This window comes from Eschscholzia californica, unplaced genomic scaffold (assembly GCF_041429995.1).
Source record: "Eschscholzia californica isolate CP2 unplaced genomic scaffold, dmEscCali1.0.p SCAF_1, whole genome shotgun sequence".
NCBI lineage: Eukaryota > Viridiplantae > Streptophyta > Magnoliopsida > Ranunculales > Papaveraceae > Eschscholzia > Eschscholzia californica.
Genome location: NW_028238198.1, coordinates 39,208,619 through 39,280,707, shown reverse-complemented (window position 1 = coordinate 39,280,707; position 72,089 = coordinate 39,208,619). Strand labels below are relative to the sequence as shown.

Sequence of the window (72,089 nt, the reverse complement as noted above, 5' to 3'; positions counted from 1 at the left end):
TTCTTCCTCTTTCTCTCATCTTCTTCCTCTCTCTCTCTCTTCCCCTTTCTCCTTTCTCTCTCTCTCTACACACTCCGGCGAAGGGAAAACCCTTCGCCGGAGTACCTCGATCTGTTGAAGGTCTGCTCCTTGAACAGATCCCGGTCTGTTCAAGGAACAGACCGTGATCTGTTCAAAAGAACAGATCGAGGTACTCCGGCGAAGGGTTTTCCCTTCGCCGGAGTGTGTAGAGAGAGAGAGAGAGAGGGGAGAAAGGGGAAGAGAGAGAGAGAGAGAGGAAGAAGATGAGAGAGAGGAAGAAGAGAGAGAAAATAGGAGAGAGAGAGAGAGGAAGAAGAAGAGAAAAGAATTTTTTTTTTTTTTTTTTTTTAGTTTGAAGGTCGCCGGCCGGAAATTTGGCCGGTCGGCGACCTCTGCCGGAGAAGGTGATGAGGTGGCGTAACAGATGATGTGGCGTGACATGGCAGAGAGAGAAAAGAGATGGAGGAGAGAGTGTAACGGTGTTATAACGGAAGGGGGCCATATGGGTATTTCTTGTAAAGTAGGGGGCCAGGCGGGAAGCTGGTCACAAAGTAGGGGGCCATTAGGGAAATAACCCAAATAAAAATTCATGAATGAGGAACCACCGTTAATGGTGATGTTGATAGTAGTGACGATGTTAGGGTTTTGGTTGTTTATGTGAGAGAAACTACAAGTGAATAAAGTATTAGATTTATTATTAATTTTTGGCATTATTTATTAAATGATCGTTATAATGCCCTCCTTAAACTAATTTGGTAAAGGAAGAGCAAATACATAAATTGACCTTTCTAACGCACTGCCTTTACTAAATAGTGCTCTTCCTATACCAAAAGCCGATTTGTCTTTCGGTTTACTGAAACCTATTATAACCCATTAAATAGCCAATGTTATTAGCAATAAATTAGAGTTATGCACGTATTATTTATTTTGTTAATCTTAAATAAATAGAGGGTCAAGATTTATCAAGGGATAATAGACGGCTAGATTTATCTTTGGTTTGTCTTTTGGTTTTCTTTGGTTTGTCCTAGTCAGTACTCATCATCCAATTTTATATACTAGACTGGGTATGACCCGTGCCTTCCGGCACGGCGAAATGTAGTCAACATCAAGATTATGAAAAGACAAAAAAATGATATATTATGATAACCCTGACAAAAATCGAATGATTCGGGTTTGAAAATAGTTAATACTTAAATAGAATATCAATATGAAAACATCGATCAAAATTTCTGAGAAGCAACGACGTTCTGATCTAAATTAGTGGTACGTATGATAAGTAGTGTTACTTCCGATTTGCTACGAGGGAACCTCTAGTTACCAGAGCTTCTCAGAATACACGAGGAGACGTCTATGTGAAAAATACGCATGAATTTTGTGTCATTATGTGCAAGGTATTCATCTGTCAAGAGGAACCTAAAGAGTTTAAAAGGTTAACAAATAAAAAAGTCAGCTTAACTTGAAGAGGTCAATATTTAATAAAATCTTAATAAAAAGGAATGAATCATAACGCAAATTAACAAAAGAAAATTTCAACAAAAAAAAAATATTAACAAAAAAATAACCATAGATGCAAATAAATTTGAACACAATATACTCAATAACCTAACTAAAACCATGCAAACCAAAAAATTTATCTCTAACACAATATCACTGAATCTTTTTTTTAATAGAAAGGATTTATTATGCAAGAGAAATTGTCTTTTTACATATTGTTCATTGTTCCAACTGAAAAAAAATAAAGAGAGATAGAGAAAAATATAAGGAAAATTCTGGAAGAAAGATTCGATGTGTTCCTTACTTTTAGGAAAAAATTCTCTATGAAAGCGACAAAAATGAAAGGGAATTTCAAAAAATGAGTGAGTTTGGGAATTCCAAAAACAATATGAAATCTCATTGGGGAACTCCAAAAGATGAGTTGTTTAAGAATTTAAAGAATCATATTAAATTTGGTACTTTCAACCAAACTGTAAAATGTTCTAAATACCCATTCGTAGAGGACACCATAAAAGTTACACTACATTCCATGTTTTGACAAATAATATCAAGAAGTGAAACTTCAATATTAATAAGAAAATGAGATGTAAAACAAACTTTCAGATGATTTTTTCAGAGATTACTCATAATTCGTAAACTTGCAAATAGAACAAAAAGATAAAAGGGTTATGACAGATAGTGTATTGATACCCATTGAAAGTAAAAAAAATGATAAAACACACAAGAAATAGAGTCAAATCAATTCGAGCGACAATGAAATTTTGGATACATAGGGTCTTTTTTAGCTTACAAAAATGTTGAAGCAAGAACAATAAGAAAAACATTTTTTCTTAAAATGCAAACAACAAAATCAACCCAAAATTAATCAATGACGAAGTCTGGTTAGAAGAAAAATTGGGTGAAGAAAATATTAGTAGCAATTTACAATGACAAAAAAGAAAAAAAAAAACTTAATTCAAAATCTCTAGAGGAAATACCATGTCAATCTGTCCGACTCTAAAATGAAGAGTTTATGCTTCTAACGAAGGTATTCAAACACAATAAATCAAAACTCTATACATGTTTCATTTTCATTATGAATTATGGTATCTTTTGTGCTCTTGTGATGAATCATCATCGGAAGCCAACATGGAATGTGCATCGTTAACAATGTAGCCAGATTTTTCCGTGTAATATTTGCAAAGCTTATCACTTCCATCATCCTAACTAAAATTATCTGAAACTATACCTTGGATCCTGAGTAAGTTTTCAAACATCATCAACAACAAACCAAATAAAATTAGAGGATATTCGTCTATAATAACATTAAACAGAAAGATAAACATAAAAAAGATACGCACTCTTACAGAAGACTCTCATCAAAGCATAAACATCATATCCTCCGAAGTTAGGATACTAAAAAAAAGTTATGAAAATGCAAAGAATTTTAATAGAAGAATTAAAAAAAACTATGGGTGAATGAAAATAACAAAGTGAAATGAGTTATGAAGAAGCTTGAAAGGTTGTATTCAAGGAATGAAATTTCGGTTTCGGTGGAAATTTCGGTCAGTCCAAAAGTGGAAACGTTTCGTGGAAACGTTTCGGTCAGTGTGGAAATCTTACAAATCTATAGAAATGACAGAAATATGTGTAATTATATATAACAAGACTCTTCAACCCTTGTTAAACATAAAAAAGATGTTACTACAATCACATAGTTAGGATGGGGGTAAATTGAATATTTTATTGACAATAAGACCTTAAATATAATATTTTTACTGTTAGTAGACCGCATATGAAAAAAAATTTAACTGATCTGTAGTGAAATATGTTAGTTTGGGGAGTATTTGCAATTACACAATTAGTTTAAGGGGTAATTTAAGAAATTTTACTGTTACATTAGGGGGTAAATGACTAAACGAATATACTGTATTATGTATACTACAAAGTAAAACCCATGAAGATTATAGGCGCCTCAAATTACTGCGCTAGGCACCCTCTCAAAGACGAAAGTTCGGTAGGATTTTGTTTATGAGGGGCGCCTACCGCATTAATATGGGGCGTATTTAAAACTTCCCAACATAAACCCTAAATGAATTAGGGTTTTTTCAGCAGCAAAAAGAAATCAGTTTCTTCCTTCTTCTTCTTGCCGCGCCTACTTTCTCTCTCTAGGGTCATCCCAAAACCTCAAACCTTCTCAAGTTGGACGAAAACTTCTTACGATTTTGTTTGTCAAGATGATAAATAACCAATTAGAAAAGAAATCAAGAAGAAAACTTGTAGAAATCAACCAAAATAGGAACAAGTAATGAAGACGGTATGTTTATTTTTTCAATTAGATGGTGTCTGATAGTGTGTATTCGACTATTTTGAAACTTCAAGCGAAATTTCGCCAGATTTCGACCGAAAATCTGCACGAAATTTTTGTAAGTGCCTTTTCGTTTCTGTAAGTTGAAAACCCGACATATTTCGGCAATTTCGACCGAAATATGTTGATTTTTCATTCCTTGGTTGTATTTACTATCAAACAAATGTAACTACAGAAAAATAACAATTCATGTATGCAACTATATATAAAGTCACTGAGGAATTTTATCAAACACGTTTTGTACAGCTTCATATAATGAATTTTCACATTCCAAACTAACTAAATTTTCAATCTTCATCATTCTATACTAACATGATAATCTTCGTAACATCATAGATAACAAATTAAAAGGATGTTATTACTAAATTATCACCATAGACCTATTAAACTACAAGCAAAGGAAAACGAATTGATAATTATAGTCAAATCAATGAACTTCAGTATACAATCCATATGGAACAAATAGCTTTTAAGAGATCGAACACAACGAACACTAACAAAGAATTAAAAAGAAAAACCATAATTGCATTCATAAATTAACACAGAGATAGCAAGTTTAACACGGAGATAAAGAGAGATGAGAGAGGTGTACCTAAAAAAAATTTGGTTTGAAGTAGACCGATTTCTTCATGTTTGCCTAAGTTATAGTTTGAGATTGAGTAATAATACAAAAGTTTCTAAAAAAACAAATTAAGAAGCATACATCTGATTAAGAGAGAAAACGTATATCACAAGTAAAACCGCAAATAAATCTTCAAAGAAGGAGGCGTAGGGTTTGAAAAAGAAATTAGAAAAACTAACCAAAACAAAAAAACTGTCAGTTTGGACAGAAGGATCACTGAATCTTCTCCCAATCGGTCGTTTGCCATCTGCAAATAACGGAGTTTAGCATAAAACAAACATCAAATTTGAGAGAACTGAATACCCTAAAATAATCAGCAACTCGTAACAATCGAACAACCTCGACTCAAGATCTGACTTAGAAAAGACACTACCTAGGGCAGAACTTTCGTTTAAGAGACATGGAAGAACAAGTTGAGGAACTTACCGAAGACAGTGTAGATATGGTTCAATTATTCCAAGATCAATATGAATAGCAATTGCTAATTGTTCCAAGATCAATACCAATACCAATTGCCAAACTCTAACACAAGAGTAAGTTCCAAAATCAATATTAATACCAAATGATGGTCTATATTTATGCATGAAACCGCCATACTATTTTTTTTTTTACCACAATAATGCATTGATAATGGTCTTGACGATGATAATAATGTGTAGTAATAAACCTACTTGGGTTACCATACTAACTGTTGGTCTCTAATTCTACATGAAACCACTAGTATTGAATAGAGGAAAGAGAAAAGAAGATGGAGAAAGAGGAGAGAAGCGCGTCTTAATGAGGCAAGCGTTGTCACACATTCATTGCCAAAGAAACTGCCCTTTAGTGAGAGACTTAATGAGGATAAAACTCATCCATACGATCTAAAAGGACGGTCAGATTTATTTGTGGGTTTGCGTGCACTCACAAAATTATTTGAATGAGAAGGTGAACAAATTAACATTTTTTTGAGTAGGTAATGGATCTAACGACCATAATTAGAGAGGAAACAGAACGAATGGTCAGATTTGTCTTTCGACTTGTCCCAGTCAGCGAAAAATATTGCGTTTTATATAATAGATTGTTGTCTTATCATATAAAACAAAAAAAATACAATTAATATTTTAAATATATATTTTTCGACTTTCGTAGGCATCTGTAGATATCTGTGGATATTGATAGACAATTGGTAAATATTTACTATTTAATATAGTATAATAATATAATAAAAATATAATATAATAATAATATAATATAATATGATAATAATATAATATAATATAATAATAATATAATATAATACAATATAGTATGATATAATATAATATGATAATAATAATATAATATAATATAATATAATATAATATAATAATTAAATAATATAGTAATATAATAATAAAATAATATTATACTAATACAATAATATAGTAATATAATAATAAGATAATAATAGTAATATGATAATAATATCATTATTACTATAATAGAGTATTATAATAATAAATATTTGTATACATTATTTATTATATATTATTTAATCTAATTTGATAGGAATAATTATTTTTATATATATCTTACTGAAATGTCCCCAAGTGCCCTCAAATGTCTTCCATATTTGGAGAAACATTTTCTCTCCAAATTTACACTAAAATGTCTTCAAATGTCTCCAAAATCAATTTGTCTTGAAATGTCCATAATTTCGTGTCCCAAACGAACAACACAGAAATTTCAAGACATTTGAAATGTCCCAAATGAATAACACGGATATTTGAAGACATTTGAAATGTCCTCAACTAATAACGGGGACATTTGGGACATTTCAAATGTCCCAACCAATAACACGGACATGAACGTGAAAATGTCCCACAATGTCCTGATCCACTACCCCCTTAGTACACATAAGTCACATTTACAAAGAATAAGCACGACACCTTTAGTTACGTCAAAATCCGTAGCTTTTTTTATACATGATGTCCAATATTTTGGCATAAATAGCCATTTGCTGTTAGTACTACTACTACATCTTCATTTGTAAAAGTAATTTTATATTTCCTAGGAACAGGCCGAATCTAGAATACTTCGAATAATATTTCCTCAAGATGGAAAAGAAAAAAATTGAAACAGATAGTAAGCCCATCAGTCAGGATGGCAACATTTATTTTAGGCAGTCATCGACGAATCGTTGGTAAAATTTTCACCTAGTTCTGAAGTGATAACTGTTCGTCAATGGAGCAATCCACAAGACAAGGAGTATCGTCAGGACAATCGTATAAGAATGAGACCGAGTGAACATTGCTCCATCGGAGATGGTGAGAACGTGGAACGCTACGATACTCAACTGAGTCTTGGAGAATGATATTACCCTGTTTATCTATACAGTGGAAAGTACCTAAAAAGAACCTCCCCTCATTGACCCCTATCAGCATACAGCAGAACAACAGCTTCATGACCTCACTGATATTGGTTGAGCGGCCAGCAAAACTGTCTGCTTGGACCGAAGAAACATCCGCTGGCTGCTCCATATGCTTCGACCGTAGTTTAAACCTTCACCAGTTCTTTCTGTAGGTAATGTTCAAAAGATAGTGGTCAAGAATGTCGGACCCCAAAATCCATATGTAACAGGTAGCATCCGTGCCTAAGACCTTCTTGCCAAGTATATTACCAAGAGAAAAATTTGGATGTTATCTATGATTTAGCATTTATTCCACTGCCTGCCACACCCTATCACCTACACATCCGCACTTGGTCATCCAACCCAACTTTCACTCACTACCTGCCTCTCCCTCACTTGGTCACGCATGAACCGAGTTCAACAAAATACGACACCCTCCTATTATCCACCCACTGATTGTAGTTTCTTTTTTTGCTTTTAGTCATGGTCTTGTTCTAATTGTTAGTAAGATTGGTTGGCTTCTCCTACCCAATGACTTTATCCTTACTTTGGTCGCCTCAGCCTCACACGATTCCATGGTTTTTGTGATGTCGTTGTCCCTAGTTACTAGGTGTTCTGCGGCTTATCCTATTTAAGGATTTCAGTTGAACCAACATCTCTTCATTGAGAACTCTGGTCGGGGACTTTGATCATTGCTTTTGTGACTGGTTACTCATCCTGAAGTTATGATATGTTCTTTTCGCCTTTAGTTCAGACGAGTTTCACTCGATGCATTGTTAACCGACAAGGATATGCTGATATGGTCTCGAATTAGTTTAGGTTCGATTCTAATGCTAATAGTCTAAGATGACTTGTGGGAAGGACAACTGCTGGTTCATATGTGTGTTTAGCTCGGTCAAGTTCAGGTTTGTTTTCACTATGAGACGCCGAGATCAACTAAGTTAGTGGTTGTTGCTATTAAACATATGAAGTTTATACTTTTCTTTACCTTTTTATGTGTTTCCCTGATTAGGTATAAGTAACAAACTTGTTGATTTTGTCCCACAAGTTTTGTATCTCCCTACGCAAAAATTGTTCTGAACTCTTTTAACTTCAGGTTTTACAGTGAGAAGATTTTACTGCATTTTTCTCCGGAGAATCTTCAGGTTAACAGTTGCTGAATTGATCCTGGATTCCTGGGTACTTTTTATGGTAATACGGAAGATTTTACTGCGTATTTCGTACCTCCCTACGGAGCCCCAACTTCTCCAAGTAGAGTTTGGAATCCTTGGTTGATCTACAAAAGTTGTAGCAATTATGAACCAAAGATGTGTTATAATCTCAGGGAGTCTGAGACTGAGGCTGATCTACAAGACTACAACCAGCGGTTCCAACTTTCTGGCATCCTGAAACTGGCTATTGTCGATATTGTCTAAGAACTCGCGTTGCTTCATCATACAATTATCCATCTCAGCTCTGAAGTTTCACGAGAACGATCAATCTGTAATAAGTCATGGATCAAAATTATATAGAGTAATTGTTCAATGATCATATAAAAGTAATTCCTAACTGTTAACTTGGATTAAGAAATCATATTTAAGTAACGGATCTACTGGATAATACAGTACATATTTATAGATGGTAAGCTAGATAGATAGATCAAGCAGTTCATAAAAGGTGCAATTTTTATTTCTCTAGATCATTGTTCACTAAGAATAACTTGTTCAAATTAATTGATTTCATTCTAATGCTACCAAAGCAAACAAAAGACTAAAGAAAAAACAGAAGACACCCTAGATACTCGGATTTCCATGATCTTACCATCAATTTTTGGCTATGAAAGAAGGAAAAAGGATCATCAAACAAATATCATCAGTTCTGGTCTGCTAAATATGTTGTTCTCCTCGTCTTCCAGTACTGGATAAGCAGCTACAAGTGCATCCTGAGCTCCAATATACATTGAATTATAGATCTTCCAGTAAACTTCTCTGACATTCCTGGCCGGGTGAAGAAGTCCCTGCAAACAGTAGTTCAATATAACAGTAGCACCTAAACCTACTCTCAATCCTTCAATTGCTTCCATTACCGCATTTATAACATGAGGAGATGTCTCAAAAATATTTGGCCAGACATAGTTCAGTAGATGGACTAGTGCATCTTCACAACCTAACCCAACTACACCCAAAGCCAAGTGCTTTACAGCAGAAGCTGCTGTTTGTCGATGAACCAAATCCCTGTCCGTTAAAGCTTCTTCAAGCAAAGGAGTGACCGCATAGATATAATCCCGCCCCATTTCACTAATATACTCAAATAGAAACGAGAGAGATTTTAAAACTCCATTTTGCACATTAAGTTCTGGAACACGATACTCGTTCATGAGAGATGGTAGGACTAGATACGGTGAACAAGTTTCTGCTACTATAGCAATTGCCACAGTTGTGCAAACACGATTTTGACGTTCCTGAACTTTGAGGTTGTTTAATAATGGCACTAACACATCTGAAGGTCCAACTGCCTTGGCAACGTAGCCAAAAGTGTTTACTGTTGCCCTTCTAATTCCCTTTTTGTGGGCTTTAAGCATTTCTAAGAGCTGAAAGCATATCCTCATCCACTCTTTCGGAGAAGCAAATTCAGCTCCACGGTCAGCAATCCTACCAACGAGATCAATACAATTCTCCTGGACCTTTTCATGTCGATTCTTCAAAATTGGAGCCAGACGAGGAAGGAGATCTTTAATCGAGGGAGTCATTTTTGTCATTCCAATAACATTTACTATTGTCTTCAAAGCACCTAAAATGGAACCCAAAACTTCTGGGTACTCTTCTCCTAAGTATTCAAACAAAATAACACCAAGATGACCCAACAACCGTTCTTCTTCGCATCGCTTCATCACGACAGCAATCCTGGATATGAGATCAGCTGCTTGCTGCCTAACTTTTGAACTCTTGTTGTTCAAACGCCATTTGATGGTACCACAAATCTGGAGAAGGTAAGGTTTCGCCCTCTGCCCTAGAGCATTCACAACTGCCCCAAATCCATTCAACATCACATCAGCATCGTCACTAGTTTGCTCCTGGAAAGCATACAATATCCCATCCATGAGAAGCTGTTCCAAACGTGCATCAATATCAGAAACACCCAAGTTCGCAACTACCTTCTCTATAGTTTCCATCACCATTCTCCTATAAGGCTCACTCTCATCTTTAAGATCCTCAACGGTTCTTCTCACTATATCAGCAACACCGACTTTGTTTGCAATTTCGACTGTTGTTTCCACTAACTGCCTATAGTTTCTACGGTCCAAGGCCATCCTTCTAACCCAGAAATTCTTAAAGAACTCTGGAAGAATATCACTTCGGATGTAATCAGCTTCTACCCCTTCTGCACCAACACATTGTTTCACCACTTTCAATACAATTTTCTTCATTTCTTCATCCGGAGACTGGAACTCACGGACCAATATGATCATCGCTTCTTTTGTGTAATAACTAGCATATTCTGCAAGCATGAGAGGGATGATTAAACCAATTGCCTTTAGAAAAGCAGCCAATACCTTGCCCCTCTGCAACCTTATACCCTTCCACAAAGGCTTCAAGACCGAATCAAAACATTCAATACCAAAAGGAGCAGAAGCTTCAGCTAGAGCAGCCAGTGACAGTGCAGTAATAGTTCTCACCTTCTGATTCTCATCATTCAAACCATGCTCTATGATTTCTACAAGAGATCTTAGATGGGGAAGAACAGCACAACCAACTAAGATTGCAATCTGTTGAACAATCTTGATACCTGTGTGCCGAGCTTGCCAAGATTTCTTACTCTGACAAACAGCTTTCAAGAACGGCAACAGCACAGGAATTCCCAGTGCAGAAGCAACAACACTGAAAGCCCTTGCAGTTGTGTTCCTAACGTACTCATCAACGTGATCGATATCTGGTCTCATTGCAGCAATCATCGTAGCCAATCCAGCAGCTTTACTTAGATTGGAAATAATCTCTCTTCCTTCTACACGGGCATAATAGTCTTCATCAATCAAAAGAGGTTCAATAACCACCAGGATCTTGTGAACAAAAGGACGAACAAGTTCATCCAATTTATAAAGAACCCGATCAATAACCTTAACTAGAAGATGCCTCTCTTGGTCTTCCAACGTGGGTTGCATGAGCAATGGCAATATCCTATTGAAGAGTGGACCTGCACCAAACTCTCGAGCTTTATCTGTTAGTTGCCTCAACGATATTTTCCTTTGTGGGGGCGTCCCATTCTTAACTTTAAGGAGTAGTTTCATAATCTTCCGCTCCTTTTGTTCTTCGGCTGAAAGTTCTCCTTCATCGTCTTCATTCAATAATGCGCCAAAATACTGGTAGTCCTCTGATTTTATGAAAGGCAACCCTGCAGGTGCTTCTTTGGGAACATCAAACTGGAACCCACGGTTCTCTTCGGGAATTGCATACAGCGGAGTACCCAATGGAGTCGGAGTAGCTAAAAGCTTTCTAGCAGGAGTTCTAATTGCAATATACGAGGCTGGTGGAACCAATATTTTGTACCCCTCCTGTGGAAACATTGAATCAAGCTCTTCATCAGTTATTGGCCTGTTTCTTTCTTCAATATCCTTCTCCCATCTTTGGATATTATACTGCTCAGGTGTCATTTGAGCGCGAAGATTAATGGCTCCAGGAGTCGGAGTGGCAAGTTCGACCCCACCAACTGGTGTTAATCCGGGAGTATATGCTGCAGCAGGTAGAGCTCCAAGTAGTGGAGTGGCACTGCCTATATTCGCCGGAGTTTCATCCCACCTTGACCTCTGCCGCTTCGGTGTTGGTGTAGCAAGTCCGGCAAGCTTGGGTGTTGCATCCCAAGTGGTACCTGCCAGAGTACCACCTGATGTTACACCACCATCAGCTGGAGTAGCATCTGCAACTCGACCCGGTGTTGGTGTTTCATCCCATATATTCTTTCTAGACAGAGACGGCGTTGCATCAGCAACCCTTCCAGGAGTTGCAGTTTCATCATCCCATCTTCCAATTCCAATTCCAAGAGTTGAATCCAACGTATCCCAATCAGACCCAGCACCAGAAGAAGTCTTAGCTTTCTTGCTACTACCATCTGCTTCCCGATTTTGATCCCACACATTCCTTCTCTTCTGAACTGGACCAGATGCATCAGTTCTTTCACTCCCAACAACTTTGTTAACCTTCTCCTCTTCTTTCTTCTTCTTAGCAATCTCTCTGAGAGCATCTTCTTTCTCTCTTAAACCCTTTTCCTTCATAACATCAGCATGAGTCCTAACAGAAACATCAGGAGTCTGACCCCACATAGCAAAAGCATCATACCTATCAGGAGAAATCACCCGATTCAATCTTCTCCTCTTATAATCATCTTCCCTATCAATAATCTTCTGAGATTTCGGAAACCCTAGATCATTATCTTCTTCAAAGCCTCTAGGAATATCTTTCATTACAGATTCAGGAGCAGTATAGGATGGGAGTTTCCTAGCAACCTCAGATTCAACAAGATTTTCGTTTTCTTCATCTTCAGTAGAAGATGGGATTGAAAGTTCATAACCCTCAAATCGATTATTACCGTCATAAAGATCAAAATCAAAAGTAACATCAATCTTCTTTCTTTCTTCTTGAGTTTTAGCAATCTCAGGGACTAATTTCGACATGATTCAAGAACCTCAAAACCCAACTGCAAAAAAAATTAAACTAAACAAACTTATATTCCTAACAATAAGAAATAATGCAAATTGAAGATAAAGAGAGAGAGAGAATCAAGAACAACTTATCTTGTATCGAGTGAGTTATAGACGAAATTTGTTCAAAATCAAGAAAAGCTTGTTTCTAGGGCTCAAACAAATAGTAGGTTAGAAGAGCTTCTTATAGGTTAGAGAGTTTTAAAAAAAAAAAGGTTAACGATATAAGAGGCGGTTAGAGATATTCCAAAAGAGAGGAATGATCAAATCTGACCGTCCGTTTTCCGCTTTGGATCAAATTTGAAAGTTTTGAGTAACGGCCCATGAAATGTACGTGTTTGTAGGGGTGGGAATCGGGCGGGCTCGGTCGGGCTTGGGCTACCAAGTGTCGGGCTCGGGCGGATCGGGCTCGAATAAGCCGAGCCCGAGGTAGTGAGCCGGGCGGATCGGGCCGGCGAATCAAAGACTTAAGGTGCCCGTAGCCCGTCCGAGCCCGGCTACCTGAACGGGTTTCAACGGGCTCGGGTCGGGCGGGCTCGGGTCGGGCGGGCTCGGGTCGGGCGGGCTCGGGTCGGGCGGGCTCGGGTTTTAATGAATTATTAAAAAAAATAAAATAAACAATAATTTAATAAAAAAACAATAATTAATTAAAATACCAACCATTATATATATGATTATCAGATTATATCATAAACAAAATTACATAATCACCCATTTTAATAACAAAAAGTACATTTCCCTCCAACATTTTAATAATAAAAAGTCCAAAATATAAACAAAAAGTTACATTTCTCTCCTTCATTCATTAATCGAGCAATTGAACTTGAGAAATGCTAGGACTAGGAGTTGGTTCGGGAAACCCGTCGTTTAACGGATCAAACTCTTTCAAAGTAACATTAAGCTCATGTTTCCACCAATCTTTAAGACAAACACAACACTCCAACATTTCCGGAGTTAGGCTACTCCGATAGTCCCCCAAAATTCTTTTACCTAAAGAGAAAGCCGACTCGGAAGCAACAGTCGAAACCGGGACAGCAAGAACATCACGTGCTATTCGGGACAAAATCGGATACCTCTTCTCGTTCTCACTCCACCAACCCAAAACATCGAACTTTTCAATATTATCGACCGCAGGATCTAGCTCAGACTCATATCTAGATATTTCTTCGGAAGCGGCAGCAATTGGGTCCTTTCGGACTCTCTTAATACTTCTCCAAAAAGCACCACGCCTAGACGGTCCATCGGGCTCACTCTGGGGTTGATCAACAGTAGACGACGAAGAAACGGATGTAGGCACACTCAAATCAGCCGTATACTCTTTAAATAATTCACGTAACTTGCCGATCATGGTGACAGATTGCTCAGTAGAACACTTGATAACATGAGCCGAAGTATCGAAACAATTCTCAAGTTCGGTTAAGAGCATATCAACTTTCATTTTGATCCTTGGATCTAAAATACATGCAACACCAAACAATACGGGAGTTTCACCCCAATACTTGCAAAATTTAGCCTCCATCGAATGAATAATGCCCGCAAACATAGGATCATGTCGATTATCCAAAAATACCATCCCAATATCAACCAAATACTCCAAGACGGAGTTAGAAGTCACATAATCAACACCAGAAAATAAGTTGGTTGCCTCATAAAAAGGCTTCAAAAACTTGTACAACAAATTGGCATGCTGCCAATCACTACTCGATAAGACAAAAGGTGGAGATCGATCAGATAAGAACGAGTCAATCGGATCCTTAAACGGAAGGGCACTTCTCAACATAAGATAGGTTGAATTCCAACGATGTTTTACATCCAACTGCAATTTTTTAGGAGAATAGTTCTTTGATTCACAATGTGTTCGAAATTGTACATTTCGAGTCTCCGATGCAGAGATATATTCAAGACAACCTTTCAGCCGTGTAAGCATTTCTTTAAACTGGGGAACTTTAAAACCATCCTGAACAACTAAGTTCAAGATATGACAGCAACATCGAACGTGAAATAATTCGCCTCTCAATGGTAAATGAGGCATTAACTCGATTAAACAAGAAACAGACACAGTATTTGCACTAGCATTATCCATCGACAAGGAAAACACTTTGCCAGATATCATCCAATCATTAGTTAACTTATCATACAAAACATTGGCAATGTGTTCCCCTGTATGAGACTTGTCCAACAGAATGTAAGAGATGATTCTCTTTTGGACACACCAAATTTCATCAATGTAATGCGCTGTTATGTACATGTAACTAAGCCTCTGGTTCGAAGACCAGATATCAGAAGTAAGAGCAATTCGACCAGGAGCACTAAGTAAAACATTTCTAAGTGCATCTTTTTCTTCCTTAAAGTATTTAAGGATATCATTTCTAACAGTGCTCCTAGAAAATGACTTGAACCCAGGATGGAAGGAATCAGTAATATAAAATTGAAAGAAGGGGTCCTCCACAAATTGCATCGGCAACTCGCGAAGGATTAAAAGCTTGATCGTGTTTTTGCGAGCTCTCGCTTGACTAAACTGAAATGAACCCATATTTCCACTGTTTGGATCTTGTACCAACTTTGATTGAGTTAAGTCAATTTTTAGTGCTTTAGCACACTTAAATGTGTGTCTCTTGAAATGTGTTGTCCCGTTAGAAGATTTCGAATTTCGAGAAACACCACAAAAGTTGCATTTGGCCATTTTAATGATCTTGCCTCCATTTCTAGGATCAGGAGCATCATGAAAGGAATAAAAGTCTCAAACCTTAGAAGTTCTGCCTCTCGAACAGGTTGACGTTCCAGTCAGCATATCTACTTCGCTTGCGGGAGAACCAGCAGGAGCAGACACACCAGGAACAGGAGGATCAGCAGTACCAGCAGAAGATATTTCTCCATGAGCACCACTCTGACTCTCCGTCAAATCAACCTAAGTAGAACCACAGCCAACATAGAAAGTCATTCTACTAAGCTGAGTTCATGAGAGATCTAAGATAACGAAATTCATCATCGGTTTGTAGGAACATCAATATTCGTTCGGACATTCAATTTCTAACCAGCTTCCTTGAATCACCCATTTTGGTTACAGTGTTCTAACAACAAAGAAGTGTCCACAAGGGGGAGAACCATTTAGGTTCTTCATCAATTCGGTCCTTCTAAGTGTTTAAACAACGCATCCAAAACTGGAATGACAAGTGATCCAGTCTGAAATCATGAGTCCTACAGAGAAGGTAAGAAACATAGAAGTTAGAAATAGACAAGTTCAGAAACAAACAAGTTTAAGAACTTAGAAGAAATAAACAAAGGAGTTAGAATAGAAGTAAGTTATGAAAACAGAGAAGAAGAGTTTTTGAAAACAAAACAGAGAGAATAGAAACCAAGAGAAGTTGTTTTAGAAAAACAGATCAGAGAAGTTAGTTGTTTTAAAAAGAGAAGAAAAGAGAAGTTTTAAAAATAGAAACTAGAGATAAGTTGTTTAAGAAAAACAAATCAAAGAGAAGTCAGTTGTTTTAAAAAGAATACACTAGAAAACTTAGTTGTTTTAAAGAGAGAAGAAACTAGAAATTTTAAAAAAAGAAAACAAACAAAACTTAGATGTTTTAGAAAAAGAAAACAGAGAGAGAATTTTTAAAAAATTAGTTGTTCTAAAAAAGAAATAAATTGGGAAGAATAGTTTGAAAAAGTGGGAGTTGTTTTAGAAAATCAAAACAGAGGAATAATTTTTAAAAATAGAAAACAAAGACAAAATTTGTTTTTGAAAAACAAATCAGAGAGAAGCAAAGTTGTTTTATGAAGGCAAGATCATTTTGATTTTATGACCTATGATTCTATCTATCAATCTAATAGTTCTGAAACAGAACACTCTGATTTGTTTGATCAGACAGATCGATAGTCAGATGACTCAGATCTGTTTGATTAAACAAATCAGACTCGAATGTTAGTCATTCTGTTTCAGAACTATAAAAAAAAAAAAGATTTACTCTATCGTTTATTTGATTATCATAGTATCATACTATTGGACGAAATAGTACCAATGATAGTATGATACTATGATTATGAAACCGAACACTCTGATTTGTTTGATCAGACAGATCGATAGTCAGATGACTCAGATCTGTCTGATTAAACAAATCAGACTCGAATGTTAGTCATTCTGTTTCAGAAGTATACAAAAAAAAAAAGATTTTCACTATCGTTTATTTGATTATCATAGTATCATACTATTGGACGAATTGGTACCAATGATAGTATGATACTATGATAATGAAACAGAACACTCGGATCTGTTTAATTAGACAGATCGATAGTCAGATCTGTCTGATTAAACAGATCAAACTCAAATGAGGTGTTCTGTTTCAGAACTAAAAAAAATAAACATATCCACTATTTTTTTTGTATCTGTACATGTACATCATCCATCAAGTCATCCACCACAAAAAAAAAAAAAAAAATTACAGATCCGAGTACATCATTGATCATCCAACGACCTTTATCCGATCTATTTGATCAGACAGATCAAAGGGTTGTCTTTGATCTGTCTGATCAAACAGATCTGACTCGTTAGCGTCTGAGATCTTCACATATAAATGATATAATCATAACAAATAATATTATAGACATTATTCATTACAGATTACAACCTTAAACAAAAAAAAAACATTAAAAATAAAACAAATAACATCATAGATCTGACTCAAAAAGATGTGTTCGAAGGCTTAACCGCATCCTTTGATCCGAAGATCATCAGCGTATACCCATCATGAACACAGCATCAGAGAGATCAGAGGCTTTAACCCACTTTAGTCTACTCGAAAATCACAGAGAGTCTACTCGAAAATCACAGAGAGTCTACTCGAAAATCACAGAGAGGCTTCACATATAAATGATATAATCGTTAGAGTCTACTCGAAAAAGATGTACTAACCATTCTTGAAGCACCAAACGATCACAGAGAGGCTACTCGTTAGAGTCTACACAGAGAGGCTTCACATATAAACGATCAAAGGGACTTCGAGTTCGAGTTTAACCCTAATGGAGTAATGGTGGTCTTTAATGGAGTAAGTGTTTAACAGAAAGAGAGAGAGAGAGAGGGGCGGAAAGAGAGAGAGAGAGAGAGCGGCGGACAGAGAGAGAGAGAGAGGCGGTTTCGAGTGAGAGCTAGGGTTTTTACCCTGAGAAAAGAGGGGTATATATATAGGCTGGTCCGATTTAATCCAACGGCTGAGATATAATGTAATCTCAGCCGTTGGATTCAACAAAAACACGCGGATCCTTCGGGCTGATCGACGGGCTACTCTTCGGGCTCTACAAACGGGTAAACTATCGGGCTACACATACGGGCATCCTATCGGGCCGGGCTTCGGATGGGCTTTACGGGCCGGGACTCGGAATTGAGAACCTGTCCGAGTCCCGGCCCTATTAGCCCGATCTATCGGGCCGGGCTAACCCGGCTCGGGGTGCTTTCGGTCAGCGGTCACTCACGGTTCGGGCCGGACCGCGGGATTTCGGACCGTTTTCCCAGCCCTACGTGTTTGTATCAAAACTCCATGTCCTTAACGCCCCCTCCAATCATCCTTGACTCAATCTATTTCTCTTAGTAGAAAAATTATAACACCGATATATTGGATCTTGTGAGCTTTTTGTTCTCGGGAGGTAATTCAGAAAGAAAAAATTCAAAAGCACAGAATGATGTTTTTGTCCTTTTGTTTGGATAAGAATGGATTTACTATTTCATTAGTCCTATCTCGCGTTTTCGATTTGGAGAGAGAGAAATGGGGCGAGCCTATACTGGTTTGAGGGGGTGTTAAGACATGGATTTTGATTTGGACCGTCGATCTATTTTAACGATGCAGATAAAAAATCAAGAGGAGGGTGTCTGATGCAAACACATGCATTTTAAGGCCTAAATCACTAAATTTGATCCAAAACATGTTGCCCCAATTGCCGCATTTTGATTTATGATTGATTCGACTTGGGACATGCCTAAGATCATCTCCAAAGCATAACAAGCAAAACTCTAAGAATCTTAGGTGTCGAGTGTGAAAGGTGAATTTCTAAATTATTTAAAATCTTATATTTTAGTTATGAAACTAATTGATTTGTTCATGTGTCACTTAGAGATCCTTAAGAAGACACTTTAAATGAAGGATGCCTTCTTAAGGATCTCTAAAATAACCATTGCCCCCTAGTGGTCTAAGTTAAGTTTTGCATTGGAGATGAGGTTAGGCAAAATCTCTAAAATATCTTATGTGGAACTATAAGCTTTGGAGTTCGAATATTATTGGAGACGCACTAGGCCTATTGTCTCTAGCATTTATGTAAGAGAAATAGGTCAGAGAGTTCCCTATAAGAAATGGGTCCAAGATTTTCTCCGATGCAAAACAAAAAGAAAAGTTAACCAAATTATCCCCCTCTTAAATTGACTAACTTTGAGGGTGTATGGGATATTTACTTGTGACTAGATCTAGTAGGGTCACTTACAAAATTCTCTATCGAGAGAATACTGGGGGGTAATCCTGGAATCTATAGATTCCTCCTTTAGGAAATTGCTTGGCTTATTTGAAGCTATGAATTTCTTCTTCCATTTGCTTCTTCGAGTGTGGTGCGAGCTAAATCTGGGTTTGAAGTGGTGATCATGGTTCGAGGGGGTCCCTATCTGGCTTTATACTTGGGAGAGGACTGAGCATCGTTGGCTAAAGTCCTGTAAGATCGTCTTTGGAGTACTTCTCTTTTCCACTTACTATCGAGGAAAAGGATGTCAACTTTCGAAGACACAGAATGAAGACAAATGTTTCAATTATGAATGTTATCTTTCTCTCTTCATGTCTGTATTATCCTTTTCAGTGTTGTAACGTTCATGTTTAATTAATAAGACAACGTTACCACCTTCAAAAAAAAAACTTATAAAATTCAATGGGGCTATTACTCCAGCCAAGGGAAGGTCCACCTTTCTTATTCTTGAAAATAGGGTATTATGTTGTTGTTTTTTGTTGATGGTGAAATAGAATTATATTTTGTGACCAACAAAATCTCACCACTACTAACCACACCATCATCCCCACCACTGTCGAACTCTCCCTCTTCCAGCGAACAAGAGGTCCATCTTCGGATGAACCCTTGTCAAGACATAGGGGATTGGACACATCAGACGGAGCTTTACTTTGTGAATAGCTTCATTTTTTTTTCCTCTCTTCTCTCTCTCTCTCTCTAAAAACTCCGGCGAAGGTGGAAAAAAAATGTTTTCTAGAGAGAGAGAGGAGAGAGAAAAAAAAAATTTATATTTGTAGGTCGCCGGCCAGCGACCCCTGCCGGAGAAGATGATGATGTGGCATGATAGGTGACTTGACAGAGAGAGAAAATGAGATGGAGGAGTGTAGCGCCCCAAATCCTAAATCTCAAGCTAACCGCCTTGAAATCAAAAATTTGAGACCTTCAAACTGGATCCACGAGCAACACCTACCATGAGTGCACAATAATTACCTATAAAAAAAAATAGCTGGGTTAAAACCCAACTGCAGTAGATTTCCTCAAACCTAAGTCTCGGGTAGACAAGCTCAATCCCCAATCAAGGAAGCATTGCATTCATATTCATTATTGGCATTATCTGAAATTTAACGGTGAATACTAACATAATATATCAGATTTATCCAATCCCTCTCGAAACTAATAATTTATGTCATTTGATTAATTATTAGGTTTTTCGGTTCTCGTATTATTTTAATCTAATACTAACCCTGATAATACAACGATCTTTTTTTTTTTTTTTTTTCAGCAGATAGAAAATATCATGCCTTTAACTAAGGTAAACCTGTATGGCCACAAACTTGACATGTACGTCGACAACCACATTATGTCGAAAGACACAATCATCAAACTCTTGTTCAGGTATCTCAGACCAATACACAACAAACATAGACTCTTATCAAGACTTACAAACAAACTCACCGAACAATTCAAGTCAACAACACATGACAAGTCAGAAGGGATGATGCTTATAGTAGATCCTCACGTGGATCGCAATCTCAAACAAGCAAATAAAAATATTAATTAACAAACATAGGCTCACCACTAGAAGGTATCTACCTAGGAGATACATTGCCTAAAGAACAGAAACCATGTGAATTATCTCAATAAATTCGTCCATCGGAGACTGTTCTGACACCTTGTACGAAAACAATCATAACTTCTCACTCGAAAATCGGATTAATGAACCGTTTGAACTACTAAAAAGTAGACGAGCAGACCTTTCCAACCATATAAGAATCAAACTTAGATTAATTATATATCTACACCAGATTTAATTTTAATATAAGCCAACGTGCAGTAGACACCGTTCTAACACCTTGTACGAAAACTATCGTAACTCTTCACTCGGAACTCGGATTAACGAACCGTTTGAATTAATATAAAGTAGACAAACATACCTTTCCAAAAATATAATAATGACACTTTGATTCATTATATATCTACACCAGATTTAATTTTAATATAAACCGACTGCAGTAGACACTGTTCTGACACCTTGTACGAAAACTATCGTAACTCTTTACTCGGAACTCGGATTAACAAACCGTTTGAATTAATAGAAAGTAGACAAACATACCTTTCCAAAAATATAATAATGACACTTAGATTCATTATATATCTACACCAGATTTAATTTTAATATAAACCGACTGCAGTAGACACTGTTCTGACACCTTGTACGAAAACTATCGTAACTCTTTACTCGGAACTCGGATTAACAAACCGTTTGAACTACTAGAAAGTAGACAAACAGACTTTTCCAAAAATATAAGAATCACACCGAGATTCTTCATATATCAATACCAGATGTAAGTTTAATTTAGACCAAAATACTGTCCTCTCTATATGTTTTATGAAATTCTAGATAAAACTAGTCTCTAAGCCATTTAATCGTTCTTTCATGTGATTAACAATACTATACCTATCATGGAATAAATTGAAAGAGCCTACAAAAAAATTAGGAGATAGGAAATCTACCTCTTTTCGCGTTAGATGACTTTAAGACCACAACCATGGCTTGTTCTCTCACTAGAGAACTCTATTTCCATCACTTTTCTTCTTTATTCCTCCTCCCGTCACTAAGGAGCGGCTGCACCCTCTTTCTTTTCTACAGGGTTTTCTCAAAAGTGAAGAGAAATAGGGTTTTTAAACCCACCAGTATTTCATCTAAACAAAACTGACCTAGACTTTTATTATTTCCACCCAATTTGGTATATCAAGAAAATAGGGGTGTTACAAGGAGAGAGAGTAACTGACAGTTAAAGATAACGGAAAAGGGAGCCATATGGGAATATTTGCTAAGTAGGGGGCTAGGCAGGAAGCTGGTCACAAAGTTGGTGGCCATTTGGAAAATAACCCTTTGTAAAATGAGTCAAAGATCTATAAAATCCCCCTTTAATGGGGGTAAAAATCCAGGGCAGAAACAAAATAAGATGCAGGTCCAAATTACCTAGAGTTGCTAAGCCCAAGGAAAAAGTGACAATGATTTTTTCTCTAATACCCCAAACACCCTTCAAGCTTATTTATCTACCTTCTTCTCTGTTTTTTGTTTCTCTCTCTACACCTTTATCTCTCCTTAATTATCTCCCTTTTCACTCTCTACTTTAACTTTCCAGATTCAAGAAAATAAATATTTAGATCTAGATTTTTGGGTGTTTGGTTTTCTCCGAGAACACAACTGCTTCCATCAACATTTCTTCACGGCATAGACCTAGTTAGATTTAAATTTGTTTTTTATTCATATTGATCACCAACAAGTTTAGCTTAAGATTCTGGAGAGAGATTCGTTAATTTTAGAGAGATTCATCACCAAGTTTAAATCTGGGTTTTTAATCTCTCGAGCAGTACAAGAAGCTTAAAATCAACAAAAGATTTATATCAAAATTTTATCTAGGCCGAAGACCAGAGATGTTTTAGAGGAGATTCATTACCAAGTTTAGATCTGGTAATTTTCTTTTGGGCGAAGACCAAAGAGGTTTAGATCAAAGAGGTTTAGATCAAAGAGGTTTAGATCTAAATTCAAGACCCTAATTTCATTCTTATTAATTGATTTGTAGGATTGAAATTCTTTACATGTGTGAATCAAAATTGTTTCATATATGTAAATGAAGTTTTCTGAATTTTTCTGATACATTTGATTATGATATTGAGAATGTTTTTTTACGTACAAATTTGTGTTTTTTTGTTGAAGATGATGATGATAAATGTTAATTTTAGAGGAAATTCATTACCAAGTTTTCGAGGAAATGTAATGTACATTCCTCAGTTCCCACTACATTTTATCGTTCCCAGTCAGTTCCCACGTTTCCTTGTTATGTGGAAGTTTACTGTACATGTTTTAGTTTACTGTACGAAAGATTGTTGAATGAAAAATCTAGTACGAAAATCGGAAGTATCTAATACTTTTATAGAGAAAAAAATATCTTGATCTGTTCTACGGAAGGAAAGTTTAGAAAGAGAATGGCATCTAAATTTGATACATTATAACAACCAGATTTACGTGCGTTTTTAGATTTTTGTTTACCGAAACTTCATTAAAAAATCTTCCAACATATAAGGCAAGAATGTGTGAGAGAAGGAAAGTAGTTAAGATTAGAGAGAGAAGATATGCTTAAAAAAGAAAAATATGGAAAGAGAAAAATCTGGAGAGGAAATATGAAAAAGGAATAAATTTTTAGATAGAGCTAAAATAGGAAAAATCCGGATAGAAATTTCAAATTGGAAAAGAAAGAATAATATTTGAGAGAAGAAACGTATACCACATTTTATTATATACTGTACATTATGTTATGTACAGTACGTAAAACAATTCCGGTATATAAGAAAATTCCCAGTACAAAAAGCGTCTAGTACACAACCAAATGACTAGTACATTAAACAATTTCGGTTACACAAGAAAATTCCCTGTACAAAAGTGTCTCGTACATAACTTAATGGCTAGTACATAGAATAATTCCCGGTACTCAAGACAATTCCCAGTACAAAAGTGTCTAGTACATAACCAAATGGCCAACACATAAAACAATTTTTGGTACAAAAGTGTCTAGTACATAACCAAATGCCCAGAGAGGATCAAATCAATTGGAAACTACCAAAAAATATATGGAAACAAATCAATGAAAAACAACCAAAAATGAGGAAAATTTAAATTTAAAAAGTAGAAAATCTGGAGGAAAAAATGAAAAGAGAAAGAAATCTGTTGAAATTTGAACGAGAACCAAATGACAAATTTGAACGATTTCTAAACTAAGCTAGGAGAGGTATATGACATTGAAAAATATACAGTACATAATCAAATGGGCAGTACATAAAACAATTCCCGGTACACAATAAAATTCCCAGGTCAAAAGTGTCTATTACATAACCAAATAGGTAGTACATAAAATAATTTCCGGTACACAAGATACTTCCCAGTACAAATGTTTCTTGTACATTCTTTTATATACACTACAAAATGTACACTTATAGAGTTTTTAAGTGAAGTTTGTTGAGGGTCTGTAATTAGGGTGCATACCTCTATGTAGGGTACATGAAATAATGTCGAGTATATAACTTTATTTACAGTGAAGGAAATAATGTCGGGTGCATAAATATATGTATAGTACATAAATTTGTTCTGCAAAAGAATATATTTGCAATGCAAGATTTTATATACTCTAATCAAAACAATTGGGGTAATATCACAACCAATTTGTATAGGAAAATATCTACCGAAAAAAAAAATTGTGTAGAACGGTATAAAATTGTATAAAACATTATATGTACAATGAAACAAATACATGGGAAACTACTTAGTTTTTTTTCCTAGGGTTTTGTTCTCTACATTCCTTTGTTCTTCCATTTCTCCCGTTTTGTCTCCACCGTAGATCTCGCATTTCTGGCTTTATTGGAACCTTTTCCCTAATTTTGTGGGTGTGTTAGTTTTTTGCCATAAAACGTTGGAGCCTACTGCTTCTTCTGGAGCCTTCGTCCACCCCCTTTGATTTCTCTAGGAGTTTGCTCGCCTTTGCAAGTGCTTGCTGAAAAGGATGAACAGTCAGTGGTAAATACATTTGTATCAGAACCATCCAGTGTATATGTACAGGGAACAAACATGTATACAAGAGACGGAATTCGTGTACATGATAATAGTTTACTCACAATTATTTCTCAGGAAGATAATTTGTAAACAATATAACATTTTCAAATGAACAATGTACATGGAACCAAATAGCACATTTAGTACATGTTGTAATGTTCTCTGAATAGTTGGCTGGACAGAAAAAAAAAATCAATGATATACTACGAAACAAGTCAGGTGCCAGAATGCCCTAGTACATCGATTTATTTACTGTAAATTTATTTATTGGTGGTGCATAGGTAAATTTACCGGAAAGAAAATAGTTTACAAGATGTGAAATTATGTACCAGGAACAAAATTGTGTAAACCCGTATAACATTTTAAATGCATAGGTAAATTTAACGTCCAACCAAGGATTTACAGTGAATTGTGTTACTTGTGTAAGAACCATTAAAAATTTCTCAGTCCATCATACACTGCAATATGTACAGGGAATTTCTAAGATTTAGGGTTCTTAAATATAATATAGGAGGAAAGTTTTTTTAGATTTAGGGTTCTTACAAAAAAAAACAAACTAGAAAGTTTCTGAGATTTAGGAATCTTAAATAAAATAAAAGAGGAAACCTTCTTCAGATTTAGGGTTCTTATAAAAATACAAATTAAAAAGTTTTGCAGATTTAGGGTTCTTAAATAAAAATAAAAAAACACAAAATTTCTTCGATTTAGGGTTTGTTTTGCATAATGGAAAGTTGAGAATCAAAACACATTCACAAGAAGACAACATGTAAAATAGGTTGAAAAAACAAAAACACAAAGGTCTTTAAAGAGCAGAAACACAAAATCAAATCTCAATATTTCTTCCCCAAATCAACAAAAGATCATTGATTTAATTTTTAACAAAAACAAAAAGAACAGGTTGAAGAATGAAGAGGAAACTTACTGTTTCTTAGTGTTATTTATTGTTCTTGGTTGATCAGTGGTGAAAAGGGGATTTAAAGCAGACTTAGGGTTTTTCTGTTTAATCTTGGTGATAGAGTAGGAGAAACTTATTGCTTTGAAACATATTGTTTGCTGTAAATGTTTTTGTTGCAAAGAAGATAAACTTTTCTATGGAGATTTGTTAGAGAAGAAATGAAGAAGAAAAATTTTTTGATGCAGATTTGTAGAGAGAGAGAGAGAGAGGGTAGCCGATTTTTAGTAAATGAAGAAGGAAGAGTGGTACTTTAGTAAGTACCGAAATTCACAAGGTCGTTCCCGTCTTTCAAATATGGAACCTGACCCGTGGACCTGCATCTCATTCTTTTTCTGACTTGGATTGGGTCCTTATTTATGGGCTTATTTTGGGGCTTTGGCCCAACCCCCCTTTGTAAAATACTCTTCATTCGGGCGTTCGTAAAACATAACTTAAAAGATGCTGATCTCTTGTAAAAAAGTTTATGTTTACAATTCATATTGTTTTCGTTGCATCTCAAAAACGATTGCTTTCATAACGACTCCATTAACAAAAATAAACTGACCCATGATTCCTGTGTTAATATAAAAACTACACATCCCTGATCACCAAAAGATAGAGTTGGGATGGAGTCTGCAACATATTCCTATCCGCTTGGGAAAGCACAACCACCAAATTCATGCTGAGCAAGTAAAGAACAAAAGGGGTATTGTACGTACGTCATCCAGATCAGTTTTCCTTTTCGCCAACTCTAAACTTAGCGATGAAAAAGCCTATTGTATCAAGTGAAGATGACGGGTCAAACCTCTGAACTAGTTCTGCCTCCTCCGGGGTGAGCCACTCCCTGTAACAATCAAGTAAGAAAGAGTTATTAGAAGGAAAAAAAATGACAATGCCTGCATCTTGCATCCTATTTACTATCCAACAAGAATATGTATATTAACAACTAGAATAGTCGTCGAAGGAGAAAATAGGTTCCAATTTCCTACAAGTGTCGAGCAACTACCCTTTTTGTGCAGAGGTAGCACTTCAATTAATAACGTCAAAGATGTAAAGCGTGAAATAGTTGGTTCTGTCAAAGGTGTCATCTAAGTGTGCCTTGCCTATAGTGACTCAAATATTGTTCGAAAACGGTCATATAATAACACGTTCAAAATTATTAGTAAAATGTATTTAAACAAACTCATGATTAGAAAACAAAATTAAACAAATAAATTATCAAAATGGCAAAAGAGAATTGCACTAACGAGACAATTTGAGAGGATTATGGAACCCAACTAGGTATTACGTCAATATAAAGTTGTTAAATTAATTTAAAGGAAATGGCCGAGCGAAATATACTTACTCAACATGACATCCATCCGTTGATTCATATCGACCAACCAGACCGGGTCCACCAATTCGCGGGTGCTGAATGTACAAAATGGATGCAAACATCAAAATGTAATTAAAGAGCCCCAATGTAACTCTCGTGTTCTTTTTGTGTGGTCAATAGAGAACATCAAATGATGGACGTATAAAACAACACCAGAGCGTTTGACTTTCATTCAACAATACAAATAGAAAACTTAAGTAGGTGTTCATATTTCATAACACTAGAGTTCCATCAACAATGAAGGCACTTATTTGAACAAACAGGGTGAATATGGCATGGCGTGGCAAAGCGTCCATGGTTGTGTTCAGCCTTCGGCGTTCCACAGGTTGTGGCAGTTTACTGCTTAGCGGGTCAGAACAATTCGTTTATACATGGCTATGCCATTCACGTGTCTATTAAAAAGGGCTGTTTTCAAGGCCCCCACAGTCCACTATTGAAACGGGAACAGCAGGAGACATAAATTAATGAAGAAAGAGCTCTACCTGTGGAGCTAAGGAGAGAAACTTATAGGTATCCAGAGCATAACGTACAAGTGCTTCGTTTTCCCCAGGGTTTATTGTACACCTAAAAGAAGAAGTATCAGTATCAACAACCCTGCTTATTCTTCATCAAAGACTATATCATAAATTTACTAACAGGTAAAATAAGTAAAAATGCCATCCAAAATAAAGACTACTACATTTAGCTGCACCATAAAGAAAAACTATATAAGAATATATATATATAAAAAAAAAAAAAAGTTTTATCCAAGGAATGAAACTTCGCGAAACGTTTCCTAAAATGAGATTAGGTGCACGAAATAACATTTACAACTATTTCCTGCATAGTTTCCACCGACATGATCGAAATTTCCACCGAAGTTGTTGGAGATGTCGAAATTTCCACCTACATGATGGAAATTTCGATTGACATAGTAGAAAATCTAGCAAAAAACCCGGAGAAACTAATACTAGAAACATATCCCTTCCTTCGTCTTTTTCATCTTCATTTCTCTTAGATCTCTCTTGATTTTTATGGTATGTTTTCCATGGTTTTTAAATCTATTTGAATGATTTACGGCTTGACTTAACTGCCTAAATTGATTTTATCTTATTAACACCCCTGATATAACTGCGTCATTGACGATACCTTCTCAAACTAACATAGTTTGTTAACTATTATCAGTAAGAATGTTATCATTTGGGTGTTATAGCCAAAGAGTTATTCAATTTACCCCCGGAAGTAACTGTGTAATTGTTAATACTCCCCCAAACTAATAGATAATGTTAAACATCATCTTTATGCTTCATTATGGTTTAATAATCTTGTTATACATAATTGCATCATATTTCTACCATTTCTGTAGATTTGTAGGATTTCCACACTGGCCGAAACATTTCTACAAAACGTTTCCACTTTTGGACAGACCGAAATTTCCACCGAAACCGACATGTCAGCAAACACCAGCTCACTCCCAACTGGAAAATAAATAGCACACATACTCACGTCGAATAGACAAGAATTCCACCAGGGCGAACTAGCTGCACAGCTTGGTCAAACATCTTTTTTTGATATTTCCCATGCTTCTTTAAAGATTCTATTGTTTCCTGGCACAAAAAGCAGTTATTCACGTTCACAGAGGAAACATAAATATAGTTGGGAGGATAGAATGCTAATACCAAGACCAATGCTACAAAGTTGTTGATCAAGATAAATATTACATTAAGCCAATTTTGGCAAGAATCTGATTAAAAGAACAATTCATACCGACTTCATACTGGACTCTTCTGAAGCCATATTAAACAATGAACTACCACCTCCATTACATAAAACTACACCTGGAATTCTACTTCATCTTTTCAAACTTTTGTACAAGTTAAACATGTATTACTACTCTATGTCAGAATTTCATACCACGAATCACCCTTATAAAAAGCCTACATGCATGAATAACCAAAATACTCGTGCATGAATAAGCAAGAAGTAAAGAGAGAAAGGGAGTTGCAATGATTGAAGGTGCCGCTAGGCTCACCGTTTCCTCTTTCTCTCTATTCTCTCCCCTTTCCCTTTTTCTGCCTCTTTCCCACAGTCCCTCTTGGTTTCTCTCACAGTCAACCCTCCCTCTGTATCCAGAAACCAGATTTCCTGGAAAACAGAGTCCTTCTCTCTTAAATAAGGAGAGAGAATAACATAGGGAGGAAGAGTAACAAAGAGGGAGAAAGAGATATGGAGAAAACGAGATTGACAAATGGAGAGAAAGAGAAAGCGGGAGAAAGGAATGGAGACCCTCCCCCTTCTAGAGTCTTTCCCCTCTCCCGATCTCACTTTCACTCACTTTCTCTCACTTTCTCTGTCTCTCTTTCCTCTCCAACTCTACTTCTCGTTCTCCCACCCTTTCTCTTTATTGTATACTTGTAGGTTTCAACAATAATATTAACCAGTTGAATAACACAAAAAGAAAAAAAAAGCCAGAGGCAAATTTGAAAAGAAAAAGTGTTTTTCCTACTTCCATACCAAAATTGTGAGTTTGGGGGTCAGATAAGAAGTAGTCAAAAACTGAGGCCCAAAAAGGTGAGCTGGACACACTATATGGCCAAATAGAAACTAACCCAAAAATAACAAAGTCGTACAGATTTCACCAATAGACTCACCTCTCCAGTAAATAATCTTGGTCTCAGTCCAAGAGCAGAACATGGGCCATCAAGTAATACACGATCAAAGCTATTTGGAGGAAAACCCTTCGACTTCTGAACTTTACCGCCCACAGTTTGATTCCTTCCTACTCCATTCCTCATTCTTCGCATATTTTTCCGAAGTTCAGCTTTGCTTTGGTAGTTTGTTGAATTCTCTCCATTTCTAACTGAAAAATTAAATTACTTGAATTCCTGATTTTTTTTTTTAAACAATATGTTGAATCTAGCTGTAAAACTATCATAATTACAAGTCCATGGCAAACGATCATCTCATTACATGAATCTCCTAAAAGCACTTTGTTTTGTTAACGAGATCTTAAGGAATGACAGGCATAAAAATGGAAACTTATATTCAGACAAAAGTCAAGTAAATTCATGAAGAGTGTGGTTTGTTTCCCCTTTCCTCCTTGTACACTTCGGATATTTACTTCATACTGCAATTCTCTTGAAAGTTTTTCATAGATAACAGATTCAAGGCTCACATTAAATCTAGGTTAGACGCTAAGCGAGCCTTTGTCTATAACGTATCTCCCTATACAAAGTATGGTGGACATTGGAAGAGGCGAGATTTGAACCCTGGGTCTCACATGTACTAATGAGCTTTAGCCGAGGGGCTTTTTACCAATCAACTTTGGTACTTTTACTTCTCGACCAGATTTGCAAGCTGAAATTTTATAGATGATCCGAGTCATCCGACAATCATGTACAAATAAGTTGCATAAGATGTTTCAATGAAACATAAAATTTTCATCTTTGTGGGTCTACGACCTGCATGTGGATTACAGACATAGGAAAAGATGAAGGAAAAGATGTCTTTAGTTTTAGTTTCACCGGATCTTTTGCTAGATTTCCATTATGTTGGTGGACATTTCCATCATGTCGGTGGAAAGTGGAAACTATGCAGGAAAGAGTTGTAAATGTGATTTTGTGCACCTAATCAAATTTGAAGATGAAAGCCTAATTGAAAAATGAGTGTTCTGTACAGAACTTGTCCTTAGCTTTGTAGATCGATTTTGGGACTGTTTCAATTATCCACCCTTTTCTCTCTAGATCCAATTCTTCAATATTTTACCAGCAATTCCTCTTTTATTTTTTTTACTTTTCCTACATGCATCCAAAAGAAGCAAACTTATCTCCGAAAAGCTGAACTTTTGTTGCTTTACTTCTCTAAATTTGGGAGTGAAAATATTTTGCTCATCTAAATATTTTGTTATTTCGAAGAAAATATGTACACTGAAAACTGTAAGCTTCCGCTTTAATTCCGAATGGAAATATTTCGGACATTTCAGTAAAAGTATGCTCAACATTTGATAACATGCTTACAGTTGCCAACAACCCTTGGTTGGAGTGGTAAGAGGTATAATCTTCCACCCTAGAGGTCAAGAGTTCGAGGCACACGCTTAACAATTCAAAAAAAAAAACATGCTTACAGTTCTAGTCTTATGCAGTGTGTGGGTAAGACCTATGAAGTAACCGTTCGTTCTGTTCAAACCTGACATGTAAGGAATTAAATGAAAGACTAATATTACCTAGCAAGCATAGTTCTTGATTTCACACTAAAATAGTGAATGATACTGAACGAGTTGAGGTTTACCAACCTTCTTCATTGCATGATATATGAGGGTTGATTGCTTTGGTGACAGCAGCTTCTTTGTCTTCAATGCAGAATTCACTTGAGCTTTTACTCTCAAACGGTGCACCTTCTTTATTACAATCTTCTATATCAAAATGATTTTGGTCACTTCTTTGGCAAACAGACTTAAGAGCATCCAGCCTGTGGGCAATTATGCAATTCAAGCCCATCTCGGTGGCCAACCTCTTAATATCCAGAACCTAAAATAAATACAAAGTTTAGAAATACAAAATTGATCAGGGCCTTTATGTGGTGAAAGAAGAAGAAATAGAAAAAGAAAAAACAATATCAATTCATAAAAATAGGAATAAGAAACTGAAAATCTTGTTATGCCATGAAAAAGAACCCAAGATTATGGATGCACTGTTACCAATCATTTTTTAAGCAAACTGGAGATTTGCAAGTTTCACATTCTTAATGCGTAAGATAAAACACGGAAAAACCCTTCGAAGCAAATACTATGTACTTCCATTGCAAATGAATCTATATTTCTCGCTAAACATTATAGAATACAGAAAATGCTTCTCTCATTCACTAGTTATGTTGTTAAAGGTGCTGCCTAGTCGACCAAAGAGATAGGTAAACAAGGGGCTTGACTCGCATTAATGTGAATTCCCATGTTTTTCGCCTGGTGTCGCCAACGCAATCAACTCAACTAGGGGAAAATGTTCATCAAGCTGAATCAATCAGAGGCATTTTGAAAAAGAAAGAAATGTTTTCTAAAACAGGAAAAGAAAACACTTAAAGTCGATCCTGGTCTCTTCTTTCTCTGTTGTTTTATTTTATTCTGGTCTCTTCTCTCTCCAGCTAACCTGTAATAATACATTTGTTCCCTATCAAAACTTATTTCAGAACAAAAAAGGTGTCTTTCGAGCTAATCCTACTCTTTTACTCCATACTCCTAAGGAACACAGACATCTTTTCAGTATTTAAAGCGTCACTCGCCTCAACTTGTGACAGAAGGAACATACCCGATAAGTAAGGGTCCGTTTGATTGATGTGAAAATGTTTGAGTAAGAAAATCATCATTTTCACATGGGAAAGAAAATGAACTTTTTCTGGCTAGAAATCCATTTTTAAGCGTTTGGTAGGTGGGTAAGAAAATTTGAGAAATCTTCTAAAAGCACCGCCATTTTGGACTTCGGCACCGGCTTTATACATAAAAAAAATGGTGTCAGTTGCTAAAAAGAGGGGGCGCGTTTGTAACTTCCTCAATTTAATCCCCAATTCTCAACGAGCTCAACCCTTATTCTATCTTCCAATTAGGGTTCATGTGGGAGTAAAGGGGATAAAAAATCCACACCAAAAATTGGAATCAGAGATTGCATAGTGGGGTTCGTTGTTGTTTTAAAGAAGAAATGATGGCTGGTTTCTTACAGAAGAAAAATAATTAGGGAAGAAATGAAGGCAGCTCTTTTGATTGAAGATGTGAAGAATATCCCATTTATGAAGGTTGGTTCTGATGGTTTTTGATTAAAGATGTTGATAGTTTTTAGGTGGTTCAATCGAAGATCCCTTCATTTCTTTTTAATGGAGGTTAGTTCTTTGACTAACGAATTTCATATTAAGAAGATCAACCTTTTTGATCCGTCAAGTATGTGGCAACTATAAAGAACCCTAACCTTGATATGAAATTTTTGATTTTTTTTTCTTGTGTTTTCTACGTTAATCAATGGCGGACGAACATATCACATTCGACGCCGATGATAGAACATAATCTTAAAGAAGAGTACAAATCTTAATCATGAAAAGATATTAAACTTCCAGAGCCTATTGATGTTGTGGAACCATTGAGTTCTGGATTACCGAAGGATTTTACATGATGAGATCTTAATCGTTAAAGCTGTTACATGATGAGATCGAAATCGTTAAAGCTGTTACATGATGAGATCGAAGATTCAAAAGGAATCAAACTATTTACGTGATGAGATCAAAAGATTAATGGAACCGAAGAAGAGAAGGAATTTCACCAAGCAGTCAACATTGAAGATAGATGATGAGAGACAATTACGTAAGTGCCCTTACGTGAAGAGAGAGAGCGCAAGTTTGAGAGAGTGAGTAAGAAATCAATTTTCCCATCTCAAAGGTGGTAAAATTTTTGGACCTTTTTTCACACTTTTTTTTCTTACAAGAAATCGGTTTTCTTACTCAGAGGACCAATCAAACAGTGGAAAATTGATTTTCTTACGAAAATCAGTTTTCTTACCCACTTTTCTCACGTATCAAACAGACCCTAAGAGTTATTCCCCAAGGTGACAACATATGAACCATAGATCCTAAAATATTGAGATTTGGAATGATTGGAATGATACAGTCAACACTCATAATGTGGTTTAGAAGATAGACACATCCTAAGCGATCAAACTCAGCCAAATAACTCGAGGAACACCTCGGGCTCGGGGAGAGCATTAACAGTCTAGTAAGAATATTCTAAAATGTATCGGACCTTAAAATAGCACACCGAAGAGGTATACCCTCAGGCCTTAGCGTACCACATACTCACATGGTAGCGTGTCGCCGTGTCACTTATTGCTACCTATACAACTCAGGGGCGTGAGTAAAGGGGTGCGACCAGTGCCGTCGCACCGGCCCCTTTACCCAAAGGGGCCCCCTTTTAACCATAGGTTATTAGTCTTTTTTTGTTGAAAAATCGTAAATTATTAACTAAGAAGTAATAACTACAGTGGAGTAAACAGCGAAGAAATTGAAATGGATTGACGCGCAAAACGAGGGGACTCTGATAAGTGAACAATCACACTTTTTACTCTTTTTTTCTAACTTTCTTTTATCTCCCTTCTAACTCTTTCTCTCTCTACCTTTCTTCACTTTCAATTATTTTTCTCTGTCTTTCTTTATCTCTCCAACTCTCCTTTTCTTTAACTCTCTACAAACTCTGAAGGGAGTAAAACCATTATCAACTTGATACTCAATTAAATAAGTACAACCATTTGCACCTATACTCTTTAGGTAAACCTCAAGTCTAGCATGTCTCGCCCCCCCTTTCTTTCTAAACGGTTCTTTTTCTATTTTCTTAAATACTACCAAAGCTTAACATAAATATTATTTAGTGGATAGGTCAGAAATCGTTTCTCCAGGTAGTTATAATGTTTGCTATAGAGTAAGTATCCGATATAATCTCGAATGTTGCTATTATATAGCTAACCAGATATTTCTTGTTCAGTAGTCAAAGTAATTTTTCATATGATGATGTTTTATCAAAATAATATAATATATTTGATATAAATATAGTCACTAAGACACCGTGCTGCATACTGTATCTTGACACAAAAAATATTAAACATAAGTTTGGAAATTTCAAATTTTAGAAAAAACGAGAAAAAGTAAACAAAATACATAACTAATATGGTCAATTTGAAGAAATTATAATTCAAATAATTTTGAATTTGTTTTCTATTAGGATAAGCAAAAATAGTTTATCTTTCAGAGTGAAAGGACCCCAAATCTTTTTCGTACCAGGCCCCTGAATTCCCGGCTACGCCACTGGTACCACTTAGCGGAGCGAACTGTGTTCAAGGTAACATTAACTCAACCTTGTCAACAACAATTAAGGTATCCTATATGATTATTAAATAATATTTTGCATTATTACTCCCATTAATCTAGTGAGACTCGAGTTCAGAAAAACGAAGGAGTGCTCCTAAACCTTTTAAACTAATCCAAGTCATGCAACAAAATCTGAGTGCCGCCATCATTTAAGAGATTTTTAAGTACCGAATGTAGCTTTTGCAGATTCATGCAACAATCTTGCAAAACAACAACTTGACTGCTTAAGTTTTGGCATCTTGATTTATTTCTATTCACCTAACAGAATAACATGAAACCTTACAATCACAAGTCATGACAGACCTATGTTGAAAAAGTCGGGACTAGTCCCCTGCTAGTCCCCGACTACTCCTCAGTCCCCACTTTGCCGACTCGCCTAGGGTTGAAAACCCTAGTCGGGCCTAATTTCGCCTAAAGCCCCGACTCGGCCCGACTAGGGTCGAGTTGATTAGTCCGACTAGTCGGGACTTATAAGGGACAGCATGTACGGAGTATTTTTTATTTTATTTTCTATTTTCCAACGAGAAGACTGCTCTAGGGTTTGAAGCTTTGCCTTCTTCACTCATCCTCTCATCTCCAAACATCAACCAAACAAGATTCAAGTAGATTTTGAAGCTATCCTCTTCTTCAAACAAGATTTCAAGCTAGTTTCTCTCTTTATTTTCTTCATTTTCTTTTAACTACTCTTTCGCTCTCTAGAGACCATATGTTGTTTTTTTTTTACTGATTTCTTAGTCTTTTAAAGTTGAAAGCATGTTTATAATTGGAATGTAGTTATTAGGGTTTGAATATATCCGTGATTGTTGAATGATTTCATAGCGTTTCATCTAGTATGATGTTAGAATACTTTGGTTGGTTTGAATTTGTCTTAAATGTTTATATTTATACCTATAATAATTACTTATACAAAATAAATTATATATTTATATTATACGACTAGTCCTGTGTAAATACGACTATTAGCGACTAAGCCCAGTCCCGGGTCCGCCGACTAGTCCCCGTTGCCGACTTTTTCAACATAGTGACAGACAATATGGTATACCTTGTTGTGAGATCTATCAGCTGCAATAATTGTTCCATTATCCTTCATAAGGATTGCAAGTGCAGTTGTTTTTCCTCCTGGGGCAGCACACATGTCCAGTAGACGATCACCTGGTTGAGGATCTAAAGAAGAAACCTAATTATATAAAGGAAATATCAACGGAAACCTAATGCATGTAAAGTTCTAAATAAAGGAAGCAACTAATGATGTCGGCAACCCATATGGTTAAGAGTTCCAACAAATTTATGTTAATAGAAGTTATTAGTCATCAGTGCTAGACACAGTCGATCCTCTGAGTCAAGGACTTCCCACTTGCAAGAGAGATCTCAAGAAAGAGGAGGACGAGAGAGGTTGATTCCATGCAGAGGGGCTACTTGTAAAACAGATGTTGTAATGGTTTTGCACTAATTTAATTTTACATGTAATGTATGTATAAATATGCCCACAATTATATATACATAGAAACATAGACCGATCCATAGACAATTCCACAATACGAGAATCCGTCCGCAGTCGCTTAGCTGTTAGCACGAGAAAAGGATAGCAAGTTCTTCAGTTCAGCTCTCACTCGAGTCTACAAGTCTACCTATAAGTGCAACAACTGAAAATTGACTGGAGTTCAGCCGGGTAGCATTGAAATCTCCTAGATAATTCTAATGTAGTATAATCGTGTTTACAGACCTAAACCAAAGCATAGATTTTATGGCACCAAACGCTTTTACATATTTTCCCCAAAACGTTAATCATCTTATATTCATTCTTCTTCCTAGATTCAGCATACCAAATATAGGCTCTTACTCATTATTCAGACTTCAAAGTATGTTATTAATAGCTAATATTATTAATTTTATGTGTGAGACAGTAGGCATTTGCCCAAAAGAATCAAAACTACACACCAATAGTTCAAAACTTAAAAATGTTAATGCAGGTCAGCAACTATGCATAGACTAATCACCCTTTTATGCATATAAGTTTTACTTTATTACAAGGAGTTAAATGTCGACATATTTCGACCGAAATGTTTCGGCAATTCAACCTACCTACACGAAAATGGACTTACAAATTTTCTATGTGAGAAAATAACTTTTAATGACTTTTTATAACAGGATTAGATTTAAACATAAATTTATCAAGATTTTTGTCTAATAAGGAAAAAATCCTTGTACCATTATAACAGAATAATTTTGGTAGTAAATGCTATTTACCACTTTTTCATCCAAGTCTTTTGTCTAATAATGAAAATTGATGATCTTCTGTTACATTTACGTAACTCTTCTGGAGCATTATGTCCTTTTCTCATTATTATAATTATAACATCAAGAATACTTTTAAAGAGTTATTCTGTAATTCTTATGACACTCACATTTCTTGCCTGAACATGGTAGTATAACATTAGAGTCCCTACAGATGAGTAACTTAGAAAGACAAAAATCAAGTACACCATTGTGAACCATAGATTAATCTTAATCAAATAAGCATATGAATATTAGACAAGTATTAGGAGAAAGAAACAAAACAAACTACAAAATTATACCTAGAGCGTGAGCAGTGATAATGCTAGGCAAATTTTGAAGAAATATCTCTCCCTCCAGCACTCCTGGAAGCAAAAAGTTTGAGAGAACAATTAGCGCTTGTGGCACTAAGAATAAGTAACTCTTACATCTATTAAGTAAATAAGATGCGCAAATAGACATATTAACAAAAAATTAGGATATCAAAGAACAAATTTGGTTTAAAGAAAAGTCCAATATAAATACAATTGACCTTGATATTTTAAGGTCATGAAAAGAAAAAGAAGGCAGAACCCCTTACTCTCTCTAAAGTAAGGAAAATTAACCTATAGAAATGATCAAGATGCACAAATTAATCATCATACGAAAGTGATACACCTCAATTTCGACATTGAAACTAAAAGACGCATGAATTTAGTGTTTGGCCTTGGACCTTTGGTTGTTATTGTAAGACAGGACAGTTTCATCACAATCACCACTAGAACAAAAATTGAACTTGGCAAAAATCAAGATATCAACGAATTGGTTAACACAACCATGAGTGATATGGAAAGAAAAAGGTACCATGAAATGAATGCAAATTATATACTCTGTCTGTCATTTCCACGGCAACTCCTGAAGAAGCACGGAACATACCAGCCCTTGATAACATTGTTGTTCCTTGTCCTATATATAGACCCCTTCTTTCAAGGTAATGAGGATCTGTTGAACCTTAACTTTTGTCAGAACTTAGCATCAATTACATGGCAATCCAACTAGAGAAAAGCACAATAAAAAATGAAAATATTGATCAAGAGAAATAAGTAACATGAGGAAATAGAGCAATGCAAAAATGTAAACAAGGTTATCTGCCACATTCAGGAATATGAATGCATTCTTGTGCACAAAAATGGACTTGAACTTCTAATCCAAGATTTCATTGTTTTTCTTTTTTATCCAATATCTGTAATGTATCACACAGAAAAAACTGACTAACAACTTCAGCTTAACATCAACATTCTAGTTTTTGTTTTAGCTCCTTAGCTTATGAAAACTCAATTGAGAAGGCTAATACCAGCATAAAATCATAAATCGATTTATAACTTATTTAACCCATAACAACTTAATATAGCCCCTTAATGTCCTTAAACATGCTCAACATAATAAAAAAAAAATGGAATGACTTGTTTTATTTACAAATCATATACTTGCTGATGTAGTTTTCCACATCATTTTATGGATTCCTATGGTTTGCCCGTACTTACCATTGGCTATAAAGCTGCGAAACTGGAAAAAAAGGAACTTCTATTGGACTGTGGCTGAAGCTGACCACCAGATTGATGTACCCCCGCGCTAACCAATGTTAATTCATATTGTGGCTGAAATGTGTGGATTGTGGAGTCTTCTGAATCATACTGCCTACTCACTTTCCACATCTAATATTTTTGTTAGGTAGACCAATAGAACGTCAGCAGACGAGTGGGTAACTATATTCAACCTCCTAACAAAATTTTATTTATATCTAGGCATGTTTTCCCCTAATCCTTGTTCATCATGACCTGCACAGCAATTCCATATTTTTGGTTCAGTTGCTTGAGCCAAAGTATGGGTTTTTATTCTGGGTTCTTATTTTTTTGTACAACATATCGGGGTATGTTTGTCTTTTGCTCTCATTAGTTTTATGACATGAGGAACAAGGGGCAGTGAGTGTCTTGAAGACCATAAGATTGATATTCATTATCATGGTATAAACGTAAGCAACAACTTCTGCAGAGGATTCACCTATTAGTATTATCAGGATGACAAAATGTGTACTCTGTTACCACAATTCTTCAATGAAACCATTAACTCTTCATTAAAATGCATAGTTATCATCTACCTTTCCCATATAAGGACAGGCCTGACTATATAAGGAGAATACGCCCTATTCAAAATGGTTTGTAGTTATACTACGAATTCGAACACTGAAAAAGAAATAGATATTCATAGTTAGACTTCTTAGTGCTGCCCACTCTATTTACATCATCTTCCTCTCATTGAAAAAGCTCAACCTCGAACTTTTAAATGGAATCTTTTGATAGTAAAACCAAAATTCTTTGGTGACAACAAAAAATTGACTCAAAGCCGGGAATTAAACTAAAATTCAAATCCCTATTAGTTGTTGATTTTATAGCTGATCGCTGAATGGAATTCATTCCCTTATAAAAATAGTTAGCAAACTTTGGTATGAGTTGGAAAAACCTGAATCTGGTATTGGGTGTGAACACATTGTACCTTCGGGAGATTTGTTAATGCTACTAAGTCTCAACATAATGAAAGGGTTGGCTTACGCACGGAAGCATCAACAAGCGCATGATTCATAACCAGAACTGAGTCAGCTGATCAAGATTGAGTAGTACGCCGTTTTGGGGGGTGGATATGGAGTATGTTTCCACCACAAACTCAAAATTCCGAGCCAGAAGAAGGGACAGTGTCAATTACAAAATGAAGACAATGGGGTGATTGGTCAATTTTGGCAGGTACAACTTTGTGACTAAATTAATAGCTTCAGGGGTGTTTTGGTCGAGTAATATAGAAATTTGGCTAGGACTCACTGTAATATGGTTAATCAGTCAAAAATGATGCATCTGTAGGCAATGCAGATGTGATCGCTGTCAATCCAAGTTTAGAGTCACCAATACAGCGACCAATGTCATGAGGTCATCATGATCCCTGAGATTATCGCATTTTAGTGGTCTCCTTGCTTGTCTTCTTCTAGCCACCAGGTTATTCTCGGCCTTATGACTCTAGTACCAACTACCAACTTGTAGGCGAGTTGCTCGTCAAGAGGATTCACCAATGATCATGATAAGCCAACGAGAACTTGCTCACGATAGCTCTTCATTAATCCCAACTCTTTACTAAACTAAGGTATTGACCTCAGATTGCTATCCATCGCATCTCCATATGTAGGAAAGAAGCCCTTCTAATACACTTCCTAAATAGAGACATAGATTTTAACCGAAAAAAATACAGTATTTCTAATTAAATCTAAACTAATTTCATATACAAAATAATTCTGCCTGGTGTGGATGAGTATGAAGTTTAGGATCACCTATGGCTTGGCTATGAGGAAAGTTGTTCACATACACCTCGATTACATCACAGACTTCAGTTGTACATTCTGTGACAGAAAGCTTATAACCAAAATATTAAGTCCTTGCCTTTGTGTGATGATCCTTCTAAGATAGTACCGCGTGTTATACCAACACCCCATCCACCATCAAGTGGCTGCTCCAGAGCAACTGAGACTGCGACTATGTCCCCTATCTCCACATGAGCACTGCAAGCCAATACACCAGGAACAAAAACCTACGAGGGCAAAGAAACATAGGAAATAAATCAAACGAAAAACTAAAACTGAAGGAAACAAATAGAAAGAAAAAAAATATCAACAAAAAGTAATTAGACATTGGGAGGATTCTTAGTATCATGATTGTAGTATATGTAACCAATGTTTAAAAAAACGTTTTTACACCTCGATGCGGTTTTGTTTGACAATGCGAGGTGGTGCCTCGAGGTAGTAAAAAGGCGTAGCTTCAAACTCATATATTTTAATTCAATTCTAGTATGTTATTCTATCAATAGCATATTTTATTGAATTTGTTTATAGTACTACACGAAATTAATTTTTCAACAGTAAAGTTGAGGGATATGAATGTTTTCGGTCACTTCTACCCTTTTGACTACCTCTAGAAGTTAAATAAAAACAAAGAAAGTTAGTATAACTTCGAGGCGTAAGTTCTGATGCGGTATACCTATACTTTGCGTAGAGGTGTACGCCTCGATGCGCATCTTATGCGTCTTTATAAACATTGTATGTAACTTGATTCCTTCATGGAAATAACCACATTGGGCATGTCAGTCAGGTTATACGAATATCACTATATCAAAGCTCAAATTATAAGCTATTTTTAAGGCATATGAATTGTAAAGATGGTACCAAACAACATTACTAGTACGGCAGAACAGCTCACGTGGTTGCGCGATAGGGTATGTTCCGTAATCCGTACCAAAACATCAATTTTACATACCGTTTTTTGCATAGTTTAGAAATGTCTTGGAGAATAAAATGTAAAAAAGAAAATCTAGAAAGAGTTCAAAGATGCAAATTGTACAAGCTTTTTCATAAGGAGAGAGTTGAAAACAAAAAAAATTGTATTTGCTTCAAATCTTCAAATTTCAGAGTCTCCTGACATGCTCTCTAAAGTTTACTACTAAAGGTTCCTTCTTATTCCATACTTCCAAATGGAAACAGAAGAAATCTGTGCCTCCTTAGATCTCCAAAGGCTTACAGACTTGCTGGCCCTTATTGAGACTAAGAAGCCGTCAAATTCGAGTGATAACAGAGTCTGGAGATCTAAGGAGGAAGACCCAATCTCTGTGAGGAACTTCTATAGAAGAGCCAACTAGAAGAATGACATTCTTAGCAAGGATGTTATTGAGAAAATCTGGAGAATTCCTATTCCTCCCAGAATTAGTTTCACAGTCTGGGCAGCAGCTCTCCAAAGGCTTCCTACAGTGGACAACCTCAAAAAGAAAGGAATGATCCTAGTAAATAGATGCTCCTTATGTAAACAGGAGGAGGAAACCATCAGCCATCTTTTCATTCATTGCCCAGTGGCGGTTAGTCTTTGGACTTATTTCATATCGACTTCAAGAGTTGGGTGGTGTTTTTCAAACAACCTGGCGGATATCCTGGAGCAGTGGGGTTCTATTCCTGTTAGGAAGAACAGAAGGAGCATTTGGAGCATCAACCCGGCAGCCATAATTTGGAACTTATGGAAGGATAGGAACAACAAAATTTTCAACGACTGTAATCCAAATTCTAGAGTAGATATATAGAGGATGTCAAAGGCATTGTCTTTGCCTGGTCTAGGGTGTTGAAAGCTTTCAAAGATGTGCCTTCTGTTGACATGGTAGTCAATTGGAAGGCATGGATGATGTCACACTTCCCGTATTAACTATCCATGTTTTGTATATATCTTTCTTCTTTAATATATTCATTCAAACTTTCAAAAAAAAAATCTGCGCCTACCCCAAATTTTGAACCTAAAATCCAGGTTTTAACCGTAGAGATCATAATCTGATCACAATTTGCAAGTTAGAGAAATATTGGAAGAGTTGAACGGGGTTTAGGGAGACATAAAAGAGAGAGAAACAGTGAGCCTTGGGTTGAAATTTGTGGAACTAATTGGATTAGGGTTTGAGGAGTTGTGGAGAGAGAAATGATGGTTTCATGGTCGTGACTTTTAGAAGTGGGGAGGGTATCAATTTACGCCATAAAAACATTATATTAACAGACCCTAAAGGCCTAAACCCTAGACAGTTTCATTAGTCTAAATTGGTGCGCGAATCACCATTTAGTGAGGGGGTGCACTCAGTTACCAATTAGTGATGATATGGTAAACTCAAAAAATTCCAAAAGAAAAAAATAATACTTTGAAAGTAACAGAAGATGCACACCTGAGCACCTCGAAGAACTGCTTCTGCACATTTTCGGCTCACAATTACCTCCTTTATAGGTTGGCTAGAATCATACTGAATTTCGCGTGGTCCTGAACCCTTGACAAATAAAACATAGTCCAACCCAGGTAACTGACATGTACTTATGGGAACACCATGTAAGCTCGCCTCAGGTGCATCTCCATATAGGAGGGATCGTATCATAACATTGTGATCTGAATCCTGATTTTTATGGCATTCTTCTGAGATGGTTTCTTGTTTTCGCCTCATATCAACTTCAGAAATAACATCATTTGTTTGTATATTGTTGCTATCAATCTCACTTGTGACCCACTTTCCCTGCAGAATCGCTGATAACTTTTCTATAACTGTATTAGTTGTTGACTTGAGAGTATTCACACGGACACAGGAGTAGCATGAAGGCCGCCTAATGAGAAAAAATAATAAGAAAGAAAACCAGAGCAAATTCGAGAAAAGGTTGAATTAGATAATTGGCAACAACTCAAACAACCAAATGACAGCATACTCCAACATTATAGATGAAATCTATAATAATTATTGTGAGATTTGGAATGATAAGTATAAGAAATTCTAATTTTAGAAGTTCTTCTACTATGAAAAGACAAACTTGTTTCGAAGTGAGGCATGCGGTTGAGATAGAAGTTGAGATGAAGTGACATGGTGAGATAGTAACGTAGTAGTGGTAGTCAATTAGTTATACTCGAAATAATCGTATTAAGATCTTTGAAAATAAAGGACAAAGGAGTTCGTGTTATCAAAGTAAGCTAAGAAAGTAAACTTTAAAACTAAGGCAACTTTTTTAAGTAAGATGAGAAGAAAGTTTAAGGTTTTATCATGTAGTGGTGTGCTTACCTTTTAACTTTTTTTGTGTTTTTTTTATAAAGTAAATTGAATTAAAAGGGGTCTCAATGCATTTATAGCCAATAAGAGCATGTCCAAGGTGCATGGGTTGGGGCTGAATTTGGGAGCCCCAACCCAAACCTTGGGCACTCCAACCCGGGATGCGGTTGGGGAGCTCCCAGCCCCCAAATCAAGCCGTTGGGAGTTCCCAACGGCTAGTTGGAACTCCCAATGGCCATTTCGGGTGGGTCCCCTTTGGGGATCCACCCCATTCTCTCTTTTTAAAAAAAAAAAAATTGTTTAAAATTTTAGATATGTTAAAAAATAAATTAAATGTAATTTTTTTTAATAGATATTTCAATGATTGAAAAGTCAAATACATATTAAACTAAAATGCATGTAAACTGAAATACAAGTAAATTAACGATAAAAGATCTGTCAGTCGTCGTTATGATCTTTGGTATTCCACAAGTGTTCTACAAGATCTTTGGTATCCCATAAGCAAGCATTCTCATACCCACAGTTATCTTTTGCTGTGGTCATAAACCTACTTTGCCAAATGCGTATGGTGTTTGATCAAAATAAGGATTATGGGCAACAACCGTATCGAGGATATGTAGAAATAATTCACGACCCATCCGAAATCGTTTTCGGAATTTATCAGCATCATAAAGTGGTTTCTCAACCAAATAGTCACGCATCAGTCCTTCATGACCAATTTGTTTGTTACAATTTATCATTCGATGACCCGAAACATAACCAACATGACGGATATGCGGTTGTTGATCCTGAATCTCTGTTTATATAAAATATCATCATCTTCCCTATCCTGTAACTCTTGTTCAATGATCATATTTACTAACGCATATGTATCATCCATTGAAGAGAACTTAATATAGAGAGAAAATGCACAAAATGTAGAGAATATAGAAACAAATTGTAAAAAAACTTAATGGATGAGTGGTTGTATTTGTAGATGAACAAAAGATGAAAAATTCGAATTTCAAACTCCCCCCAAAATTTAAATTTGAAATTTAATTCCCTCCAAAATATTGGTAAAATTTGAATTCAAAATTTTAATTTTTAGAGTCAATAATTTCATGGTTGAAAATTGAAACACAAATCCCACACATGTACAAAATTTGGATTTGGGGGCCCCTGTTGGGAGCCCGACATTGGACTTGCCCAATTTTGGTAGCCCTTGAATTTTTTCAAACTCCAACTTCGGCTCCCAACAAGGGCTCCCAAATCCAAATTTTGTACATGTGTGGTGTACGTGTGTGGGATTGATGTTTCAATTTTCAAGCATTAAAAATTATTGGCACTTAAAATTAAAATTTCAAATTATACCAATACTTTGGAGGGAATTTGAATTTCAAATTTTAGGAAGACTTTTGGGGGGTTTTTGAATTTCAAATTTTACCAAAATTTTGGGGATGTTTGAACGAGCTTTTGGTGTATTGCAAGCTTGTTTTGTTATTATACGAGGACCGACACGTCTTTGGTACGTATAAACACTAGGTAATATCATGAAGGCATGCCTTATAATGCATAACATGATAATCGAAAATGAAAGACCTAATGCAACTACCAGTTTTGATGGAAGTATTCTAGAAGCAATGTATCCTGGGGAGATATTGTCGAAGAAATGTTTGCTCGTCTTGGCCGAGTTAGAAGCAGAAAAGTTCATACATAATTAAGGGCAGATCTTATAGAGCACTTGTGGAATACCAAAGATCGCAACGACTGACGAATCTTTTATCATTAATTTACTTGTTTTTTCTGTATTTCAGTTATATGCTTTTAGGGGGAGTTATGTTTTTAGTTTTTCAATCAATGAAATTCTATTAAAAAAATTACATTTAAAAAAAATCCATTTCAAAATATTCAAGGTTTACATTTTTTTTTTTTAAATAAAAAAAACTAAATGGGGTAGATCCCCCAAAATACCCTGTTGGGAACTCCCAACGGTTATTTTTGGGGGTTGGGGTCCCGGGAGGGTGGGGCTCCCAGGCTTCCGGGTTGGAGCTCCTGCGGGCTGGGTTGGGGCTCCCAAATTCAATTTGGGAGCCCCAGCCAGCCCACATTGGAGTTGCTTTAAGCTCAATTGTTTAAATTTTTCTCCATGTCAATAAGTGGCTTCAAAGCACCTCTGTAACTAATTTTACTGAGATGATATATCTGAAATTAATACAAGATAGATGATATCATCGTAGAAAATATAAAGAAATCCCAATTAGTTGGATGATCCATGGGACTCTCTTTGAAGCTCAAAACGAGATATTGTATGTTGTTCAAAATAAAAGCAAAAGAACAATGAAATAGAGAAGCATATAAATGAGTACATACGTTAGGGCTTTAGATATTCTGGAGAAATGGTCAGCTCCATATGCCTTTATGAAATACTCTTCAACTTTATCATTCCATTTCAAGCTAGGGTTGTAGTTGTAACGCTCCAAATGGTTTTCCATCTAAGTGAAGGTATTCAGACACAACAGAAACAACAACCAACAATAACGATCTTGTTCTTCCACAATACTAATAACAATGAGAAAAGAAAAGAAGATTAAGGACTGAGATTTCAAAACCTTATGGCTTCGGGTGCAAATAGAGGTGACAAAATGTGTTATGCTTTTCAGAAAAGTTCTGCCTTTCTTCATATAACCTGGGGAGGGAAACTAAGAGGGTGTTTGATTTTTTTCACTTATTAAGTATCTTTCACTTATTAAGTGTTGAATACTAAATTATAGTGTTTAATTTTTATGCTAATAAGAGGTGAACAAACGAACTCCCTCTAACTCATTTCCTAAGGTTTACCAAAGAAGGGGAAAGGCTACTTATGTAATTGTATGAAATTGTTGCTACTCTTCACAAGCTTTAGTGTGTTACGTCTAGTTTTTACCCCCAAAATGCAATTTTTTAAGGTTACTCCTCAAACAGTGGTAATAAATTATCACTATCTTCTTTGGCCAAATGTCTATAAACGTCACACATTGCCTCAAAAACATGTTTCATCAAATTTACAGTAAAAGCATTAATGTCATAAAATTTCCATTGAATTGACAACCCAGACAGATGTTAGCAGATTTAATGTCGCAATTAAATGCCACCGACATTTAGTAACATTAGAAATGTCTGAATCGAACACCACGTACAAGTAATGACTTATAAATATCCCCATTAAATGCCTTGTACAATTGGTGACATATCAAATGCAATTATCTAGCAACTTCTTGGGCCATATCATATGGTAATATCTTTAGGCGCCTGACCTAGGAATCAATCACTCAAGCTTGCCAATGCCAAAGACAAAAGTGAATGTATTGACTGCAAAGAAATAAAGTTTGGGACTAGCCAAGTATGCAGAACAAAAGGATCAATAAAGATGTAGAAAGGTCCATAATGCCTCTCACAGCTTCACAAGCCACTAAGAAACTAGATATGAGTACATACCATGTTATTTTCACGTTAAAGGAGTGACTCCTTGTTTCCGTAAAGATAAAATTCTAGCACACCATGTAAGCTTTCAACAGGCCTTAATGATATGACGGAAACACGAAATAGAAAGAGAGAGAGAGAGAGATACCTGTCACGAAACCTCTTAAATTTAAGGAGGTTGTGAGCTGATGAAGTTGTAATAGGGGTCTGTTGAGCCCTTCCAGAATATGGTGCCAAACTTTAACTGTTAAAAGAACTTAAAAAACATCAAAGGCATGAGCGAAAGAAGGGTGATTTACCAAGATGCAAAACCTAAAATGAGAACCCTGCAAATTAGGAGCAGGAAACCATCAATTTACACCATATCCAAAAAAAAAAATTGGTTTGAACCTATTCAAACTAAATGGTTCATCTAAAAGCAGTTGACAATCACAGACACCTATTATAACTAAATGGTTGAAGCCAAACTAACTGATTTGGTTTAACCATTTGAAACATTTCATATTTACAATACAAATGGTTTAAAGGTTCGCATTAAATGCTCTCGACCTAATCGAACTAGATGGTCTGCCATCTGCTGTAAACCAAATAGTTTAAGACAAACCAATTCAAACTAAAACTGAAATGTTGAAAGAACTAAATAAAACTGATTCTGAAACATTGAAGCCAAATAATGGTTTGATTAAACATTTGCTGAACTTGAAGATAGAGAATACAGAACAGAGAGAGAGAAAGAGAGATCACCTAAATTCCAATAACTCAAGAGAACGATGGAGAGAGACCAAGGTGTTGAAGCCCTAAAAAGTTAAAAACGGTCGTCTGGTCTTGAAGAAGAAGACGGAGAGAGAGAGAGAGAGAGGCGGGAACTGAACCCAGTTGAAGAGAATTGAGGAGGAGTCTTAAATATGAGCCTAACTTTGATGTGTTGAAGCCGAAGCCCTAACACTGGTCAGTCTGGTCGTCCACTCTTGAGAAGTAAGAACGATAGAGAGAGAGAAATAGGCGGGAGTCTCTCTAGTATGAGCCCGTTTTCAATTGGGGGCTATTTTTTTTTTGGAATTTGATACAATAGTCATTATAATGACGTTGATACATCAAAGATGTAATAAATACGGTAACTGTCAAATCAAACAATAACAGGTCCAAATAATCAGATAGTTTAAAAGCTAAAGCTAATACATTGGGACAGACTTGCTAAAGTTTAAAGTTCATGCTAACAAGTAAGAACAAACAATTATCGGATTTGAGCACAAAAATGAGGAAATATGTACAAGATATCAAAGGCAACATACCTATGATTATCCAACCCTTGCCGTCTAGTCAATATTTTAGTTTGACATGTTAGCCCAAGTTAAGCAGCGTGATGAGGATGATGGTTTTTTTTAATAATGAAACCTCTCCAAAGCCACTTATAAATACTTTGATGTTTACCAAGCTTCAACTTGCACCTATAACTATGGGTTGGATGTTATCGATAGTGATCGGACTATTACACCTATCACAACTCGAGCCTCAATAATTGATTATGTCATTGCCTTTGACACTTAGATGCAAATGCAAAACGGCACAAGATTTTGTTCTTCAAGGCTCAATAGGCGCACTCAGAAGGGCTCACCAATCTTAAGTTCGAAAATTTGTAAACTCTAGACGCTCTTCCAAACAATGTATAAACTAACACATCCACCAACCCTCATGGGTGAGTTGTTCACAGATCTTGATGTCATCTGTGATAACCGTAGACCTTGACATATTTTTGATATTGTTCTTGATTTTAACACCACACCCAAACCTAGCAGACACTGAGTTTTATTTTGTTGGAGACTTTCCAACTCACTTAAAATGCGTTAATATTGAAGACCCACAATTTGCCTTACTCGTCAGAATATGCAGTGACACAGGGGATCTTGTATGCTCGATTTTTTTTTTTCACGATAAGCCACCACAATACATGATCTAAGCTTTTATCTCTCCTTGAACACGTTGACTTCTCAGATTACAAGCTAAAGTTTTCGAGGTGACCACCGCCACTAATAACTTTTAATTTTAAGTCTTCCACATGGGGTTTGTGAAGTCAATATGGACTTTCAACAAAAAAAAAGTCAATATGGACAACCTGGATTTACTAGATTTTCGCAAAAGTCTTTTGTACCATGTGTCTGTAGCATATCATTTATTTTTAGGTTCTCAAACTAGACATCAATTAGTAGAATAAATTAACGGTGGCGACTTAATTCGGAGAATAATGTATTGTATCTGGGTCATCCAAGATTTTACCCCAACCCCTACCACCTCTTTGTTTCTTCACACAGGAGAAGGTTCATTGACAACCTTAAAGAATCTATTTCTTCTTCCTTTTCTCCTCCCACCATTAGGCATCAGCATCTTCGACAACCACCGCCACCATTTTGTACTCTATCTCCCTCCTTCCATATATCTTTTTTTTCTCTTTCTATTTCACTTTCTCTTTCTGCAAGGGAAGGGTTCCCTTTGCTCTGGAATCCTTTCTTTAGATAAAAGACTTTCCCCTCATTTGAAGAGAAGGACGAATTATCTTCTTCATGTTGGGTGGTTTTGGGCCTCTCTCACCCCAAAAGCTAGCTCAAGGGGTAAGGCTTCTCCCACACTTTTTAATGCACTCCCTGCTCCTTCCACAACCAATGCGGGATTAACCTAACAATCTACCGCTCACACATTGGCTCTTAACTTCAATAGTTATTGGGTGAGACTTGTTATTACCCGGACTTTGATACCAGGTTGGGTGGTCTTGGACCTCTCTCACTCCAAAAGCTAGCTCAAGATGTAAGACTTCTCCCACTTATTAACGCACATTGTCCCTTCCACAATGTGAGATTAACCTAACACTTCGGACGAGGGTTTTCCTTTCACATAAAAAAGGGGGAATCGTGCCCATCTTCGTAAGAAAATGAAAATAGTTCGCACGAAGAAGGAGAATCACTCTCATTCTTCCAACAAATTAGAAATTTATACGAAGAGAAGAATTCTTTAAGCTTGGTCAGAAAGAGAGTTTGATAGGAAGAGAGTGGGAGGAAGAAAAATAAAAGGAGAAAAAACATATGATGATGGTGCCCGCGGTTGTTAAAAGAAGTGGGGATGCTCGACTGGTGGCAATGGTGTGTGAGCAATGGTGGTGGTCGACAAGTGGTGGAGCATACGAAGTAGAAGATTTTTATTGAAGTCCACCTATTTTCCGTCGTGAAAAGAAGGAGCGATGGTAAGATTTTTCCAACCAAAATCTTGGATACTATAGTAGACAGAAAAGGTGGTTCAACAAAAAAAAAAGAAAAAGTAGATAGAAAAGGTATTTCCAAAAGAAGGCTAAAATTAGGTGTCGTCGGCAACACTAAAATAAGTTGCTTTTCTGCTTATTTAAGTAGAAAAGTAAAAAAGTTAGTTTCGTAACGTGAAAACTTCGACTTTACATATGTTAAAATTTGACTTCCTTTTGTAATTCAAAATTTTTGCTTTTGATTTCAAAGTCAAGTTACTTATGTCCAACACATACACAAATATTGCTTAGACTATTTTTTTTTGTCGACCTCCGCTCCACCACTATACAATTTACACCACTACCACATACCTCAACCACAACCGTTGGCGCACCACTACCACCACTACCACCACACACCTCCACCACCTCCACCACACCGCCATCACCACATCTCCACCGCCACCATCACAACACTTCAAATACCACCATTGTACCTCCACGACCGCCACCATCATCACCAAGCTTCCACCACCACTACAACCATCACCATGTCTTCACCACCACACTCCACCACCACACTCTACCACCACCATCTCTAAGCCTTCACCACCACTACCATCATCACCATGTCTCCACCACTACCATCACCAATCCTCCACCACCACCACCACCACCACCACGTCTCCACTATCACAAGTCCACCACCACCACCACCACCACACATCCACCATCGCATTTCCACCACCACCATAATATCTCAAACACCACCACTGTACTCCACCACCACACCATAACCACCACAAAACTACAACACCTCAAACCCACCACCTTACTTTCATCTCCACCGCCACACTTCAACCACCAAAACCATACCTCCTTTGTCACCACCACCATACCACCACCATCATACCTCCATCACTACCACCATCGCCATATTTCCACCACTATATCCTCATGACCACTAGCACCATATTAGCACCACCACCGCCATATTTCCACCTCCACCACACCTCAACCACCACCATTGTTACCACCACCACCACCTTTGCCATAATAGTTATCATGAAATTGTATGAGTAAACTTAAAATGTATTATCTCTGCGGGAAAGAAAAATAAAAAATAGAAAAGTAAATAATATTGTCAAACTAATTTTTTAACTTTTTTTACTTATAAGTAAATATTTTGCCAAACGTACTTTTTATATTTTTTAACTTTAATAAAGCAAAAGTACCTGTACTAGAAGTAAAAGTTCTTCTACTTCTGCTTGCCAAACGACACCTTAATTGGGTCTTGGCAAACGTGTTCTCTCGTGCCCACAGTGAAACCAGCAGTGCCAGTAGCACCCTCCTAAATAGTTTTGTACCTCAGGCTAAATAAGGAGATTTTAGCTCAGTCCGGTGACAAAAGCGGCGGCATCTTATCCTATTTTGCAGAGTTAAGTGAACGACAACAACGCATGCTCTAGTCTTCTCAAGTTTTCTTCTTCTTCTTCTTCATTATGCCGCTGACGTGTCTGGTTTCATCTCCATCTTCATTTTATATCAACATCCACATTGATGGACTCTCTCAAACTCACTCCAAAAAATACTCAATTCCTTGTTCCTATCATCAAAATCTCTCCACCAAAACATTACCCTTATTCAATTCTATTCCTTTTATCCGACCTATCACTTCCCTTTCTTCTTTACGTCGTACTGGTAAGTTTTCTATTCACTTATAATCAATATCAACTTCTCCCATACTTACTAATTTACCCTAATATTTTGAATGTGGTTTTGTAATTCTTTACTTTCATCTCTTTGTTTCTTTTACATATTTTCCAGTTGTTGAAGAAAGGGTGGTTGTTGAAACTAGTAAAGATGAACTAGAGTTTATTGAAATTGGGTACATATCCAATGTCCATGGGATCCAAGGAGAGCTTCGAGTAAAACCCTCTACAGATTTTGCTGAATTACGATTTTCAAATGTTAGTTACACATTCTCTTTTTGATTTTCGTTATATTTTGCTTGCCATTAAAATTGATTACCCAATGAACTTGTTTTTGTTTATATTTTTAGCCAGGGAAAAGATGGTTAAAAGAAAGGGTTTCAGGAAAAGAAACTATCCGCGAGGTTGAGCTTGCTGAGGGAAGAGAACATTCTGGACAAGGAAGTTGGATCATCAGTTTTGCGGGGATTGATAATATCGACAAGGTCAATTACTGGAATAACATGGAGTTTGTTACTCTAAGTTAGTGCTAACTGATAAATTTTATACTTATAAGTCGATACACGTTTTTGCAATTAACATGAATACGATGACAATCCTGAAAAGATCATATAAGTTTTTGTGATCTCAACTTTAAGCAGGAGAAGTTAAATGGACAATACAATATCCAAGCATAAAAAGCAGAATCTCTTGCATTTTGGTGTTGGTTTTTTATACGACTGGAATAACAAGTTTCAGCTCAAGTTCTTTTTTCTTTCTTTTGCATAGTTTAGGTAAAAATCACTTTGATTTATTATATAGGCCGTTGATCTTGGATTTATGGCTCTCTTATATTGTAAATGTCACTCTTTCCCAGGCTAAGCACCTCGTTGGATCAGTATTACTCGTAAGGGAAGAAGAAGACAGACCAACACTGGAGGAAGGCGAGTTTTATACTCCAGATCTTATTGGCATGAGGGTTATTCTTAAGGTCTGGAGCTCTTACTAGTTCTTTTGTATCTTTGTATTTAAGTAAAATATCATTGCTTTCAGAAGGGAGTAAGAGATGGAAACTTACATTTTTTTTTTGAAAACTTAGAATGAATATATTGAAGTAAAGAATATGTGCAAAAGAGGATTGGTTAGGTCAGGGAATCTCTCACAATATCCAAGCCTCCCAATTGACTACAACATCTAGATATGAAATAGATCTAAAAGATACAATTCTTTTTGCCCAAGATTACCCTGGAGCCTCTTGCCAGATTCTTAAAGAATACAAACTAATTCCTGGGACTCTTATTTCTCACTCTTTAAAGTCAAACTAAAATATCTCTTGGGACGAGCTGATGTACAAGTGGTTCTGAGAATGGAGTTTGCTGATACTCCCTGACGAAGAAGACATAACTTGTTGAATTCAGTTTGGGAATGACAGGTTCTTTAAATCTGGGTGAACATGTACTTAAAAGTAAAAGGGTGCAAGGATAGAGTTGATATATACAAAGGTATATCTTGTGGATTGTGTTGAAGATTGAGGTAAGTTGGTTTTAGAATAGAAAAATTTTGTTCGGAGACAAATACGCGTTGAAGAGTAAGCCATAATTTTTTGAATATATTGAAACACAATTCAACAGATCCAAACAACACTTCAGTGAATATCTTGAAAAGACCTAAGTCCTAGCTCCACAAATACCAAGAAATCAAATACCCTAATTCTTTTCTAACTAAAGATTGTGAAAGAGTAAATATCCTTAATATCTATTGAAAAAATATTGGTCTTACCAGCACACAATGAAGATGTGAAATTTAACTTTTAGGGGGCCATGTTTAGGCTGATAGTCGAGTTTCGCTACGTCGCCCATCCTACCTAGTGCTTTAGACTATACAGTGTATATAGAACTACAGATATATAAAATCCATGTTTACGTAAACAAAAATAAAGGGCATTAGGTAGGGGCTAGTGTTTTTATTTAATGTAATATAGACCCTCCTACGAGTATCAGTAGAAGAAACTGTTAGGTAGATATTTTTTTTTTGAATAATTTGATTGAATTAGAAACGAGAAAAAAGGAATATACAAGAGCCCCAAGGGGCAAAAAAGAAATAAAAAACAGCTAAAAATTACATAAAAAACATAAAAGCCTCCCAATTTTCGACTAAGTCGACAAAAGATCTAAGGTTCACCCCTGGAATAGTTCTGCCCCAATGAAAGATGAGACACTTAGAAGAGAAAACGATATGTTCTGCTGTTCTGAATTTGTCTAGAAAGACTATTTCGTTTCTCGCCTTCCACGTTGCCCATATAATAGCTTTCGGAATAAGATTGATAAGTTGCTTCTTGCCTTTAATGTTCGACCAAGCCATAATCTGATCCGAAATAGAAGCTGGAGCAGTCCACACAACATTCAAACTAGACAGGAAGAAGTGCCACACCTTATAGACTATCTCGCAATGTAAGAATAGGTGAGCTGCAGATTCCTCCTCCTTTTTACAAAGAGGACATCTGTTGGGGAAGGTGAAGCCTCTTTTCCTCAAAGAATCCAAGGTTGGAACTCTATTCAAACACACAGCCCAAAGGAAGAAACTGACTCTGTGAGGGATACCCTTAGGTGGATATTAAGATGAAAAAAAGCCAGTAAGGGGTGCATATGCAGATATAGGGTTTTAGGGATACAAATCCAGATAATTTCCTGTCTTTGTTATCAAATCGTCCTTTTCAACTTCAAACTTTTTACACTCTGATCAACCGTTGTTATTATGCAGGAAGAACATCAAGTTAGAGTCGTATTTATGGTCCTAACACGATAATTTATAAATTCACACAAGATCAAAGAATCGTTAGTTTTCTCTTTATATTCATTGGAAGTTTAAGAAAAATAAGTAATGAATATGTGTGTGTGTGTGTATATATATATACATCTATATGGAGTGAGAGAGAGGAGGCATGATAATGTGCATAATGAACTACAGAGTTTGTTTTCTCTCGCTTGTTGGTTGTTACTTATTTTTATTACTTTTTCAATGTTCTCTTTTTGGTTCCTTTAACGGCGGAAAACCTTTTTGTTTCTAATACTACAGATCTTATCTATCCGCCTTCATAGTTCTGTTGGAGCATAACTATAGCTGATGATTATAAATTATATTATGCTGGATTTACTGATTATATTCTTCCTCTAGGACACAGGCGAGCCTGTCGGAAAGGTCGTGAAAGTTTTCAACAATGGAGGAAATGATCTCTTACAAGTTATGCTTAATTCAGGTAGAGAAACAGATGATGTGACTAGTACAGTGAAGGCAGGAGAAGATGTTGCTGCTCCTCTTGTGTGGGTTCCATTTGTTGAAGCTATTGTGCCTGACGTTGATATCAGTAGAAGAGAAATGCAGATTACCCCTCCAAGGGGTCTCCTTCAACTAAACTTGCGCTCTGACGTGAGATCTAAGAAAGAAAGGCGACAATCGGTGAGTTGCTTCTTTTTATATGTTTCTTGCAATACTCTTTTAGATGATTACTTTACTATACTATTAAGTTTTATCTGGGGCTCTGGAAAATCGTGATTTAAAACTGAAGACAAGACGAGTGTTGCAGTTGTTCAGTTATATGTCAAGCAGTCAAGGAAACCTAAATATTGACCTCGAGATACTCTTCCTGTCGGCTCATGACGAAACTTAATGGTTCCCTCTATGTATCACAATTTAGCCATTCCAGTTCTCTACCTTGTTGTTATGCAACAGGTGTAAATGCAAGTGAGACATAACTGACACATACAACATATGGCAGCATATTCTAAATTTTGAGTGCTTCCAATGCCCTATTTAGGTTTTCTTAGTCACTCAAATGTAACTGTTTCATTTTTTTAGTTGTATCAATATATATATTACATTCATAATTTTGTGTATTGTTACAAGATGAATCGAAATACTTCAGTCAGAATTTTTGGTTTTCCAGTTGAGGAGAGTTTCATTCAAAATAAGTTTTTTTACAATATGTATATCAAAAATAGAAATGAAATTAGAGTGGGCAATAATTAGGATTTTTAAGCTAATGCTGAGCCGTAGGGACCACTCCCATAGCTAACGTACTAGTGATAATAAAAATATAAATTATAGAAATCGTTGGAGTGGAAACTGTTTTAGGTTTATACATGATGTCCAACAAGTTATACGTCAATACATGAAATCCAACTGAGAAGTCTTTGTAATTTCATTCGGGGAGATGAGTTGATATGGTTGCTGTTTTATCTCTTCTCATTTTGTTGCAATGACCATCCATGATTAAGTTCGTTTACATTTTTGAACAAGTGAGCAAAAAGATGATTTGAGCTGAAATCGTCTTAGTTGCATGTTTGTGACTCAGCTTTTAGTTGATCCTCAAAATAATGCAGGAGTGGAAGGAAAGAAAGAGGGCAACACAACGCCTCATAGCTGCTAAAAAGAAACTTTCTGAAATGGAACAGAGACATGTTTTTGAAGGGTTAGGGTCTGGAGATAAAAGCCAAAAAAGATTGCTAGCAGATCAGATTGTGGGCATAAACTTTAAATGGTTCCAACAAGCAATGCAGAATTCTGTTTCACCCTCTAAAAGGTAAATGGGATACTGGAGTACGATTTCTTTCAAGAAAAATGAGAGCTTAGTCCTTTATTCCAGGTGTAGAACAGTGATATTTATAAAAATACTACATAGTGAAACGATTTTCCCTGATAGACATAGACTTACTATGAGGATTGAAGATGAAACAAATATTTAACATGCAGAGGTGGATTTTAAAATACGATCGAGATAATACTATTAACAGAAAACTCTGGAGTCAAGAAAACTTGTTTAATGCTAACCAGAGCAAACCCAAGTAAAATTGGTTTCAAGGTTAGATTTCATGGCCTTTAAGAGTTCGTTATGTTGGGCTTCAAGGTTGGCCGTTGTGGCCTTCACCTACAAATGTTCTTGGAGTTACAAAGTCACTTTATGTGTTTATTTCATTTTTCTGATGTATCTTTCACATGCACTGTAAAGCTGACTACACATGTCATTTTGTAATTTACGATAATTTCTTCCAGAACCACACGTTAAAGGTTTTCCATTAGATAAGCAAAATCCAGGTTTCATTTCACAGACTCACAGTAAAGCTCGAGTTAAAATTTGGTAGCAAGCATTTGTTCTACGACTATTTTCTTATGAAGCTGAGTATCTAGTCTCGATCAGTTAGTACTTCTTAATTCACTCCTGATCTTAGGTACCGAGAAGCTGGAAATCTAGTTTTAGCTTCTTACAATAGCTACTATCCATTCTAGATTTTTGTGAAGTTCTTAGACTGTAAGAAGCTAATATTTCTTCTTTATATTTCAAACAGAAAAAAATTGCATTGTATAATTGATCAACAACTAATGAAAAAAGAAGAATAGCGTCTCTGCTGTCTCGTATTACTATTTGTGGACTTCTTGCTGACATTGTTGTGGATCCTTTGACTTTTTGAAGCAGATGGAGTTTGTTTGAGTTCATCAATGCCCATGCAACCAAGATACCTGAAAGTTATATGAAAACATCAAAGGAATTGGAAACAATTCCATCTAGCACTAAAATGGAGCTAAATCAATTGCAGGAAAAGGGTGTTAACTTTATTGCTGATGGGAAAGTTGCAATTGTTATAGTGACAGATGACAAGTTAGTTAAGAATTCATCTGGAATACTTCATCTTCAGACCGTATTCTCTAATTTCAAGAGAACATTCTCTTTGATGGTATGATTTTTTACTCTACTTCACTCGTTTACATATTTCTGAGTAGTAAAGATTTAGTAGAATCTTACTCGAGACACCCAACTTCTTTATGGAAGTGACTAGCCAAGCCATAAGAAGATAAAAACAGACCTCACCCGCTACACAAAAGAGCACTTAAAAGTTAAAAGCCTTGAGTTAAACTCCCTTCTTTTTATCCGGTCTTAACAGTAACTCATCCTAAGAGTACATTTATTACAGAAAACAAATCGTGATGGATCTCTATGTTTATCTTACGAGTAGTGCATCTTGTGGATGTAGAAATTTCATTGCAGGAGGCTGTGCTTGTAATTTTCTTGTTATTATCTGCTTATGGTTTTCATTCAAGATTATTTGTTTATTGCAGGCAAAAGAAGAACGAATCGCGTTACCTCTTATTATAGTGTCTCCAACTTATGAAATTCAAAATATCCAAAAGATTTTCGAGGAGCATGACTACTTTGCTTTTGACAGTCAAAAGGTTGGTATGCCTTATAAAACTCTGATGCTTTTCATTTCTTCACTTGCGGCTTTCAATGGTCCGCCATATGGTTCATGGTTGCTAGTCATATTTCGCATTGAGCCTCTCAAGATGGCAAAAATGAATACCGGCTTTCAGAAAAGGATCATAGATTGATCAAGGTGCTGAGAGAGAACAAAAAAAAAAAAAACAATCCAACAAGTGAGACAAAAGTCACATATTCTCTCGATTTGTGAAAAATTCTTTCTACAAAAGCTCCTTAAAGATGTTGATAGCAGCCTCCTCATACGTATTTTTTGAAGTACAGTGGTGAAGAATAAATCGAAAAAGAAGTTGTGAAAAGTAATCTCTTTAAGCAAAACAGGACACATGAGAGAGTCTAAAGTTAAATTGGTGAGCCCTGTGCACGTGGACTAAAATTATCTTCTAGCTTATGTTTTGTTGTTATGTAGCGAGATGAAAATATCTTCCAAAGATCTGCTCTTAGTTCATCCTCACTATCTGCTAAGTGAGCTGTTATCTATGTAACATAAACATCAGTGCCGGGCTCAGTAGCTAGCTCCAATTCGAGGTCTCAGAGATGGGAACCTGAAAAGTCCCAAATCTGGAACATAACATCCACATGCATATATGGGTTCTTGTCTTGGGCGTTAGTCCTCTAGTTTTACTTAATAATTTTTTCTTATTTTGGGTTAACCGTTGTTAAATTATCCGCAATCGACAATAACCTAGAGTGGAATTTTGTGTGCTTAACATGATTATCTGCAAGTACATATGCAACCTATAAAAAAATTTCCACTATAACCATCTAATTGACTATGAGTATTGAACATGTATCATATTATTAAAGACGAGTAACTGAATCCAACAAAGCAACAGATGTGGAAATTTCTTTATCCATGTTAGATAGCCCAATCGTGAGCCTCATTACTAAATATAGTTGATATATGATATATCTATTTCTTTGAAGATAATAAACTGAGATTTTTCTCCATATAATATAACTTTGGAGGAACTGATCGACGCAGGTTTTGTTCCTTGAAGAAGAGAAATTGCCTGTTGTTAGCTACTCGGCGGAGGAAGAAAAGAGCCACAAGATCTTTATGGAAACACCATGGGAAATACTCCAATCGCCAGTTGGATCTGGAGGTGTTTTCAGCTTACTCTCATCAAACAACTCTCTTGGAAACCTCGTTGAACTTGGTATAGAATATGTTCAGGTTAGTAACTAAATTGCGGTTTAGTTCTAACATAATAGGCCGTTCTCTTGTGCTAATTGCTTCAATTTCTTGAATTAGATTTTGCTAGAAGTTTATTTTTGTTATTTATATCTTTTGCTCGAAGAGCTTCCAGAGGAGTTGAGAAGAATTATTTTAGGTTTTCTTTTAATTACATCAGTAATGTAATGGTATCTATTAACTACTTGCGTAAAGCTTTTCGTGCAAAAGTCTTGCTTTTCGAATCAGTGTTTGCTCAGAACTGCACCTCCTTGTTTCAGGTACTGAGGTTAGGCCAAAGATCTGTTATTGGGGATCCATTATTTCTTGGATTCACCAGTTCTCGCGGAGCAGATATTGGAATCAAAATCAATAACAAAAATAAAGATTTCGAAGAAGACTACGACATGGTATTCTCCACGAGATTTTTGAGGAAAATAATGACACAGACTGGTAAACTCCAGTTTTACCAAGTTCAAAAGCAAAATCAGCATGTTCAGACGGGTGATGAGGAACACGTTAATATGTCTTCGACACCAAACTTATACGAGTTTCATTGTTCGATATCCAGTGCCTTAAATGCTTGCTCTTCTGATAAGATATGTATAATGGATGTGGTTGACTGATTTTTGTAACATGATATGTATTCTATATTGAAATCTGTCTAACAACATCGGGGTAACTGAATTGCAGCTCCTTTCTTCTATACAAGGAGTTGTATGTCATATTGTCATCTATACTATACTAAACTGATGAACAGTCGCCGGAAAAGAAGAGTTTCTGGCCACTTCTCTCTCTCTCTCTCTCTCTCTCTCTCTCACTACTTGCCATGCTTGAACGGATTACTATATCACCAGTAAGTAAGAAAATATTATATTATTACGATAACAAGGATTGAAGGCCAACACATACACATATTAAACAAGCACTATTTCTCTTAGTTGATTTTCTTACAGTCTTTTCTGATTTCCCCTGGGTTAATTGAAGTACTTTTCAAGTTACCCAACTTGATCATAGCATTTGCAAAATCTGTATAAAAAGCTTGTGTATCTTGACTGTAAGTCTTAACTATGTCATCTGTAGATCCACCATTAAAGAGTTCTTGATCAGAGTGAAACAATCCTCTCCTGTTAACTAGCGATTGAAAGTAGTTATTGCCAAATCGGTTAGGACTTTGATGGTCTATAGAGGCCAAGTTATCGTCTCCGCCCACTGAAGGACACTTGGATTTTCTTTCGTTAGCGACAGCTACTTCGACATTTGTTCCGTTATATAAATTAGAACGAAAAAGGACACACCGAGCAACACCAACAGAATGAGCTCCTGATAGAGCAACCAATTCTTTAGCTGTAAATCCTTTATCAGTGAAATTCTTGATGAGTTCTGGAAGGTCTGCAAATGGAGATGGTAGATCGTCTGCTCCTTGTCTGTTTGCTGTCCTCGCGTCCCGTCTTCCTAGTAACACTGACCATGTTGGACCTCCTAACTGTGTTTTTTTACGTGTTCGACAAAATTTTATTAGTGGGAGCAAAAACTGTCAAATTTGTAGCCATCCAACTGAAAACAATAATCTATGAGTGCAGAGTACATTGACATTATATACTGTTTTATTAAACTACATTCTTTTTCCATGTGAGACTATTCTAACAAGTTTAACCTTCTTAGAACCTAACACTTTTGAGTGATGTAGAGTGCTTGTAGCCGTTGGGTCTATAAAATATGGGTCTTGTTCTGATAGCTTTATAATTTTATGGTTATCCAACTCAAAACAAATTGACTCCGAGTGGAGAAAAGTTAGACATTGTATCTTTGCCACTAGAGTACAATTCTTTCGTGTGGTTATTATCTGAAGAAAAAAAACTCCTCTTCTACCAGTCCCTATGCTATTTGTTAGTTGAAATCTAACTCTTGAAGTATTTTTTTCATAGATTTCACTTGTCTACTCATGGTGCAAAGAACAAGGGACGAAAAAGAGTTTTAATTACCTCAACAACTGAATCACGAGTCGCAATCGTGATAATATCTGCACATGAGACTACAGGTCCTGGACATGCTTTGTCAACTGCATCTTTGATCTTGTCTATTAGCTCAAACCCTCCAAGAGAGTTCTTGTTGGATACTGAGTTCTTTTCACTATCAATGCTAGGAAGATTGTCGTCAAGTAAGACACCGGCATCACATCCCTGTCACATATATATAAAACATCGCTAAACGTACAAGTCACGTAAGAACTAGGAAGATAAACTCATAAGTTATTCATATTGCACATAAGATGTGAATAAAGACCTAACAAATACGTAATGATTAGACGGCAAATGCTAAACTAGTCTTAATATGGAAAATTTAAGCAGCCGAAAAAAATAATGAAAGTTGACATACAGAAACAAAACAATCATGAAAGAACAATCGTAAGATCTTTGCCCCCGCTCTCTTATCTCTGTTTATCGCACTACTAACGATAGATTTGACTACATCGAGTACTGAAGAACATGTATTATCGTAGAATGATGCAGAGAGTTGTGCATGAGAAAGAGGAGCCAAAATTATAAACAAAGCGGAAATAAGGATTAGAAGTTTCTTAAAAGAAGCCATGAATCTAATTCTAAGTTCTTTCTCTTGTTTAGCTCATCTAGCCTCTCCCTCCGTCTTTTATAGCTACAAATTTGAACAAAATGAAAACCTATTTTTAGATATTTTTTTTGGATCATCCTTCAGAGTTTCAATTTTTAATTAGTTGATATCTTTTTTCTTTTGTTCTATAAGTTTGTTGGTATCTAGTTGGATCCAAATTCAATTAGTTTTACCATGAGTGTTTCTTCATTGGTCCTAAGAGTACATGTTAACTCGTTAGAGGTAATTTGTAAAAAGGTCAAAATAATATTGAAAATGAGTAGAAAAGCACAAAACATTTGAAAATTATTATTCAGGTCAAAAAATGTGCAAATACTAAACTACCCCTTTTTGTCATTTTGTGTAACTAAATTCTTTTATTTTTCTTTAAACTTTAAATCGATATAACTTTTGTTAGAGATGACGGATTTCTATAAAAATTATATATTTAGAAATGATTTTTCATTAGCTTTCTAACAAGATCCACTTTCAATATTTTTTTTCAAAAAAAAAAACCCAGAAAAAAACGGCGTTTTTTTCCTTTACGTTTTTCTGCAAACGTATTTGCAACATTCTGTTGTGCAAACGTGTTTGCAACAATCTGTTGTGCAAAAGTGTTTGCAAAAATCTGTTGTGCAAACGTGTTTGCAAAAATCTGTTGTGCAAACGTGTTTGCAACAATCTGTTGTGCAAACGTGTTTGCATAATGTAAACTACAAATTGTGTTTGCAAAATATAGATTGCAAACATGATTTATTCTTCCTTGCTAAAACTTTGAGCAACTTCCCAGAACCATTGGATCACAGGGGAACCCGCACTATATCCAGATTTGCTCTCATGTCATCCATTGCAAGCAAAGTAGAACAGTACAAGAGAAAAATGTCTCAAGTAATTATGACATAAAGAAATGATATCTAGAAATGCAGTAAACTGAGAAAGGGAACTCAAGATCGATGTGTAAAAGCCCACTAATTAATACTTATAGTTCTTTATCGTTGAATATTGATATCAGATCCTGAGTAATCAACTCGTTAAAACCTTTTAAAAATGCAGTAATTTGAGGACGGATAGCAGTTGTTAGCCGATGCTCAGCAACAAGGTTCACATATTGATGTTTATTCTCCTCAGTAACTCGAATATTTCGACCACCAGGAATCAGTCACCTGCATAACATTACCAGATATAAATTTCGAGCACAAATTATCACGCACATAAAACTATATAAGCTCTTTGATATTCCGTAATCACCTCTGCCCTCTCATACAATATCAACTTTTCCTCATCAGCTTCCATGAAAGTCAGGTCTAGTATATCGCTAATATCATTCTACAAAAGCAAGAAAACAGTTGGTTGCGGCTACTTGAAATAAATAGGAAGTGAAGCAAAGTATGCTGAAGGAAACAAACATGGGGAAGGTAAACTACCTCAAGCATCCACTTCAAATATTTGAAGTAATCAGGATCCATAGGCTCAATGTCATGGTAGGTTACTTTGACCCCTAAAATGTGTTTATAAAATGATATAGTGAAGTGAACGTCGAGGAGCTGCCCATCAAACAGTGTCTTCCCAATCTACAAAAAGAACAAGAATGAGTTAAAATCAAAGGTTCACACTGTGGCATCAATGTTATTAAGACTCTAAATGAAACTCTAGGTGATTGCAACATTTCACAAGAAAGAAACGTACCACTCGTCCCACAAATTTGAAGTATGATAAATGTTCTGTTTGGTAGTTAGGGTTTGGCTGAAATGTTGATTCATTGCCAACTGTTGTAAAAAGTAGCGCCCCTTTATCAAAGATAACCCACTATAGACTATTAGACTGAAACCATTGCGCATAAAATATGGCTAAAACAAATAGAACAAAGAACAAAATTCTTATCTCTCTCAACAAAAACAAGATAGGCATACCGTTACGTCTTCGTAGTAGAAGAGCTCCATCAGAATAGTTCACTGAAATACATAGAAAGTCCTTGAGATCAACATTAAGGTGGGCATGATGTGGTTGTAGTTAACAAGCTTGACGAAGGCTTTCACTCTAAACTTGTTTGATGCTTTCTCAATTGAATCCTTTCAGATCACCTTTTTTCGGTTGTTAGAAATCTCTGCAACCAGGCAATGGCCATAAGGAAGGTCACAAGTTCCCTCATCAAATGATCACAACCTGCATACCAACCCTAAAGAACTATAACAGTCTTTTTCAGCTTCAAAGATTGGCGCGACGGTCACAACTTTCGCCAATATTCGAGAACCAACCTCTTCAAAGTGATACTTGCTCACAGAAATCAACGTGATACTCAAATGCAAATATAAGAAAGTGATACTTGCTCACAAAAATTGGCGTGACACTCAAATGCAAATATCCGACTTGAAGACCAACACATTGTCCGACTTATTTCTTCGTTAGCACTTAGCAGATTATGAAAAAATTGAAATAGATTTTCTGTCTTCCATCTTCAAATCTCTCATCTAACATCTATGGTTGTTTTGTTCTTTACTAAGAATGGTATAGAAAATTCGAACTCAAAATTGATGGAGAAGCTACTATATCAACATAGTTAAAGAAAAGTTCAAATTCTACCTGATATCATAGTGTTCCAAAGAACCACATCTGATTTTGGAATTTCTTCGAACAGTTTCCATGCATCTTAAATACCATACCACACTTAGAATACAATTGATCAAACCACTTCCAACAGGAGCGTTTTGATGAAATCCAGTTTTAATAATGCGAAGTGGCAACAATAGTTGTAGGCGGCAATTTATACTCTTCCCCTGTTGTATTATTAACATAAGATTTGAATTTACCAAATTGAACCTTCTTGCATAAAGTTAACATCAGCAATCGATCGATCTTACTAGTAAATTCTCCAAGAGAGAGAGAAATCCGAGTTGATCTTATCTATCTGATCCATCGTCAACAAATTTGGGTTTCGTTTTTCTAGGGTTTGTATCACCAACATCAGACACGAACCTGAACTTAAGTTTTGTTGAATCAAGAAGAAGACGAAGTCGAAGAACAAGAAGCATTTAAGAAGAAGAACCGGAGAAGAATCGCAGAAGAAGAAACCTAAAAATTTCAGATGTTTTTTTTAGAGAGATGACGATTTTAGAAGGTGGGGTTATTTTGGGAATGAAAATAAAAGAAAGTGACCTTATTGATAATTATTAATATTATTTCCAGCTTTACCTAGTATTACACATAAAATTTTGGTAATTTCTACCAAATAGAAAAAAAATCTAAGTTTTTTTTATTATTATGATAATTTTTACACCCTAAACAGCCATTTCCTAAACTCGTTAAGCATTTCTAGTTTTGTGACTAGATAATTGGTTAATATGTCTCTATAGTAAGTACAAACACACACCTGTTTGTGATAATTAAAAAGTGGAAAGGGATTAATGCTAGTACAACAATAGTTATAAAATATTAGGGAAATTTTATAAGGCCTCCCCAATTTTGTTAAAAGACCTCCCCATGAACCATTTTACTTGCTAAATTATCACTAAGGGGAGGCCTTTTAACAAAAATGAGGGGGCCCTATAAAATCTCCCAAAATATTATTGGTAAGAACCACCCCTTTCCCGTAACTAACACGACAATTTTTTAGGGTACAAATTTTGAGTGAATTTTTTTAGTTTTTTTTTTGTTAATTTCCTCCAACCCCCCGCTATCATTCTTTCTCCACTCCAGTAACACAAACAACTATTGTAGACGACCTTTATTTTTTTCTTTTTATATCTTTCTCTCTTTTCCTCTACCCACCACCTCCTCCCACCACCATTATATATTCCTCTCTCTCCTCTCCGCCCCCTCTCTCGTCCTCCTTCTCTCTCTTCCCGTTTTGGCGAAGAGGAAGAATAGATAGAGAGAGGGGATGGATGTGGAATCCAATTCATCTCAAAGAGTCTTCAGCTTGGTCTAGTAAAGAGAGACACACTGTCAATGTTGTGAGAAATAGACAGACGAAACTGATAAATCTTCGAAAAGCTGGACTGAGCAAAACGTTCCCACAAGTTTTGCCAAATATCATTGTTGGTCATAATAGGTTAATTCATACCTTTGTGCGGAAGCGGTTGATCGTCCAATTGCCGCTAATCTGCCCACGATCGTCGCCGACTTGCTACAATCTATGTGTCCGAATCACTAATAGAGCAATCAGAATATCCACCCCTTAAATCCTTGTCTATCGATGGTTAGACCATGTAATACTAGAGTATGTTGAATGAGATTATTAGTGTAGTTTTTGTGTGTGTCTATCAAGAACACAAATGAGACCTATTTATATAGTTTCTCATAGCTACAATTAATCACAAAGATTAATAGCCAACAATTAATCCATTGTAACCGCTATACTAAATAGCGAGTTAATTACGACCGTTTCATTCCCATGAATGTGGCCGTTACAAAACGGTTTCATTCCCATGAATGTGACCGTTACAACATGATTAATAACTCCCACTCGGCCACACAGGCCATACACATTAACTCGATCACAAAGACCGTACTCATTCATGGTCATACAGACCGTACTCATTCAATCTATACAAGAACGTATCACATATTTCATACAGGAAATAAGGCGTGCGACCACAAAGTAACAAGCAATGTTACGTTAAGCAACCATCTAACTAACATAACACTTTCATGCTTTTTGATACCCCGAATTATCCGACCATCACCGATTGCATACACAGTCCCTATACGCAATATTGCTTCATTTAGTTATACACACAGTATAACCCCTGGCCAGGTCATGGTGGTGATATAGGAATCATTCTCCCTTAGACACTCATGTTAATCCATCTTAGCTTGACTGCTTTCCTAACATGTGCCGTTGGATCGACACTTCGTAACCCTTTGGAAACATGTTAAAGTAGCATCATCGAACCTTAACTTCAAAACATAGTTCTAAGTCAACGGGCATCGTCCAATATAGGTTTCACACAGTGACAAAGTAGGGATTCTTTTGTTACTCCCTATTGGCCGTCATAAAGCACATACAGTATGATATGTATGCCATAACATAGCTCCCACTTAGATGGGCATGTCACTCTTCTATGTTATGCGAATATTAAGTCTAGATACTACACAAGTGTCTAACCTGAGCCACTCGATCTACATACACAATGTACGATCTGACACTCAATTATTCGGCTTTAAGGTTTAATGTGAAAGCGGGAAATTTCACATTCGACTCCCACTGAGTCTCATCTTAGACATACTAAGGCGACTATCAATTCTACAACACATGTATGATGGTAGTCCATATTGCACACACACAATGCCAATACGACTAAGTCTCATCCTGCACACTACACAAGTGTCAGGGCGATCAACTGTGTGAATAGGTCGATCATAAAACCTGGTGACATTTTCAAGTGCCTAATTAAACAATTGAACATTTCCAAGAAACAAACAAATTTATTTCATTGATACTCAACACATGTCCATTACAAATATATTCCTTTAATAAACAACGACTACAACCTACGCAATCCTAAGTTCTTCACATGGGCTACAAAAGCACTCTTAGGAATTGGCTTAGTCAAGGGATCCGCAACCATCATGCTAGTGGGTATATAATTAATGACAACATCTTTCTTTCTGATAGCCTCTCTAACAAAATGAAAGCGTCTCCTAATATGTTTGGATTTTTTATGAAACTTTGGATCTTTAGCGAACTGTATAGCAACAGTATTATCACAGTGCATGTCTACAGGTTCATCAACCTTAGGAGTGACGTTGAGATCATGTAGAAAACTCTTCAACCAAATAACTTCTTGCACAGCTAAGCAACATGCAACGTATTCTGCTTCCATTGTAGATAAAGCAACACAATCTTGCTTCTTACTACACCAGGATATAGCACCTCCACCAAGGATAAAAGCATACCCGGAAGTCGATTTAGACTCATCCAAATCGCCGCTGAAATCCGCATCTGAGTATCCTTGTAACCTCATATTTCCACCTTGGAAACATAAAACAAGATCACTTGTACCACGAAGATAACGCAAGATTCTCTTGACTGCTTGCCAATGAGCAGGTCCTGGGTTACTTTGGTAACGACTTACCAAGCCAACCGCAAAACAAATATCTGGCCTTGTACATAACATGGCATACATTAAGCTCCCTATTGCACTAGCATAAGAAACTTTGCTCATTTCTTTTCTTTCTTCATCTGTTTTCGGACACTGATCAAGACTCAAAATTAGACCCTTCTCGACAGGAGTATCAACAGGTTTGGAGTTATGCATTCGAAATCGTTCCAAGACATTCCCAATGTAAGACTTTTGAGATAACCCAAGAAGTCTCTTAGAACGGTTTCTTATAATTTCCACGCCAAGGACATACCTTGCTTCACCCAAGTCCTTCATCTCAAAGACAGAGGACAACCACTCTTTAGTGGTGTTGATCATCTCCATGTTATTTCCAGCCAACAGTATGTCATCAACATACAAAGAAAGAAAAGTGATTCCTTCTGATGTTTTCTGAACATACACACAATGATCTTCATCAACCATCGTGAAACCAAAAGAAGTAATGGCTTCATGGAATCTGAAGTACCATTGCCTGGATGACTGCTTAAGACCATATATAGATCGTTTAAGTCGACACACTTTGTCTTCCTGACCTTTCGAGACAAACCCAATAGGTTGATCCATATATATTTCTTCCTCAAGTGTACCATTAAGGAAAGCAGTTTTTACGTCCATTTGGACCAACTCTAAGTCCAAATGAGCAACCAAAGCTAGAAGCAGACGAATAGAGGCAAATCTCACCACAGGAGAAAATGTCTCATCAAAGTCTATACCAGCAATCTGGGTAAAACCTTTCGCCACTAATCGAGCCTTAAACTTATCAACTGACCCATCAGCTTTTCTCTTGATCTTGTAAACCCACTTGCTTCCAATAGATTTACGATGAGTAGGGAGTTGAACTAGTTCCCAGACATGGTTCTTTTCCATCGAGGTCATTTCTTCTCTCATGGCATCCATCCATTCTTTATGATTTGGTGAATCTAAAGCCTCAGTAAAAGAAGTGGGCTCCTCAACATCCAAAGGAGTGCAAACGAATGCTCCCTCTTCGATCTGAAAATATCGACGAGGTACTTTTCCACGCTCACTTCTTTGTACTATAGGATCTTGACTGACTATCTGACTGCTGGACTGATCTCTCCCACTATCACTAAGATTAGTAGGTTCAGAAACTTGAGGGCACACCTCTTGTTCTACCTGAGATACGGGGACTACCTCGATCTCTGGTTGATCACCTAAAGCAGACAGACGTCCCTCATCCGAAATTATAGGACTACTCCTAATATTTCGGTCATTTGGTGGAACATCACTATCCTTGGTGCCTTGGTTAGAACCTAATTTCTCCCACTCACCAAGTGATAGTTCCAAGTCATTTTGTAACTCATACAACTCAAGATCCTTTTTAATTTTACCAATACTTGGGAACTCATCCTCAAGAAAATCAACGTTGTGGGTGTCAACTTCTGTCAAGCCACTGTTTGGTTGTTCACCGAACATTACATAACCTTTAGAATGCTCAGGATACCTTATGAACACCATCTTAGTCGCTCTTGGACCAAGTTTACCAAACTTGTGGTTTTGGTTGTGCACATAGCCAGCCGAACCCCAAGGTCGTAAATGATCCAAGGAAGGCACTCTTCCATTCCATAACTCATATGGAGTGGTAAACACACTCTTACTTGGCACACGGTTAAGAATATAAGTTGATGTAAGCAAAGCATCTCCCCAAAACCTAATAGGAAGATTGGCTTGCGCCATCATTGACCTAACCATATCCAGTTACGTACGATTTCTCCTCTCCGCTACACCGTTTTGTTGCGGAGTATAAGGAATCGTGAGTTGTCTTTGAATACCTTTTTCCTCACAAAACCCTTTGAACATATCTGAAAGGTATTCACGACCACGATCAGTTCGAAGTGTCTTTACTTTTCGATCTAATTTGGTCTCTACTTCCGCTACAAAACGCTTAAACATATTAAGGGCTTCGTGGCGATGCGATAATAGGTACACATACCCATATCGTGAGTAGTCATCTATAAAAGTGAGAAAGTAAACAGCGCCATGACGTGCCTTAACATTAACAGGCCCACAAATATCGGAATGAATTAACTCAAGAGGAACCGACACCCTCATTGCCATGCCAAAAGGTTTCTTAGTAGCTTTACCAGCTAAGCAAGGCTCACACCTAGGTAGCTCAACCTTAGTGAGCTGGTCTAAGAGACCACCTTTTGCAAGTCTACTCATCCTATCTTGCCCAATATGACCAAGTCTAGCATGCCATTTAACAGATTCAGAATGAATATCAAAGTTAGAAGCAACCGCAAGCATAGAATTATTATCAGAATCATAATCCAAATCAAGTACAAAGAAACTGTCTTTCATGCACCCACGGCCGAACAAATCGCCATGATACATAATATCCAAAATGTTTAGTTAAAAATAAAAGGAAAAACCAAGTTTTAACAAAGCAACAACAGAAACTAAGCAACATTGCACCCCAGGTGCGTAGAGGGTAGCATGAAGAAGTAACGTTTTGCCTCCTCGTAAGTTGAGCTTGGATGTACCAATACCAAGAACATCTTCTTTGGTTCCGTTGACCAACATAACAGTCTGTGAACCCACGGGCACACGGTGGTATTCCACAAACCCAGCTCGATCATGAACTACATGCTTGCTGGCTCCCGTATCTACAATCCAATTAGGAAGGTGATTAGCAACTAATGCGTGGGAACAAACATAAGTTTCATGAGTAACAATATGGTAAGGTACCTTTTTCAGCTCCGAGCAGTCTCGAGCGAAATGACCTTTATTTCCACAGTTGAAGCACTTCACAAGTGCAATTTTAACCTCTTTACGGCCTTTTGCCTTTGGTTGCTTAGCCACACCACCTTCAGGTCCATGGTTTTGAGAAAAACGAGCCTTCTTAGATCGCTTAGATCGATGTTTCGTTTTTTTTCGACTCGCGTCCATGAGCTACAAAAGCAACATGTGAAGGCGCAATTGCCTTCTGACGCTCCACCTCCATCTCAAGGTGTCTAGCAATCTCAGAAAATGTCTTGACATGCTCACTATGAGCCATGAGGAGTTTAAAATTAGCCCAGCTAACAGGTTCATCAGGAAGTGAACAGATCACATTGAGAACCTGCTCCTCATCGTCAACTTCTCGCCCAGCAGCTTTCAGGTCACGAATCATAGCACTCATGATTCGAAGATGTTCAGCCACACTATGACTTGTATCCATAGTGTATCTCATCCATTTCAAAGTCAAGGCACGAAGCCTGGTAGCAGATGTTTGACCGAACTTGACCTTAAGCTTATCCCACATGTCCTTAGCCGTGAGACAATTCTCAAATTCCCCAATCAGATCGTTGTGCATGCAGTACAACATAGTATAGCGCGCCGAACGATCCTTTTTGGACCATTCTTGGTATGCTGTTAATTCTTGGTTATACCGATCACTTTCGGTATCCTTAGGTTCAACCATAACAATGGATAAGTTGTCTAAAACCTCGCGTTCATTAAGGAGATATTGAATCTTCCTATGCCAGATGTCATAGTTAGTACCATCTAGTTTTTCATTCGTGGACAAGTCTCCAATCCTACTCTTAGTTGTCATCTACAATTATGCACAATGTAATGGATATTAATTAGGCACTATTTTTATTTCTAACTAAATTATTGAGATTTCATCATTTGTATCAATCACTCGAAAATTTCGCTAAGCTCATTATCATCATTCATGATATAAACTAGAAATTCCATAATTTAATTACTTCATAGAACACATCTATGGGACCCTTTGATTTCACAAATCATATTCGTAAAAAATTAATTTATAAATTATATAGGTCACACAGACATATATAAATCATATAGACATGAACTCTCATAGTTATATCATGATTAAATATGCTACACATGCATATTAAACAAATACACACATGTATTAACTCATTTGAA

At 36.4% G+C, this 72,089-nt stretch overlaps 3 protein-coding genes, 1 long non-coding RNA gene and 1 pseudogene across 20 annotated transcripts; 1 reads left to right on the top strand and 4 right to left on the bottom strand.

The window, feature by feature from the left end:
- Positions 1-7,821: 7,821 nt before the first annotated feature.
- On the bottom strand, positions 7,822-12,822 carry LOC147566727 (uncharacterized; annotated as a pseudogene). The gene is made up of 2 exons (XR_015230537.1): positions 8,656-12,822; positions 7,822-8,335 (listed from the first exon to the last, which is right to left on the bottom strand). The product of XR_015230537.1 is annotated as an uncharacterized LOC147566727 (transcript).
- A 13,152-nt stretch (positions 12,823-25,974) lies between these two features.
- Positions 25,975-48,261, bottom strand: LOC147566726 (NOL1/NOP2/sun family protein). 14 transcript variants are annotated; one of them, XM_086653240.1, is made up of 15 exons: positions 47,867-48,261; positions 47,271-47,366; positions 46,273-46,362; positions 46,034-46,155; positions 42,824-43,250; positions 40,522-40,669; positions 37,904-38,041; positions 37,363-37,425; positions 35,829-35,950; positions 31,188-31,422; positions 29,548-29,756; positions 28,403-28,503; positions 27,400-27,481; positions 26,888-26,952; positions 25,975-26,386 (listed from the first exon to the last, which is right to left on the bottom strand). In XM_086653240.1, the coding sequence occupies exons 3-15, from the start codon at positions 46,342-46,344 to the stop codon at positions 26,272-26,274; spliced, it is 1,899 nt and encodes a 632-aa protein (XP_086509366.1). In that variant the 5' UTR covers positions 46,345-46,362; positions 47,271-47,366; positions 47,867-48,261; the 3' UTR covers positions 25,975-26,271. The 14 variants fall into 14 exon arrangements, with proteins under 14 accessions (XP_086509366.1, XP_086509369.1, XP_086509364.1 ...); XM_086653243.1 differs by having other exon boundaries at positions 47,271-47,448; positions 47,867-48,166; XM_086653238.1 differs by having other exon boundaries at positions 37,904-38,050; positions 47,271-47,378; positions 47,867-48,166.
- Positions 33,420-60,152, top strand: LOC147566725 (16S rRNA processing protein RimM family). 3 transcript variants are annotated; one of them, XM_086653235.1, is made up of 11 exons: positions 33,420-33,461; positions 51,527-52,049; positions 52,176-52,318; positions 52,411-52,545; positions 52,917-53,030; positions 55,214-55,495; positions 56,419-56,618; positions 57,510-57,768; positions 58,151-58,264; positions 59,293-59,484; positions 59,763-60,152. In XM_086653235.1, the coding sequence occupies exons 2-11, from the start codon at positions 51,851-51,853 to the stop codon at positions 60,105-60,107; spliced, it is 1,983 nt and encodes a 660-aa protein (XP_086509361.1). In that variant the 5' UTR covers positions 33,420-33,461; positions 51,527-51,850; the 3' UTR covers positions 60,108-60,152. The 3 variants fall into 3 exon arrangements, with proteins under 3 accessions (XP_086509361.1, XP_086509360.1, XP_086509362.1); XM_086653234.1 differs by having other exon boundaries at positions 57,507-57,768; XM_086653236.1 differs by lacking the exon at positions 33,420-33,461 and having other exon boundaries at positions 51,633-52,049; positions 55,221-55,495.
- A 190-nt stretch (positions 60,153-60,342) lies between these two features.
- LOC147566724 (peroxidase P7-like) lies at positions 60,343-62,173 on the bottom strand. The gene is made up of 3 exons (XM_086653251.1): positions 61,861-62,173; positions 61,467-61,664; positions 60,343-60,967 (listed from the first exon to the last, which is right to left on the bottom strand). The coding sequence occupies exons 1-3, from the start codon at positions 62,071-62,073 to the stop codon at positions 60,419-60,421; spliced, it is 960 nt and encodes a 319-aa protein (XP_086509377.1). The 5' UTR covers positions 62,074-62,173; the 3' UTR covers positions 60,343-60,418.
- Positions 62,174-62,842: 669 nt separating this feature from the next.
- On the bottom strand, positions 62,843-65,227 carry LOC147566723 (uncharacterized). The gene is made up of 5 exons (XR_015237469.1): positions 64,002-65,227; positions 63,778-63,878; positions 63,516-63,662; positions 63,340-63,417; positions 62,843-63,254 (listed from the first exon to the last, which is right to left on the bottom strand). It is a non-coding gene; the product is annotated as an uncharacterized LOC147566723 (long non-coding RNA).
- Between the last annotated feature and the right edge of the window lie 6,862 nt (positions 65,228-72,089).

Coding starts and splice junctions, on each gene's coding strand:
- LOC147566726 (XM_086653238.1), bottom strand. CDS start 46,344: ATGAAGAAAGGCAGAACTTTTCTGAAAAGCATAACACATTTTGTCACC. Junction 43,251..46,033: donor AGAATATCTAAAGCCCTAAC/GTATGTACTCAT, acceptor TTTTCTCATTAG/GCGGCCTTCATGCTACTCCT. Junction 28,504..29,547: donor CAAGATTATTTACTGGAGAG/GTGAGTCTATTG, acceptor TTTTTGTGCCAG/GAAACAATAGAATCTTTAAA.
- LOC147566725 (XM_086653234.1), top strand. CDS start 51,851: ATGCCGCTGACGTGTCTGGTTTCATCTCCATCTTCATTTTATATCAAC. Junction 57,769..58,150: donor AGAGAACATTCTCTTTGATG/GTATGATTTTTT, acceptor TGTTTATTGCAG/GCAAAAGAAGAACGAATCGC. Junction 59,485..59,762: donor TTGGTATAGAATATGTTCAG/GTTAGTAACTAA, acceptor TCCTTGTTTCAG/GTACTGAGGTTAGGCCAAAG.
- LOC147566724 (XM_086653251.1), bottom strand. CDS start 62,073: ATGGCTTCTTTTAAGAAACTTCTAATCCTTATTTCCGCTTTGTTTATA. Junction 61,665..61,860: donor TTCATGATTGTTTTGTTTCT/GTATGTCAACTT, acceptor TATATGTGACAG/GGATGTGATGCCGGTGTCTT. Junction 60,968..61,466: donor CTCGTGATTCAGTTGTTGAG/GTAATTAAAACT, acceptor AAAAAAACACAG/TTAGGAGGTCCAACATGGTC.